The sequence below is a fragment of the Hordeum vulgare genome, chromosome 7H, assembly GCF_904849725.1.
Source record: "Hordeum vulgare subsp. vulgare chromosome 7H, MorexV3_pseudomolecules_assembly, whole genome shotgun sequence".
Lineage (NCBI taxonomy): Eukaryota > Viridiplantae > Streptophyta > Magnoliopsida > Poales > Poaceae > Hordeum > Hordeum vulgare.
In genome coordinates, this window is record NC_058524.1 from 110,346,979 (window position 1) to 110,419,067 (window position 72,089).

The 72,089-nt window shown below is 44.2% G+C and overlaps 2 protein-coding genes across 2 annotated transcripts; one reads left to right on the forward strand and one right to left on the reverse strand.

Moving 5' to 3' along the window:
• The first annotated feature begins 29,333 nt into the window (after positions 1-29,333).
• Positions 29,334-36,523, forward strand: LOC123407292 (condensin complex subunit 3). The gene is made up of 12 exons (XM_045100398.1): positions 29,334-29,714; positions 30,148-30,351; positions 30,438-30,583; positions 30,699-30,964; positions 31,257-31,342; positions 33,337-33,484; positions 33,778-34,217; positions 34,360-34,874; positions 34,951-35,011; positions 35,106-35,378; positions 35,538-35,799; positions 35,890-36,523. Exons 1-12 carry the CDS (start codon positions 29,334-29,336, stop codon positions 36,270-36,272), a joined length of 3,165 nt encoding a protein of 1,054 aa, XP_044956333.1. The 3' UTR covers positions 36,273-36,523.
• A 985-nt stretch (positions 36,524-37,508) lies between these two features.
• Positions 37,509-42,135, reverse strand: LOC123407428 (THO complex subunit 4D-like). Its single transcript, XM_045100561.1, has 7 exons — positions 41,855-42,135; positions 40,839-41,126; positions 40,166-40,309; positions 40,000-40,068; positions 38,904-39,097; positions 38,725-38,781; positions 37,509-37,999 (listed from the first exon to the last, which is right to left on the reverse strand). Exons 2-7 carry the CDS (start codon positions 41,088-41,090, stop codon positions 37,807-37,809), a joined length of 909 nt encoding a protein of 302 aa, XP_044956496.1. The 5' UTR covers positions 41,091-41,126; positions 41,855-42,135; the 3' UTR covers positions 37,509-37,806.
• Between the last annotated feature and the right edge of the window lie 29,954 nt (positions 42,136-72,089).

Below are 72,089 nucleotides of genomic sequence, written 5' to 3' on the forward strand. Positions count from 1 at the left end.
AGTGAAAAGTTTCTGTCTTTTTCGAGCAGGATCCAACAACCATCACCAAGACTAGTCATAAAGGTTTTGCTTGGCTCAAACACAAAAAGAAACACAAAAAACACGATCATAATAGAATTATGATGGTGTGGACGCAACAAAATAGAAAGAAAAGGATAAATTCATTGGGTTGCCTTCCAACAAGCGCTATTGTTTAACGCCCTTAGCTAGGCATAAGGCGATAGAATCACGTATCGTCGTCTTTGGTGCTCAAACCATAAGTAGCCCTCATCATAGATTCATAAGGCAATATTATTTTCTTTCTAGGAAAATGCTCCATGCCCTTCTTGAAAGGAAATTGAAATCTAATATTCCCTTCCTTCATATCGATGATAGCACCGATGGTCCTTAGGAAAGGTCTACCAAGAATGATAGGGCATGTAGGATTGCAATCAATGTCAAGCACAATGAAATCCACGGGTACATAGTTCATATTTTCAATAATAAGAACATCATTGATCCTTCCCATGGGTTTCTTGACAATAGAATCCGCAAGATGCAAATTAAGAGAACACTCCTCAATCTCATTAAACCCAGAACATCACATAAAGACTTTCGAATCGCGGAAACACTAGCACCCAAATCACACAAAGCATTGCATTCGTAGTTTTTGATTTTGATTTTGATAGTAGGTTCCCACTCATCATTAAACTTTCGAGGGATAGAAACTTCCAATTCAAGTTTCTCTTCAAGAGATTTTATCATAGCTTCGACGATATGATCAGTAAAGGCCATGTTTTGGCTATAAGCGTGTGGAGAGTTTAGCATGGATTGCATCAAAGAAATGCATTCAATCAAGGAGCAAATATCATAATTGAATTCCTTGAAATCCAAAGTAGTAGTTTCATTACTACTCAAGGTTTTAATATCTTCTACTCCACTTTCAATGCTTTTAGCATCAATATAGATGGACTTCGAATCATTGGGCATTTTTCAACCAAAGTGGATTCATATCCAGCCCCATCATCATTAGGTTTGACACAAGAAAACAAAGATTCAATGGGAGTCACACCAAGCACTTTAAGATCTTCGTGATTCTTATCACGAGAACACGCCCTTTTAAGCCATTCATGTCTAGCGCGAATTGGGCGGTTCTTTCTTTGCTCTCACTCATGGAAACACGCATAGCTTTCAAAGTTTCATCCATATTGATCTTGGGAGGAGCACATCTAACTTTCAAAGCATCAATATCACTAGACATTCTATCAACGCTCCTAGCCAAATCGTCAATTTTGAGTAGTTTTTCCTCTATGGACGCATTGAAAATCTTTTGCGAGTTGATAAACTCTTTGATATTAATGTCTAGATCAGAGGGTAATCTATTGTAATTTCCATGAGTATTGTTGTAGGAATTGCCAAAGTTATTAGAGTGGTTACTAGGAAAAGGCCTAGGAACATAGTTTCCTCTAAAAGCATTGTTGTTGCCAAAATTCTACCAACAAAATTAACGTCCAAGCTAGCGTTGCTACTCTCAATCAAGGAAGACAAGGGTATGTTATTAGGATCTAAAGGAGCACTTCTACTAGCAACCAAATTCATTAACTCATCCATCTTAGCACTCAACGAGTTAATTTCTTCTATAGCGTGTACCTTCTTACTAGTATGTGACCTTTCAGTGTGCCACTGAGAGTAGTTCGTCATGATATTGTCTAGGAGTTTTGTGGCTTCTACTAACATGATTTCCATGAACGTTCCACCTAAGGCGGAGTCCAAGATATTTCTAGAAGCAAAATTCAAGCCAGCGTAAAAGATTTGTATAATCATCCAAAGACTCAAGCCATGAGCGGACAATTTCTAATCATCAATTTCATTCTCTCCCAAGATTGTGCAACGTGTTCATTATCAAGTTGCTTAAAATTCATGATATCATTACGGAGAGAAATAATCTTAGCCGGCAGAAAATACTTGAATATATAAGCATCTTTGCACTTATTCCAAGAATCAATACTATTTTTGGGCAAAGATGAAAACCAAGTTTTTGCTCGATCTCGCAATGAGAAAGGAAAAAAGCTTCAATTTAATCACATCATTAACCACATCTTTCTTCTTTTGCATATCGCAAAGCTCAATGAAGGTATTAAGATGGGATGCGGCATCCTCACTAGGAAGGCCGGAGAATTGCTCTTTCATAACAAGATTCAGCAAAGCAGCATTCATTTCTTATGATTCCACACTAGTGACGGGAGCAATCGGAGTACTAATAAAATCATTGTTATTAGTATTCGAGAAGTCACAAAGTTTGGTGTTTTTAGTCATGGTGACTTCAGCAAGCAAGCAAGCACACAAGCGAACAGAAAGCAAGCGAGAGAAAAGGGCGAATGAAAAAGGCAAACAAAGAAAAGGACAAAAAAATGTATTTTTTTTGTTTTTCAGAAGTGGGGGAGAGGAAAACGAGAGGCAAAAAAGTAAATCCAAGAGATGAGTTTGCGACACTTACTTGGAAGAGTTCTTGACTTGATCCTCCCCGGCAATGGCGCCAGAAATTCTTATGCTACGGCAAAAGAAAACCTTCTGTCGTCTCTTGAGCTTGCCTTAGTTTTTCCCTTGAAGAGGAAAGGGCGATGCAGCACAGGAGCAGTAAGTATTTCCCTCAGTTTGAGAACCAAGGTATCAATCCAGTAGGAGAATCACGTCAAGTCCAGAGTACCTGCGCAAACACAAAAGAGCTTGCACCCAACGCTATAAAGGGGTTGTCAATACCTTCAAGATTGATTGCAAAGTGAGATCTGAAGGCGGAAAGTGCAACGAAGTAAAAGAGTAAGGCTGAAAATATGGTGTGAAGTAGACCCGGGGGCCATAGTGTTCACTAGAGGCTTCTCTCAAAATAGCAAATATCACGGTGGGTGAACAAATTACTGTCGAGCAATTGACAGAACCGCGCAAAGTCATTACGATATCTAAGGCAATGATCATACATATAGGCATCACATCCGAGACAAGTAGACCGATACTTTCTGCATCTACTACTATTACTCCACACATCGACCGCTATCCAGCATGCATCTAGTGTATTGAGTTCATGACGAACATAGTAACACCTTAAGCAAGATGACATGATGTAGAGGGATAAACTCAAACCAATGATGAAAACCCCATCTTTTTACCCTTGATGGCAACAACACGATGCTTGCCTCGCTACCCCTTCTGTCACTGGGTGAGGTCCCGCACGATATGAACCCAAAACCAAGCACTTCTCCCATTGCAAGAATCATAGATCAAGTTGGCCAAATAAAACCCACAACTCGAAGAGAATTACAAGGATATGAAATCATGCATATAAGAGATCAGAAGAAACTCAAGTAAGATTCATAGATAATCTGATCATAAATCCACAATTCATCGGATCTCGACAAACACATCGCAAAAGAATATTACATCGGATAGATCTCCATGAAGGTCATGGAGAACTTTGTATTGAAGATCCTAGAGAGAGAAGAAGCCATGTAGCTACTAGCTATGGACCCGAAGGTCTATGGTGAACTACTCACGCATCATCGGAGAGGTCATGGTGTTGATGAAGAAGCCCTCATTGTCCGAATCCCCCCTTCGGCAGGGCACCAGAACGTGCCCCAGATGGGATCTTGCAGAGACAGAAGCTTGCGGCAGCAGAAAAGTATTTTCGTGGATCTCCTCCGCAGTTTTGGATTTTTTCTGAATTTATAGGCGAAAGAGGTAGGACAGACGAGCCACAAGGGGGCCCACAAGCCTGCTAGGTGCGGCCCCCCTGGCCGCGCCTAGGGGGCTTGTGGGGTCCCGTGGTGGCCCTTGCCTTGGTTCTCAAGTCTGGTGTGTATCTTCTGTTACGAAAAAAATCTTTTCGGAAGTTTTTTTTCCGTTTGGAGACCGTTTAAAATCCTCCTCTGAAAAGGGTCAAAAACACGGAAAAAAACAGGAACTGGCACTTGGCACTGAGTTAATAAGTTAGTCCCAAAAAAGATATAAAAGGCATACAAAACATCCAAAGTTTGACAAGATAATAGCATGAAACCATCAAAAATTATAGGTACGTTGGAGACGTATCAGCGCACTGCACCTTTGCCATGATTCGACGCTGCTGGTCATAGAGGGTGAAGATGTCGTGCTCTATCTCCGACCGGGACCCGATCTGGTCGAGCTGCCTGATGCTGATGATGTTGCTCTTCAACCGCAGGATGAAGTAGACACCGCTCAGGACACGGTGGCCGCCGGCGTGGTCGGTGAAGAGCACGCATCCGCGCCCTCTGATGTTGACGACCGATCCATCTCAGAACTTGACGGTGCCGGTGACGTGACTGTGAACCTCACTGAACGAGGCCTCCTCGTGAGACATGTTGTTGCTAGCCCCTGTGTCCAGGTACGAGACGCCGGAGTGTGCGTCCGTGGCCAGGCCCAAGTGAGCTTTAAAACGTTCCTCAATCAGCTCTACGTGCCCGTCGCGATCGCCAGGATCAGCGAATAGGTCACATACTTGCGCCATGAGGAGGTGCGTGGGGTCGGGGTCGTCCCTGCCATTCCTATGAGCGAGGAGGGCCTTCGCCTCCTTGTCGTGTTTCTTCTTCCTGCGGTCACGGACCCAGTGCCCACTGATGTTGCAGTAGCGACACTTGTCGCGGTCTTCGTCGTTGCCGGCACCGGAGTTACCGGCGTTCCTGATGTCAGCTATGCTAATGCACAAAAGTCCTTCCAATGGCGCCAGAAACAGGTGTGTCGACGGCACCAGGAATCCTTCAGCTGCGGCTACGCCTTAACGGACTTCCTAGGCAAGTATCCAAAGGATTTCCCCCGTGACCTTTGAGCCTTGTGTTGGTGTTCCCTTGAAGCAGAAAGGGTGATTTAGCACAGTGACGGTAAGTATTTCCCTCAGTTTGAGAACCAAGGTATCAATCCGGTGGAGGAGTATCACAAGATCCTGCACAAACACAAAAGCTTGCTCCCAACGCTATGAAGGGGTTGTCAATCCCTTATAGATTGTTTGCCAAGTGAGAACTGAAAGCAACAAAGTAACAAAGCAAAGTAAAAGCGGAGGTGTAAACGATGGTTGTGAATAGACCCAGGGGCCGTAGTGTTTACTAGTGGCTTCTCTCATGAAAGCAGGTAGACGGTGGGTGAACAAATTACTGTCGAGCAATGGATAGAACCGCGCAAAGTCGTGACGATATCTATGCAATGATTATATCTATAGGCATCACGTCCAAAACAAGTAGACCGATACTTTCTGCATCTACTACTATTACTCCACACGTCGACCGCTATCCAGCATGCATCTAGTGTATTAAGTCCATAAGAACAGAGTAACGCCTTAAGCAAGATGACATGATGTAGAGGGATAATCTCAAACCAATGATAAAACCCCCATATTTTTACCCTTGATGGCAACTACTTGTTGTGTGCCTTGCTGCCCCTACTGTCACTGGGAAAGGTCACCACATGGTAGAACCCAAAACCAAGCACTTCTCCCATTGCAAGAATCATAGATCTAGTTGGCCAAACAAAACCCAAGACTCGGAGAGACTTACAAGGATATCAAATCATGCATATAAGAAATCAGCAAAGACTCAAATATATATCATAGATAATCTGATCACAAATCCACAATTCATTGGATCTCGACAAACACACTGCCAAAGAAGATTACATCGGATAGATCTCCATGAAGATCATGGAGAACTTTGTATTGAAGATCCAAGAGAGAGAAGAAGCCATCTAGATACTAACTACGGACCCGTAGGTCTGAAGTGAACTACTAACGAGTCATTGGAGGGGCGATGATGATGATGAAGAAGCCCTCCAACTCCAAAGTCCCCTCCGGTAGGGCGCCGGGAAGGGTCTCCAGATGAGATCTCGCGGAAACGGAAGCTTGCGGCGGCAGAAAAGTATTTTCGAGGCTCCCCTGATTTTTTGCGGAATATTTGGGAATTTATAGGCCAAAGACCTAGGTCAGGAGGCGGCTAGGGAGGCCACAAGCCTGCCCACCGCCGCCTCCCCCCTGGTGGCGGAGTGGGGGCTTGTGGGCTCCCTGGAGCCCACCTGGCTTGGCCCAAAAGCCCCCTGGTCTTCTTCCGTTCGGGAAAAAATCATTTCGGGGTTTTTCTTCTGTTTGGACTCCGTTCCAAAATCAGATCTGAAAAGAGTCAAAAACACGGAAAATACAGGAACTGGCACTTGGCACTGAATTAATAAGTTAGTCCAAAAGAAGATATAAAAGGTACATAAAACAACCAAAGAAGACAAGATAACAGCGTGAAACCATCAAAAATTATAGATACGTTTGAGACGTATCAGTTCCCCCTGCGAGCGCCCCCGTTTTGGTCATGCCCGCCGCCACCGCCACGGCGCCCGCGACCCCTTCCGCGACGGCCCCATGCTGAGCCGCCCCCGGAGCCGCGTGCGTACTGGTCGCCAGTTTTGAGGTGGGCGTTCCACTCCTCCTCTGTGAGGAGCAGCCGCCCCATTCCGTCGGTGGCTTGATGTAGCTCGTGGCGTTCCTCTGCCGCCTTCAGTCTCCCAGTGAGCTCCCCGATGGAGAGCGTGTCGAGATCAACTAGAGTCTCGATCGACATAGCAATCTGCGAGAACTGCTTGGGTACTACTGAAAGAAATTTCTAACAACTCGTTTGTCAGGAATTGTCTCACCGAGCTGCGCCATCTGAGCCACCATTGCTGTGAGGCATGCTACTTCTTGAGCTTGCGTTGGTTTTTCCCTTGGAGAGGAAAGGGTGATGCAGCAAAGTAGAGATAAGTATTTCCCCCAGTTTGAGAACCAAGGTATCAATCCAGTAGGAGTATCAAGATGAGGCACCAAGGCACCTGTGCAAAGACAAACAAACTTGCACCCAACGCGATAAAGGGGTTGTCAATCCCCTTACGATTACTTGCAAAGTGAGATCTGATAGTGATAATAGGTAAATGTAAATAAATAAATAAATAAATAGAAGTGCAGCAAGGTATTTTTTGTATTTTTGTATGTAGATCTGAATATATAATGTGTAAAATAGACCCGGGGGCCATAGTGTTCACTAGAGGCTTCTCTCATGATAGCAAGTATTACGGTGGGTGAACGAATTACTATCGAGCAATTGATAGAATCGCGCAAAGTCATGACGATATTTAAGGCAATGATCATACATATATGCATCACGTCCGAGACAAGTAGACCGGTATTTCTGCATCTACTACTATTACTCCGCACATCAACCGCTATCCAGCATGCATCTAGTGTATTAAGTTCATAACAAACAGAGTAACGCCTTAAGCAAGATGACATGATGTAGAGAGATAAACTCATGCAATATGATATAAACCCCATCTTTTTACCCTTGATGGCAACAACATGATGCGTGCCTCGCTACCCCTTCTGTCACTAGGTGAGGACACCGCACGGTATGAACCCAAAACCAAGCACTTCTCCCATTGCAAGAATTATAGATCAAGTTGGCCAACCGAAACCCATAACTCAAAGAGAATTACAAGGATACGAAATCATGCATATAAGAAATCAGAGGAGACTCAAATAATATTCATAGATAATCTGATCATAAATCCACAATTCATCGGATCTCGACAAACACACCGCAAAAGAAAGTTATATCGGATAGATCTCCATGAAGATCATGGAGAACTTTGTACTGAAGATCCAAGAGAGAGAAGAACCATCTAGCTACTAGCTATGGACCCGAAGGTCTGTGGTGAACTACTCACGCATCATCGGAGAGGCAATGGTGTTGATGAAGAAGCCCTCCGTGTCCGAATCCCCCTCCAGCAGGGCACCAGAACGGTCCCCGGATGGGATCTCGCGGAAACAGAAGCTTGCGGCAGCGGAAAAGTATTTTTGTGGCTCTTTTGTGTTGGTTTGGGGATTTTAGGGAATTTATAGGCGAAAGAGGTAGGGCAAAGGAGGCACGGGGGGGGGGGCACGAGCCTGCTAGGCGCGCCCCCTGGGCGCGCCTAGGGGCTCGTGGCCTCCTCCGTGGCCGGTGGCCCTCTGCCTTGGTTCTCAAATCTTCTGGATCCCTTCTGTTATGGACAAAATCACCCCGAAGGTTTTATTCTGTTTGGACTCCATTTAATATTCTTATCTGAAAAAGGTCAAAAACACGGATAAAACAGAAACTGGCACTGGGCACTGAGGTAATAGGTTACTCCCAAAAATGATATAAAATAGCATATAAATGCATATAAAACATCCGAAGTTGATAATATAATAGCATGGAACAATCAAAATTATAGATACATTGGAGACGTATCAAGGCGCATAGCAAATTCGTCCACCGACTCGCCGTCGGCGAACTTGATGTCGCCGTACTGCTTTGTGAGGGTCGCGAGCTTTGCCTCGCGCACTTGCGCCACCCCAAGCCTCATCGTCTTCAGGGAATCCGAGGCCTCCTTCGCCGTTGCCTTGGCGGCGAGAGTTGGCCCCATCTCCAGTGGCACCCCCCGAAGGATTGCTTCGAGTGTCAGGCGATTCTCGCAGCGCTCGACCGTGCCCGTCTGGACGGCATAACAAAGATGTCGTCCCTCCATCACCACCTGCATGAGGACGGCCCAGTCGGTGTAGTTGCTCCACGTCAGCTGCGGCCATGCCGCACTGCCGGTGTCGCGTGCCATCCGCGCCATGGGCCTCTCTGCCATGATAACCTCATTGTCGCCGGAGGTCCGTGGAGTCACTGGCAACTTGCTACCACCGGACTCATCTGTCCATGCCATCTTCCAAGGTCACAACCTGGCTCTGATGCCAATTGTTGGCAAATCTCACTTCTCTCTGATCCTAACCCTCACTCTGATCTCACTCTACGGGAGGGAGGAAGAAGAACAGGAGGTTTTGTGCCGCTGAAACTTGCAACTTTTCTTCTATTCGTTCACTGAATTTATCTCTAGTACAGCAAAGGAAACGGGCTCATGCCCCCCTAACTATGCGCCACCACCGACCGTGGAGCTCGTGCCATCCCACGAGCAATCAGAGGGGCGTCAGACTCGCTCCTGACGCTAACAAACTCGAGCTATTCTAGTTGTCAGACTCAAACTGAAACTACTGACGAGACTGAAGAAAATGACACTAGCTAAACCTGCAGAATAGGTTTATTCAACATGCGTTAAGTGTGAAACTAGACATGCTATGTGTTTGCTTGGTGAAGTGGCGTGTTTAGCTTATTTATGATGAGATGGGGAGTTTTAAACCTACTAGGGTCCAATAGCAGGAGGGCCCCACTCTCCCTCTACATTTTCTTCTTTGCATTGAGGGCCCAACGACCTTGTTATCACATGCTAAGGGAAACACGTGGTCTATGTTAAAGTTCGGCAAGATGCTCCTCTCACAACTTTTGGTGGAATGTCTTGGCCCGAGTTTTGGAGATTGTTGTCAAAACAGTAAGACACTGATTCGCTTGCTAATGCACATAGACCGAAATAGTCCATGACGCATCAAGAAGAATGCTACATTATGACGAGAAGTTTGAAGAACTTCATTGAGAAATATATGCATTGCACAGAAGAGCGAGATATGTTTTGAGAAGAAACCATATCAATAAGATTGTGTGATGTAGTCGACCCCTTGAAATATTGCTGAAGCGAAGCAATTTTCGATCGGTGTGTCCAAAGAAGAATGTCTGCATTCGAGAAGATTGAAGTGAAGCAAAGTTGTAATATTTATTTCATTGATTCTCACTCATATTCGAGTCATGGGACCACCATACTATTAAGAGGGGTATATGTATTCGAGACTTAAGTCTGTTGTAATGATCAACTGAAACTTATGAAGGACTTGGAGACATCTCTTTGTGCACCAAAACTTTACCTGCGAGTGATACGTCTCCAACGTATCTACAATTTTTGATGGTTCCATGCTATTATCTTGTCAACTTTGGATATTTTATATGCATGAATATGCTATTTTATATCTTTTTTGGGACTAACCTATTAACTCAGTGCCAAGTGTCAGTTTCTGTTTTTTTCGTGTTTTGACCCTTTTTCAGACGGAGTCCAAATGGAATGAAACTTTACGATGATTTTTTTGGACCAAAAGAGACCCCCGAAGCTTTGGAAGGAGGCCGGAAGAGCCATGAGGGAGTCATAAGCCCTAAGGCCGCCACCCCCCCCTAGGCGGCGCCTACCAGGCTTGTTACCTCCTCGTGGGCCCAACCGACGTAATTCCACCGCTATAAATTCCTATAAATTTAGAAACCCCCAAAAAAGAAACCTGGATCGGGAGTTCCGCCGCCGCAAGCCTCTGTAGCCACCAAAAACCAATCTGGAGCCCGTTCCAGCACCCTGCCGGAGGGGGAATCCATCTCCCGTGGCCATCTTCATCATCCCGACGATCTCCATGACGAGGAGGGAGTAGTTCTCCCTCGGGGCTGAGGGTATGTACCAGTAGCTATGTGTTTGATCTCTCTCTCTCGGGTTCTTGAGATGTCTTGATCTCGATGTACCATGGGCTTTGCTACTATAGTTGGATCTTATGATGTTATTCCCCCTCTCCCTCTTGTAATGAATTGAGTTTCCCCTTTGGATTTATCTTATCGGATTGAGTCTTTGAGAACACTTGATGTATGTCTTGCACGTGTCTATCTGTTGTGATCAACTTGCGGGTTTGTGATAATTGGGAACCTATGCATATGGGTTGGCACACGTTTGATTCATGTGAGTACTCGATGTATGTTTTGGTGATCAACTTGCGGGTTCGTGACATTGGGAACCTATGCATAGGGGTTGGCACACGTTTTGACTCTCCGGTAGAAACTTTGGGGCACTCTTGGAAGTTCTATGTGTTGGTTGAATAGATGATTCTGAGATTATGTGATGCATATCATATAATCATGCCCACGGATACTTGAGGTGACAATGGAGTATCTAGGTGACATTAGGGTCTTGGTTGATATGTATCTTAAGGTATTATTCTAGTACGAACTCTATGATGGATCGAACGGAAAGAATAGTTCGTGTTATTTTACTACGGACTCTTGAATAGATCAATCAGAAAGAATAACTTTGTGGTGGTTTCGTACCCGACAATAATCTCTTCGTTTGTTCCCCGCTATTAATGACTTGGGAGTGACTCTTTGTTGCATGTTGAGGGCTAGTTATATGATCCAATTATGTTATCATTGTTGAGAGAACTTCACTAGTGAAAGTATGAACCCTAGGCCTTGTTTCCACGCATTGCAATACCGTTCGTGCTCACTTTTGTTACTAGTTACCTTGCTGTTTTTGTAATTTCGGATTACAAAAACCTATATATACCATCCATATTGCACTTGTATCACCATCTCTTCGCCGAACTAGTGCACCTATACAATTTACCATTGTATTGGGTGTGTTGGGGACACAAGAGACTCTTTGTTATTTGGTTACGAGGTTGCTTGAGAGAGACCATGTTCATCCTACGCCTCCCACGGATTGATAAACCTTAGGTCACCCACTTGAGGGAAAATTGCTACTGTCCTATAAACATGTGCACTTGGAGGCCCAACAACGTCTACAAGGAGAAGGTTGCGTAGTAGACATCAAGCTCTTTTCTGGCGCCGTTGCCGGGGAGGTTAGCGCTTGAAGGTATATCTTTAGATCTTTCAAACAAATCTTTTTCTTTCTTGTTCTTTTGCTAGAAAACTACAAAAAATGGAATTGAGGATGCCTCATATGCTCCATCTTTTCAATGTCTTCGTGAGCATGATGGGAAGGAAAATTGGCTCATGTGCTGAAAGAAGAATTACATAGAATGATTGGCATAGAATATGTGAATGATGAGCATGATTGCAATGTTGTTAGCACGAATTCTTTGAATACCCATGATGCTAATGATATTCAAAACCACAAGCTTGGGGATGCTATATTTGATAAAGATGATCTTTTTAGTTCTTACACTTTGAATGATCAAAATCATTTTGATGAAAGCATGCCCCCTATCTATGATGATTATTGTGAGGATACTTATGCTTTAAAGAAGATGGATGATAAAACTTGTCATACTCTCGAGAACCCTTTTGCTAAACCTTGCTTTTTCATTGTGGACACAATTTGTAGTGCTCAAGTCTTTTACGATACTCCCACTACTATTCTTGAGAATAGATTTCCTTATGTGGAGAGTAGTAAAATTCCTATGCTTGTAGATCATGAAAAGAAAGCCTTAGGTGCTGGTTATATTGTTGAATTCATTCATGATGCTACTGAAAATTACTATGAGAGAGGATCATATGCTTCTACTTATTGCAATAGTATCAAGCTTCCTCTCCATATGTTGAAATTTTTGAAGCTATGCTTGTTTTGCCTTCCTATGCTAGTTGATTCTTGCTCCAATGAATTGTTTGATCACAAAATCCCTATGCATAGGAAGTGGGTTAGACTTAAATGTGCTAGCCATTTCCTCCATGATGCTCTCGTTGTGTTTCAATCCTTACCTTTTATGTGAGCATCATTGAAATCAATGCCTAGCTAAGGGCGTTAAACGATAGCGCTTGTTGGGAGGCAACCCAATGAATAAATTTTTCTTTGCTTTTTGCTTCCTGTTTTGTTTTCTCCACACCATCATAATTCTGTTATGATTGTGACTTTTGTGTTTCTTTTTGTGTTTGTGCCAAGCAAAACCGTTATGATTAGTCTCGGTGATGATTGTTTGATCATGCTGGAAAAAGACAGAAACTTTCTGCTCACAAAAAGAATTTTCATTTTTATTATGTAAGAGATCTTGAGTTCATTCTTTTTGCTTCTGATTTCTATGCAATTTCTTCAGACCGGTGTAATTTTTCAGATTTTTTGAAGTACCAGAAGTATACGAAATATACAGATTGCTACAGACTAGTCTGCTGTTAACAGATTCTGTTTTTGTTGAGTTGGTTGCTTATTTTGATGAAACTATGGATAGTATCGGAGGGTACTAGCAACGGAAAAGTGAAAATACAGCAACCCAACACCAACATAAGTATAATTTAAGTTTTCTACAGTACCTAAGGAAGTGGTCATTTGCTTTCTTATACTAATGATATCACGAGTTTCTGTTTAAGTTTTGTGTTGTGAAGTTTTCAAGTTCCGGGTGAAGTTCTTATGGACAAAGAGATAAAGAGTGGCAAGAGCTCAAGCTTGGGGATGCCCAAGGCACCCCAAGTTGATTCAAGGATGTTGAAAAAGCCTAAGCTTGGGGATGCCCCGGGAAGGCATCCCCTCTTTCTTCTTCAATCCATCGGTAATGTTACTTGGAGCTATATTTTTATTCACCACATGATATGTGTTTTGCTTGGAGCGTCTTGTATCGTAGGAGTCTTTTATTTTTGTTGTGTCACAATCTTCCTTGGTGCACACCTAGAGATATAGACATGCACTCACCGTGATTTTGTCGAGCTTCACTTATATCCTTTGAGTTAGGCAAGTCAGCTCACATGTGTTTCACTTATATCTTTAGAGCTAGTTGATTTTGCTCTATGTGCTTCACTTATATATTTTAGAGCACAGTGGTGCGTGGCTTGGTAGTTGGCTTATGCTATGAAAGTAGTCCCAAAAGTGGTAGTTATCCAAAGGGATACGAAAACTTCCATCTTCATGTGCATTGAGTAGAAAGAGAAGCTTGATTCCTCTCAATTAGTTTTGAGATGTGGTTGTGGTAATATTTAAGTTATGTTAGTATGGTGTTGTGAATCTAGAGATACTTATGTTGAAGTTAGTGATTCCCGTAGCATGCACGTATGGTGAACCGCTATGTGATGAAGTTTGAGCATGATTAGTTTATTCATTGTCATCCTTTGTGTAGCGGTCGGGATCGCGTGATGGTTTATACCTACCAACCCTTCCCCTAGGAGTATGCGTTGAATGCTTTGTTTCGGTTACTAATAAAACTTTTGCAACAAGTATATGAGTTCTTCTTGACTAATGTTGAGTCCATGGTTTATATGCACTTTCACCTTCCACCATCACTATCTTCTTTAGTATCGTGCAACTTTCGTTGGTGCATAAACCTACCATATAGCCTCCCTCAAAACAGCCACCATACCTACCTACTATGGCATTTTCAAAGCCATTCTGAGATATATTGCCATGCAACTACCACCATGACATGTGCCACCACTTCTACATTGCCATTGCATGATCATAAGATAGCTAGCATGATGTTTCCACTGATGTCTATGCCATGCTAGATCATTGTCACAGTACACTACCGAAGGCATTCCATATAGAGTCATCATTGCTCTAAGTTTTGAGTTGTAAGTGTGATGATCATCATTGATGGAGCATTGTCCCATGTGAGGAAATAAAAGAGGCCAGTGAAGCCCATTTACAAAAAGAGGCCAAAGATGCCCACCAAAATAAATAAATAAATAAAAAGAGGCCAAAGAGCCCACCAAAAAATGAGAGAAAAAGAGAGAAGTGACAATGCTACTATCTCTTTTCCACACTTGTGCTTCATATTAAGCACCATGATCTTCATGATTGAGAGTCTCTCGTTTTGTCACCACCATATAGCTAGTGGGAAATTTTCATTATATAACTTGGCTTATATATTCCAATGATGGGCTTCCTCAAAATTGCCTTAGGTCTTCGTGAGCAAGCAAGTTGGATGCACACCCACTAGTTTTCTTTAAGAGCTTTCACATACTCTTAGCTCTAGTGCATCATTTGTATGGCAATCCCTACTCATTCACATTGATATCTATTGATGAGCATCTCCATAGCTCATTGATATGCCTAGTCAATGTGACCATCTTCTCCTTTTTTGTCTCACAACCTCCACCACTCCATTTCACCTATAGTGCTATAACCATGGCTCACGCTCATGTATTGCGTGAGAGTTGAAAAAGTTTGAGGAAGTATAGGTGTGAAAACAATTACTTGGCCAATACCGAGGTTGTGCATGATTTAAATTCATTGTGCAAGGATGATAGAGCATAGTCAGACTATATGATTTTGTAGGGATAACTTTCTTTTGGCCTTGTTATTTTGAAAGTTCATGATTACCTTGCTAGTTTGCTGGAAGTATTATTGTCTCCACATCAATAGCAAACTATTGTTTTGAATCTAATGGATCTGAACATTCATGTCATGTGAGAGAAGTTACAAAGGACAACTATGCTAGGTAGCATGCAACATCAAAAATTCATTCTTTATCACTTCCCTACTCGAGGACGAGCAGGAGTTAAGCTTGGGGATGCTTGATACGTCTCCAACGTATCTATAATTTTTGATGGTTCCATGCTATCATCTTGTCAACTTTGGATGTTTTATATGCATGAATATGCTATTTTATATCTTTTTTGGGACTAACCTATTAACTCAGTGCCAAGTGCCAGTTTCTGTTTTTTCCGTGTTTTTGACCCTTTTTCAGACGGAGTCCAAATGAAATAAAACTTTACGATGATTTTTTTGGACCAAAAGAGATCCCCAAAGCTTTGGAAGAAGGCCAGAAGAGCCACGAGGGAGTCATAAGCCCTAAGGCCGCCACCCCCCCCCTAGGCGGCGTCTACCAGGCTTGTGACCTCCTCGTGGGCCCAACCGACGTAATTCCACGGCCATAAATTCCTATAAATTCAGAAACCCCCAAAAAAGAAACCTAGATTGGGAGTTCCGCTGCCGCAAGCCTCTGTAGCCACCAAAAACCAATCTGGAGCCCGTTTCAGCACCCTGCCAGAGGGGGAGTCCATCTCTGGTGGCCATCTTCATCATCCCGACGATCTCCATGACGAGGAGGGAGTAGTTCTCCCTCGGGGATGAGGGTATGTACCAGTAGCTATGTGTTTGATCTCTCTCTCTCTCTCGGGTTCTTGAGATGTCTTGATCTCGATGTACCATGGGCTTTGCTACTATAGTTGGATCTTATAATGTTCTTCCCCCTCTCCCTCTTGTAATGAATTGAGTTTCCTATTTGGAGTTATCTTATCGGATTGAGTCTTTGAGAACACTTGATGTATGCCTTGCACGTATCTATCTGTTGTGATCAACTTGCGGGTTTGTGACAATTGGGAACCTATGCATATGGGTTGGCACACGTTTGATTCATGTGAGTACTCGATGTATGTTTTGGTGATCAACTTGCGGGTTCGTGACATTGGGAACCTATGCATAGGGGTTGGCACACGTTTTGACTCTCCGGTAGAAACTTTGGGGCACTCTTGGAAGTTCTATGTGTTGGTTGAATAGATGATTCTGAGATTATGTGATGCATATCGTATAATCATGCCCACGGATACTTGAGGTGACAATGGAGTATCTAGGTGACATTAGGGTCTTGGTTGATATGTATCTTAAGGTGTTATTCTAGTACGGACTCTATGATGGATCGAACGGAAAGATAGCTTCGTGTTATTTTACTACAGACTCTTGAATAGATCGATCAAAAAGAATAACTTTGTGGTGGTTTCGTACCCGACAATAATCTCTTCGTTTTTTCCCCGCTATTAGTGACTTTGGAGTGAGTCTTTGTTGCATGTTGAGGGCTAGTTATATGATCCAATTATGTTATCATTGTTGAGAGAACTTCACTAGCGAAAGTATGAACCCTAGGCCTTGTTTCCACGCATTGCAATACCGTTCGTGCTCACTTTTGTTACTAGTTACCTTGCTGTTTTTGTAATTTCGGATTACAAAAACCTATATCTACCATCCATATTGCACTTGTATCACCATCTCTTCGCCGAACTAGTGCACCTATACAATTTACCATTGTATTGGGTGTGTTGGGGACACAAGAGACTCTTTGTTATTTGGTTGCAGGGTTGCTTGAGAGATACCATCTTCATCCTACGCCTCCCACGGATTGATAAATATTAGGTCACCCACTTGAGGGAAAATTGCTACTGTCCTACAAACCTCTACACTTGGAGGCCCAACAATGTCTACAAGGAGAAGGTTGCGTAGTAGACATCAGCGAGCCAGAGACATTGTTCTTTTGGGCTGCAAGAGATATGTTTTGGAGCAAGAAGTCGGTTTTAGTTGTTCCCCAAGTAAATTGCGATGTGCTCAAAATCCGACCGTTGGAAACCTATCGGTTGGCAATTGGCTGGAACGCGTGTCCTAAATGGTCCTTTCTCATTTGGGAAGGTTGCGACTGTAAATAGTGTCCTCATTCCAACGGTGATCATTGGTTGCCGCTTGAGATTTTGAGAAGATTACATGAGCAACCCTCTCTCAGAGATTTGAGTTTAATATTCACAAAAATAAAATCAAGAGCCAAAAACTTCGATAGTGGTTGAGGATCACAGTAAATTTGAGTTGAGGAATAATGTCGGACGAGAGTGTGTGTACATTCTTATGGCAAAGTCACTTGCCTTCATTTTGGTCTTAATCTTGCACAGTCCTATGGATGTTCCAGGCTAATCATATGATAATTTTGATGTGATTTCTCCAATGCAAGATGGTGGTAACTTTTCAAGGTTGACGGTTGCAATCTTTGATGATTCGTGACCTAGCTCAAGTACGAAACGGGCATTGTCATAGAGAAGGAAATTCTATTATGCATGAACTCGCTAGTATGCTACTCCCTCCGTCCCTAAATATAAGTTTTTTTAGAGATTTCATTAGGAGACTACATACGAAACAAAATGAGTGAATTTACACTCTAAAATATGCCTGTATACATTCGTATATAATACCGTAGTGGAACCTCTAAAAAGATTTATATTTAGAAACTGAGGGAGTATTTTTTTCTCCTAGTACATGGTTTGGATTGGGGTGAGGGGTGGGGGATAGGGAAAGATGGGGAGTGCGAGGTGGGGCTTGCGTATGTGGGCTTTTTTGTTTTCATTTTTCCAATCCTGCTATCGAGCGACAATGGGCGTGGGATGTGGGTGGCTATTTTCTACCTCTTTTGTTACTGCGTACGTGCGAAGGGAGATGGAGGTCGAACCATCACGACATTCGATTACCTTTTAATAATAAAGATAAAGAGGCTGCTACGTCGGATTCGTCCCTGGTTTCCGTTGGATGGGCCAAGGCTATGCTGCTTCGTTCTGCTCTCAACACACCAATTTGGGCCTTTGCTTCGTCCTTCTCTCGACACTCGCGGCAGCAAACACAACATGCATGTTGTCGTCGTCGAACATATCGCCGTCCAGCTCGTAGCCGCTCCGCCGTGCATCAAAAATCTTGGACTTTGCAGTTGACATTGCTGAAGTCTGGAGCTGCAATGCAGTGGCCACGCTGCTACCGGAGCTATGATGCAGCAGTTGTCTAAGTCGTTGTTGTCAGACCTGCGTTGCCGCTACAACGCTATTGTGATGCAACGGTCTCAGAGCTCCAATGCAGCAGCCACGACGCTGTCAGACCTGCGATGCACCGGTCGTTAGAGTCGACGCCGCCGAAGCTACGATGCAGTGGTGCTCGACGGTGTCGGAGCTGCAATGCAGGGGTTGTCAAAGTCGATGTTGCCGAACTTGCGTCGCCGGAGCTGTGATGCAACGGTCATCGACGTTGTCGGAGTTGCAATGCAGGAGCCACGACGTTGCCGGAGTTGCTTTGCAGCGGTCGTCACATTCAAAGCTGCTATGCAGCGGTGGTCGGCGTTGCCGGAGCTACGATGCAGAGGCGATCGATGCTTCGTGAGATGGAATGCAATGGCCACGACACCGTTGGAGCTGTGGTGCAATGACCGTCTGAGTCAATTCCATCGAAGCTGCTCGTGTGGCCGTGCGGGCTAGCATCAGTTGTGCCACTTCCTAGCAGTGCTCGTGGGCAGGGATCTTATGTATCTACTTATTGTCCTTTTGCCTTTGCTTGGTAGTTCCTTAGCCTGTTTTTTGTACCCCCTCAGAGGTATCAAAAAGTGTGAGAAATCGCATTGGTGACTTGAAAAGAACTGTCTTTTCTATATACTTTCCCCCATTCTATTGCTACCTCGGATCTTATGCAATCATTGGGATCATATAGATATCCCTTCAAAACCGCTCACCATCGGAGTCTCCTCCTGCAGCCTCGGAGCAACGGTGTGGCGGGATCTCACAGCAGTGCACGATTGGGCATCGCTCCTAGCATCTCCGTCCACACGCTGCGTCTTGCACCCTTGCTTGCTCCCTTGGTGAGATGTGGACGAGACGATAGAAAGAGAGGGATTTTTTGTCCAAAAGGACCCTCTCCCGAAAAGATTTGCCAGAAAAGACCACATGCGGTACCGAAACACAAAAAAGACCCCCTCCTCGCGTGACGGCAGGCGCGCCAGGCGACACGTGGCACCTGCCGCCACCAGGCGAGGCGGATGGGGCCGGCCGCCACGGCGCCAGGCGATCGGCCTCATTTTCCGTTCCTACCGAGCCGCGATGTAACATACACAGCGTAGCAGGACCTGCCGCCGGCCGGGAAGGAAACTCGGCCTATCGCTAGCGTGCTGAAATCGAGGTGCTGATTCCTATGCGGGAAAATCGGGCTGAGCTGGACGGGAAAACTGTGCTGAGATGCTGCTGTGTGCTTTTTTCACCACATGCTGATTCCTGCTGTTGCGTTTGCCACTGTTGCTGATAACACACATTTCCGCACTGCCGACGCTGATTAAATCACGATGAAATGAAATAATCTCATTTTTAGGTTGTCAGGGATCTGTGAGATGCTTATTTTTCCCGCCCATTTTTTCGCCAGCAGGGAACCTCTTCGCGCCATATTTTCCCGCCTACACATCCGCCTCAGCCTATAAAAGAAGGCATTGAAACACTCTTCGCCAGCATCCAGCCACACTTCACCTCAGTGTGTCACACTTCTTTCATATTCAGTATGAGTTTGCCTTGTTCGGATCAAAGCATTAGGCCTAGGAAAATGAAGAGTGCGAGCTTGCCTTAGGGGGTGGAAGTAATGCGTTGTTGGTGCGGTGATCTGTGCAAGGTGAAGGAGGTGACTCATAACCCACAAGTGTAGGGGATCACAACAGTTTTCGAGGGTAGAGTATTCAACCCAAATTTATTGATTCGACACAGAGGGAAGCGAAAGAATATTCTCAAGTATTAGCAGCTAAGTTTGTCAATTTCAACCACACCTAAAAGATTAGTGTCTGCAAGCAAAGTATCAGTAGCAAAGTGGTATGATAGCAACGGTGTCAGAAAAAGATCTGTTGACAGCAGACTATTACTAATTTGTTGTATCAATGGCGCCAGTAAATAGCACGTGGACGGGGGACTATTCTTCCCCGGCAACGGCTCCATAAAAGTCTTGCAACAAGTAGCAGCAAAGTAACAACAGTAGTGATAGCAGTGGCAAGGAACAACAGTAGCGACAACAGTAGTAACAACAGAGTAACAGCAGTAGCAGCAGGGTAATAGCAGTAGCAACAGAGTAACAACAGCAGCAGTAACAGCAGTAGCAGCAAAGTAACGTAGCAAGGACCAGTAGTAAAAGACTCGTAGGAAGTGGATCGGTGATGGATGAGTGTACCGGATGTGATTCATCATGTAACAGCTATAACACGGAGAGATAAGTAACTAGCTCTCGTTCGTCAATCTAATGTAGGCATGTATTTCATATGTAGTCATACGTGCTTAGGGAAAAGAACTTGCATGACATCTATTGTCCATCCCTCCCGTGGCAGCGGGGTCCTAATGGAAACTACGGGATATTAAGGTTCTCCTTTTAATAAAGAACCGAACCAACGCATTAACACGTGGTGAATACATGAACTCCTCATACTATGGTCATCTCCGGGAGTGGTTCCGGCTATTGTCACTCCGGGGTTGCCGGGTCATAACACATAGTAGGTGACTACAACTTGCAAGATAGGATCTAAAACACACATATATTGGCGACAACATAATAGGTTCAGATCTGAAATCATGGCACTCGGGCCCTAGTGACAAGCATTAAGCATAGCCAAGTAGTAGCAACATCAATCTAGAACATAGTGGATACTAGGGATCAATCCCCGTCAAAACTAACTCGATTACATGATAGATCTCATCCAACTCATCACCGTCCAGCAAGCCTACTATGAGATTACTCACAAACGGTGAAGAGCATCATGGAATTATCGATGGAGGAAGGTTGATGATGACGATAGCGATGATTTCCCCTCTCCGGAGCCCCGAACGGACTCCAGATCTGCCCTCCAGATGAAGAACAGGAGGTGGCAGCGCCTCCGTATCGTAAAACGCGATGAATCCTTCTCTTTGAATTTTTTTTCCGGGCGAAACGGAATATATAGAGCTGAGTTTGGAGGTGGTGGAGCTCGTGGGCTCCAGAAGCCTGGTTGGTGCGGCATGGGGGGTGGCCGCGGCCAGTGGGCTTGTGGCCCACTGGTTCACCCCCTCCGGTGGATCTTGGCGCAGGTATTTTTCATTAATTCCAGAAAAATTCTCCGTAAATTTTCAGGACATTCCGAGAACTTTTATTTCTGCACAAAAACAACACCATGGCAATTCTGCTGAAAACATCGTTAGTCCGGGTTAGTTCCATTCAAATCATGCAAATTAGAATCCAAAACAAGGGCAAAAGAGTTCGGAAAAGTAGATACGACGGAGACGTATCAGTGATAGATTTTTCAGATTGGATGGGCATGAAGTTTTTCATTTGCGCCAATTATGAGGAAGATCCACCCGTTGATCCTTCAACATACATAAGTCCTCCGGTATGCTTCAGTCATCAATAATAAACACGTTGTAGATATTATTGTTAGCTTGATATATATATTTATATTTTTGTTGTAGTCTCCTCCTCCTCTGTGCATGTACTATCGTTGGATCGACACGGAAATGCCGGACTGGGAGGTGATCGAGATTCGTGAAAGAGGTCGTCGTGCATGGGCTAGTTTGGACTTGGAAGACTGTCGAGCGAAGGCTGAAGCAGAGGAGAAAGCAGAGGAGAAGAGAGAGTGGGAAGAATACCGTGTGGAGCAGAGGGCTGCGATTGATGAGATGTTGAAGCAAAGCCGAGAAGAGGAACTTCGATCAGCGGAGGTTTACAGACAGCGGCAGGAGGCCCATGATGCTGAGAGGGAGGGAAAGAAAGAAAGAGCTCGTGCGGCCAAGGCAGCAGAAGAAGCTAGTGATGGAAAAGGAAAATATCCACGTTGGACTCAGTAGATTTATTTTATTGTTTCTTAATTTCTGCAAATTGTATCTTAATTTCGGCAAGTTGTATCTTATTTTCAGCAATGTATATCTTAATTTCGGCAAGTTGTATCTTCATTTCCGTAACGTGTATCTTAATTCCAGCTACTTGTATCTTTATTTTATCATGTTAATTTAAACAAGTTGCCTCGCTTTCCCGCCATTTTTCCCGCGTATAGCTTTCCCGCCATTTTGTTCCCGCCTCGCTTTCCCGCCATTTATTTCCCGCCTTGCTTTCCCGCCATTAGTTTTTCGTCTCACTCTCCCGCACCTATAAAAACCCCTCCATACCAAGGTGGGTAAGGAGTGTCCTCAAAATGTCTCATTATCCTTTTGATCGTAGTTTTCACAATGGTATGTCCGAGTGTCTTTTGCGCTTAGCTAGCAATTTCAAGATATACAATAGAATAGTTTCATGGGACGAACTCATCAGTAGTGACACACTACTGAATGAGGTTGTCCATGCATTAGCTAGGAAGGGTGGCCTACAAGGACATATGAGGAGATTCGGAAAGAACTTATGCGGTTGAATGAAAGATGGAAGAAGAAAGGTCAACACATACGCGGTGGAGGTGGAGTAAAACATCCCTTTTTATGGATTGACGATAGCGAGGACGAAGACGATATCTTCATGCCAAGTACCAAGGCCAATATTGCTGCATCATTGAAGGACAAGAGCGCATCATCGACGAAGGCCAAGAGTAGCGCTTCGTCGAAGGGCGAGAGCTCTACATCGTCGAAGGATGACGACGACTTTATGTAGTTTTTGTATGAACTCTACATCTTAATGTATCTTATTTTATGTATCATATTTTATGTTTCTTATTTTATGCAAGCATTTTTCAATTTATTATTTTATGCAAGCAACTTTAAAATGAAAAAATGCGTCGAAATATATTGAGAACTTTTATTTAATTGAACTACATAGATGTCTTGTACGTACATCTGAAAGTTTGAAACTGACATAGAGAGATAAAATAGTTCGCACACATAGATAGACGAATCACCCTATGCGATGAAGGCCAGCTGGCCTTCCCCGACGACCAGAGGGTGACAAGCGATCAGGGGGTCTGTGTTCACGAAGACCATGACCGTACTGTCCCTCATGTTCCTGTATCTGCGACTCATGCATAGGTGGTGGAGTCTGAAATCCATAGTGAGATGATGATTCAAAATTGTAGATGAATGGATGTGACTCAGAATTGATATAAGATGGACCAATAACGTCCTCCCCGAAAAATAATTTAGCATTCCTGGGAGCGTGCATTGAGTATCATGGGTTTCTGTGAGTATTTCTTTGTGTACGCCACGCTGGGTTTCTTCATCTCCCCATGATGGATCATTAATTTCCTGCACAGAAAAATTGTGTGTAAATAAAAGTTATGTAAGTTGTAAATAAAATTGTTGTACACATGTAATTCCTTGTTATAATTGTACATACCTGACCGTTGTTGTAGCTTTGTGCTGCCTCGCTTGTGTCAAGCAAACGATTCTCAGGCCAACGAGTCTCCTCGGGCATCCCGATCCTTCGCGTGGGCGGATATGGCTGAGATCCTTGAGTGTGTGCGCCATATGCCGTATATGCATCCTGGTCCATGAAATGAGTCTGTTCGGGCATCGAACCTAAATCTGGAGCATGTACCTGGGATGTCTGCCCATGTAGTGGTAGAGACGAGTCATGTCGTGGAACGGTCGGTGTAGTACTAGGACCCTCTCCCCACCGCCTAGACGACGACGGCGCCGCACTCGGTCTAGCTGACCTCGGTTCCGGAATGTTGTACGCTCCAGTGGCAACGTCGTTCTCTCTACTGCATCTCATAATCCTTATGGTGACGAATTCGCCAATTCTTTTTAAGAAGGACGTGCCTTTAGGACCAATTCCATGGGCTCACATTCCTTCCCTCGCCATCGCCTGTGCTTCCGTGCAGATATCAATCTGAACAAAAATCGTTGTTGGTTGGTTGAATTGTTCATGAAATGATGGACCTGAATAGCAAGATGTTGATGATTACCGTGGAGTCACGATAGTAAACTGATGATGTGTCTATCCGTCTCTGCAACTGTTCCATATGCGTGGGATGTGTTGGCATCGTAGGTGGTTCACTCGTCAGTCTAGTACGTGTGCTCATGCGATACCAATTGTAGTACGCTTTGTGGTTGTCGCGAGGAGGATTTTCATGATTTGGATTCAAGATTTGGATTTTCATGATTTGGATTTAAGAAGGTCTGAAGAGGATTTTCGTGAAGGTATGATGAGGATTTTCATGATTTGGATCTAAGAAAAGCTGGCAACGGTGGTGGTTGTTGTGATACCCATGCAAAAGTTGGGGCATTTCAGCCATAACCTGCAATCACGATTAAATGATATTAAATATTGCGAAGATTACATCACACTGAAATGAAATTAAATATTCCAAAGATTACATCACGACGAAATGAAATTAAATATTCCGAAGATTACATCATGACGAAATGAAATTAAATATTCCGAAGATTACATCATGACGAAATGAAATTAAATATTTCGAAGATTACATATCATGCAGTGTTGTTGTTATGATACGGACACTCCCTACGCGAGTGACCAACGCACCTACAAACGCGGCATCGCCTTGGTTTTCCCAACTGGTTGTGGTCCATGTCATTGCGATGACGCCTAGACTGACACTGTCCCTTGGTGGTTCGCATCAATGCGGGATCTGGAACCCATTTGGTCCCTTCTGGCCACAATTGCTTGTATTTCATATCAATGCCCCATTCCCATAACTCACCATTCCAAGTGTTGTATAAATTATGCATGTTGAAGTACGGTGACACGTATGGCTCGACACTAATTTTTTGATCTGCAGCTGCCCGCAATACGTGACTGCAAGGGTATCCCAGAAGCTTGGGCTTGTTGCAAGTGCACTCACACGAGGTTGTGCCAAGGGTCATAGCTTGTTTTTTTGCTTTTTTGCTCCCCTGTGGTGACCCTTGACAAACTTTGCTCGCACACTAACTTCCCATTTATTCCTAAGTGCATCTACCTTTCTGCACCCATGTCTTTGCGGCTTCTTTGCTTTCTCATCAAGATGTCTTTGCATCTTCTTAGACCAGGGCTTGTTCAAATCAACTAGTGCCTTGGCGACGGTGACTCTGTCTGCAAAGTATGACACAGTCCGGTTCCAAGTTTCATCAATTAGTGATGTGATAGGTAGTGCCCTCACCCCTTTAAGAACACCATTATACACCTCGGACATGTTGCTTGTCATTATACCGTATCGAGTGCCAGTGTCGTGAGACTGCGTCCACTTGTACAAATTAGGATAATTCTCACTGATCCACTGGCTCAAATTTATTGCTGTCCGACGACCCCTCCGGTCTTTTCTCGCCGGGAGGGATGCGCGCTCGATCTCACCATTGATACCTGCCCAGATAGCATTCATTTTTGCTACAGTTTTTTGCATGCACATCCTCTTGAATAGCTTGAAACAATCTTTGTTATTGAATTTGGAATAAAAATTAGCTGCCAAATGCCTCATGCACCACCTTGTCTCCAGATCGGGCCACCCCCAATCTGGATCTTGTGAAGCCTTAATTATCTCGAGCGCGCTTAATAGTCGAGTGTTGCGATCAGAGATGATGCAAACCCCTTCCCGATCTTTGATGACCCCCATCTTCAGGCAACACAGGAACCACAACCAAGTATGTTTGTTTTCGCTCTCGACTAGTGCATAGGCAATAGGAAGAAGTTGATTGTTTGCATCAGCTGCCATCGCCACTAAGAGTGTGCCCTTGTACTTTCCAGTGAGAAATGTACCATCAATTGATACAACCGGACGACAATGCTTGAATGCTTGTATAGTTTGGGAGAATGCCCAGAATAAGCGGTCCAGGATTTGCTCGTCCCGGTTCAATGGATTTGGACGTTCTTTCCGAAAAACTTGAGTCCCCCTGTTAGCAACTGAAATCTGATGCAGCATTCCGGGGGCAAAAGAGTACGCCTCCTCATAGGTTCCATACAACCTCTGGAATATCTTTTCCTTTGCATGGCGAGCCTTGTTGTAGCTGACAGGGAAACCAATCAGATCAGATGCAGTTGCTCGCAAAGCCCTAATACTAATATTAAGACTTTCCTGCACAATGGTTTGCATGACCTGTGTCACATATTCTGCAGTCACATTACGGTGCTGTGAAAGAGTGACGGTTTGCTCACAGCCATGTTGCTCTATTCTTGTGACATGGCATGGCTGACATACCCAGGCTTATGGCGAGCAATAACTCTTTCGCGGCAACCCGCTTCGCGATGGATGCATATGAGCTTCAACTCCTTTCTATCAGACTGCTTCACTCTATGTTGCATGTGTATGGCAATTGCATAGTTATGTATTGCTTGTTTAGCAGATTTCTTATCTGGGAAAATCTGCCCAACGGCCAGACTTCCCGCTTCTAGGCCAGCAACGGAGCGAAATTCATTGGTGATGCTCATAACCTGTAAAAACTCTGGGTTGATTGGTGCAACGGCCGCCTTCTCAGGAGGAACAACTTCATCATCATCTGATTCCGAAGAGGCAGAAGAATGACCATCATCGTCATCATCTAGCGCCTCCGGCAATCCCTCGACATGTTCACTCATGTCAATGACCGCATACCAATACCCTGTGTCATACACTTGTTGGCCACCTGTTGGTTCCGATGGGCCGGCGTCGGGGGCTACAGTTATGGCCACTTGTTGGCCACCCGTTGGTTCCGATGGGCCGACGTCGGGGGCTACAGTTATGGTCAACTCGGCCTCACCGGCACCGCTACTGCACTCGGCGACATCACTGGCAGAAATGAACTACACATAAACTATGGGTTGTCCACACATGGAGTTATAGGGATTGCTTGCAAAACCCATGTATGACGCCCATGCTCTTTCACCAGTAACCTGCCGCAGAACCCAACGATTTCCTCCCTCAACCACGAAAGCCTCCATGGTCATTTTTTTCCATTCATCGGTGCACCAAACACCGCTCGGATGCACCTTATAACTGTCGTATACTCTACATTAACCATGTCTCTCACTACAATCGTAGTCATCCCGCACCTAGACACATGCATCCACACCAGAAGGACCCTCACGTACGATGTGCCCATAAAACACTAACAATTTTTCCATAGTACCTAACGAGCAGTCATATTTACATTGTTAGTCCATTAAAAATCATATTATTATATTTATATTCTAATAACAACATCCATTACTTATTTTTTTTACATATAACAATTTAACAAATATTCACAGATGACTGTACATCTACGCATAATAATTTATATTGTACCATCATATTATTATATTTATATTGTAATAACATCCATTATTTATCTTTTTTTACATATAACAATTTAACAAATACTCACAGACGACTATACATCTATGCATAATAATTTATATTATACCATTTGTCGCGACACTACATCTATAAAATAAATACAAGATAAATTACAATATGTCATTAGTACCTCTGGTTTAATAAGGATATCCTTACGAATACAAAATATCACCAGTATAATATCAGCGAATTCGATCAATTATCATATGAACAAAAATATTACACACATAATTATTTCCGTGCTAGCAAAAGTTTTAAAATACATATTACATGCATATATATATCATGAGTCATATATCTACGGGGTTGACAAATTATCACATAAACAAATATATTACACACGCGTCTTGCATGTAATAATACTAATAGAGTTAACATATTATTACATGTTTAACAAAAATGCTAGTTACACACACATTTTTTCGACTGCTTTCTAAATACCAGTTGCATGCAAACACGAACAAATCACCGGTAATATATGAACAGAGTCGACCTATTATCACATGAACACAAATATGAACATAGTCTCATACCTTGATCTTCAATTTAGTAGTTCATATCGCATGACAAAATAGTTTCACAAAAGTGATAATACATTCCCTAAGACAAAAGATAAATACATATACTTAGAAACTAATCAAACAAAAAAAAACATCATGCATGCAAACACGACCAACAGAAATGGAAAGCTCTTACCTTGATCTATCTTTTTTTCAACTACAACGTCTTTAAAATAGTTTCACAAAAGTGACAATACACTCCCTAAGACAAAAGAAAACACATACTTAGAAACTAATCAAACAAAATAAAACATCATGCATGCAAACATGACCAACAGAAATGAAAAGCTCTTACCTTGATCTATCTTTTTTCCAACTACAACGTCTTCAAAATCTAACTTTAAACCATCCAAAATCGCAACTTAAACCTTCATATGGAGTAGTTCTTGAGAAGAGAGTGAGAAAGAGAAAGAGAATAGAGTGACATAGAAGGCGACGGCAGGAGAAGAGAGTGAGAGAGGAGGCAGCGACGCAGTTCGTTTATAAAGAAGAAGTTTCACACTGTTTCATCGGTGAAGAGCGGGAAATTTGTGCCACTGTTCCGTCAATGGAGACTGTCTCAACGTAGAAATCAACGACCCTGGAAATCAGCGCAGTCAGTGGAAATCAACGCCGCAACAGTACCGGCCGCTTCCTCCCGAGGTGGCAGGTCCCGCCTGGCCGCCAGCTGCCGAGGCGACAGGGCCCACACCTCTGTCGCCGTTACGTTGCCGCGACGCTGGAACGGAAACGTGCGTCGGCCGCCTGGGCTCGTGGCGGCAGGCTTGTCGGCCGCCTGTGCTCGTGGCGGCAGGCCCTAGCCGCCTCGGGCGGTGGCGACAGGTGGCATGTGTCGACTGACTCGCCTGCCGCCACGGGAGGTGGGGGTCTTTTCCATAGATTTCATCCACATGTGGTCCTTTCTGACAAATGCACTCGGCTAAGGGTCCTTTTGGACAAAACTTTGAAAGAGAGGAAGAGGACGGATCGAGAGAAGAGGGAATAAGATTTCTGTGATGGGAAACGAAAGACACGTGATAAGGCTGCGAGTGGTGAGGCACATGCGGGACACGCGTCATAAGAAGGAGGCAGCTTATGAGCGCGTATTATCAGCCGGTTGAAACAAAGTGATTTTTTAAAGATAAAAGGGCGTTGAGATTTCAGGAAAAAGAAAGTGATTGGTTCTAGCAGCGCCGCGGGCCATTTTGGGCCTGCCAGCCATCCGCCAGCCTTGTGAAGTTTGAGCCCATGAGAATCTCCACACGGAAAGCGGGAAGCTCAAAAACACACGCGCTCTCCACTAGGTGGGAGCACGTCTGCCGTCGGCCGGATCCGCTCCGCATTTCGCCTTCCCTCTCGTCAAATTCAAAATCTCTCCCCCCAAATCCAAATCCCCCCCTCCTCCCCCCCCCCCTCTCCCCTGCCGCACCATGTCACCCGCCGCGGCCGTCTCCAGCGACGACGAGACGAGGCGCCTCGCGCGCGAGGCGGCGCGCGTGTTCGACGAGTGCCGCGCCTCCCTCGCCGTGCACCCGCGCAAGCTCCGGGAGCTCGCGGCGGTCCGCGCCTCCGCGTCTGGCGGCCGCTTCCTCCCGGCCTTCTGCAACGCCATCACCCCGCTCTTCGAGGTCCCCCGCCGCTCCCCGGCCTCCGACCGCGTCACACGCTTCGCCGTGGCCTTCGCCTCCTCCTCCGCCTCCGCGGGCGCGGACGGCACCGGGTTCCTCGAGGGTTTCCTCCGCTTCCTCCTCGTCGCCTCCGCCGCAGCGCTCCGACCCGCGCGCTTCCGTGCCTGCCAAATCATCTCTGAGGTGAGTGTTCGGCAAGCTGTGAGAAGATTTCTCTCAACTTGATAAGAAGAGTACTTCACTTTCCTCTAGATGCGTGATTTCGTTTTGCCTAACTTCAGTTTTCATTAGAGATTTAGAGTATTCGAGGAACTTGTATAATTGCTGTTGCAAACGTGGTTAATGATGTGTTCCATTCTGTGCCTGTTAGCCTTAACCTAACTTCGATCTGGCTACCTCAATTAGTCCCAGTAAAACGTTAGTTAAAAGTTAAAACCCCTGTGATACCTGCTGCCCCCATGCAGCTTTGGTTACAGTGATTTGATCCATTTCTTTCTGCTTTTTAAATTGCCTGTGAAGAAGAACGTAATTTGAGCTATTCTTAATTCAGGTAGTGTCAAGACTACCACTTCCACATAAATTACTTACTTGCTGACATTGGCAATTTTTCTCGTAGATCATAATGCAAGTACCGGATGATGCCGAGGTGAGTAGTGAGATTTGGGATGAAGTGATTGATGGCATGAAGATTCGGGTTCAGGATAAGATTCCTGCAATTCGGGTTTTTGCTGTCCGTGCATTGTCTCGTTTTGCGATTGACGAAGAGGATGGTGGCATCATCGGTATCTTTCTTGAGACTCTAGAAAAAGAACAAAACGCTGTATGTTAGATCAACTCAGTACCCTTAATATTTCTTTTACATTCCTTGTTATTACATCTGATGGAGTTTTTGTTTGATTTGAGAAGGAGGTCCGAAAGACAATTATTTTGTCTCTTCCACCATCAAGTGCTACACTGGAGTCAATCATTGAATCAACAATTGATACTAGCGAATCAGTTCGGAGGGCAGCATATTTTGTGCTTTCAACTAAATTTCCCCTCCAAAGTCTTAGGTGAGCAATTCTTTCCACTGGAAGTAGAGAAGCCAGTTGACCAATACCTACATATGAAATGCACAACTGGTTTACCAACACCATGTGAGAGAATTGATGGCTTCTTTTGGTTCAGCATCAAGCAGAGGACAACTCTCCTTCACAGAGGCATCTCAGATAGGTCTCCATCTGTGAACAATGAATGCTTGAGGATGCTGAAGGAGGAGTGGCTTGTAAAGCATTGTGGTGGAGATGTCATCGCCCTTCTCAGGTTTCTTGATGTCGAGACTTATGAGTCAGTTGGAGAATCCGTGATGGGGGTGCTTCTGAAGGATGGTGCTGTGCGAGTGCAAGATGGGCAAACTATCATGCAGTACTTTACTGAAAATACCGAGGATGCTGGTAAATCAGAACAAAATCACATGCCTTTTATGTTGCAGATTTCCGTGAAGTTCAATATGATCATGCTGAAAACTGAATTTCCGAGAAGGAAGCATGTGGTTGCAGTTGCACTTGAATGAAATAAGTAATCCTGAAACAAAACAATGAAAGTGACAAACCCAACGACTAAATTGTATTTTTCTATTGTCAAATTGATTTTCTATTATCAATTATCAGGTTCATAAAGTTTGTCGTTTCCCATCATAACTTTCCGCTACTGGTAAATATCATCATCCACACTATATTTGTGCAGAACAAGTTTCCAGTATCAAGCTCATGGAGGCTGAGGTTGCTCTTTACTGGAAAGTCATGTGCATGCACTTGCAGGCTGAAGCTCAGGTAAGCATCAGTCGTTTTACCTTTGCTATGCACCACAATTGCTGAACAATTGTTTATGGCACTCCTGCAAGAAGGTAGTGCTGCATGTTTATTTTCGCGATAAAACGTGAAAGCACTTGTGTTTTTTGCAAGTATATATGTGGATTACCTGACCCTTTCCATCAATTTGGACTTTTGGTTGCGTTGGCTAGTGCATGAGGCTTGACATGGTATCAGGGCCCATAGTCTTGAGTTCAAATCCTGACTTTCGCAATTTATCCAAAAATTGTTGCTGGCCCCCCTCTGTATCCATGTATAGGCCTCTTGAGTCATACCTTTGAGTCTATTCACGTGTTGGACGCGAGAGGGGGTGTTGCATTGGCTAGTGCATGAAGCTTAACACGTTTCATTTCATTGGAAAGTTAGAGATGTTCATATACGCAGAGAAAGGTTCAGAAGCCTTGATAGAGGACATCCCAGCACCCGGGCAGTAGCACTCTCAGTCCTAAGGCACCAGCTCTAGCCCAGAGTCTTGCCTCCTTAATTCTGGCCACCATTTACACATCTATTGTGTCAATGTGCCATAATTTTCCTACCTTAGGGCGTGTTTCTTTGTTTCTAGCTTGACTTAGCCAAATCTTGGGCAAAGAGTTCGGCAACGGTTTAGTTGCAACCATGTAGGCATGTACCTGACCTTTATATACTCATTTTTTTATTTGTTGCACCTTTACTCATTTTGTAAATTTGTAGTCATTTTTTACCACAAATGTGATAACCAATTTGCCCACCACAAAGACTGTGGCTTGGCAAACTTGTGGCACCCTTAGTAACTTGTGGTATGCCACGGCTAGGTGATTAGGTGTGCCAAACTTATTGTAGTGAACTAAATAGCCCTTATGTGTTTAGCACATTAAATAACTATTCCTTCCAGGATTTGAACATATGAAAAGAGAAATACATTTACCTTTGTCTCAAAAATACTTCAAAAATAGAGAATTAGTTCATTGCTTTGGATCATTGCAAATATCAGTGGTGTTGAAAAATACCATCAAGTGCCACTGACACGTGTCTACAGGACTCAACTATCAGTATCATCCAATTCATACATTGTGATTGCACCAAATGACTAAAGCTATAAACTGGAAAATACCGTCCAATACGAGGATGATAGTTTGAGCCTGGGGTTAGTGTCTACCTTTCATATGGCACAATCAAGAGTATTCCAGCTTGGTGATCTTTTACGGTGATAATAAACAATATTGCCCTTAATCATATTATAGTTTCATTGGGTTTCGTAAATATATTACAATATGGGTATAATTATGTGTTGGAGACCGCATATATGTCCATGACACCTGTGACAGGATGGAGTAACATTTAGGGCCTCTTTGTTTATCAGGATTTGAGAATTGCAATAATTGAGCAAAATCATACTATTGCTATGCATGGAGTCCTGCAAGATTTTCTTTGCACCATACGAGAAACAATGAAATATTTCCAAGAGGTTTGAGTTACTAGAAAATTTCCTATAAAATGTATTGCAGCAGAATTATTAGGAACAAAATATTCTATAGGATAGTCCTACAAATCAAACAACCTACAAAGGAAAACTTCTAAGGATTCCTATCCTCCAAAATTCATATGAATTTCGTTTGCATCAAATAGGCACTTTTAGCTTAATATGGGCATATGGCTTGGTTACAGAAATGGTCCAGTGCAAATATCATTCATTGTATGTGAACTATTGTTATTTGGGAGGTGATGAAAGGACTAATGGTGCTTGCAAGTGTCAGCTTTCCATATTGTTTCTGGATGTAGTTTTCATCGAGTTTTAGAAATCATATTTTCTTGTAATATTCAAAGGAAATGCCTGAATTCAGCAACGGGTCATGGTTATTCTGCTGATACAGGCTTGTTCCTCATATACAAGTTCAAATAAACACCAATGATTCTGTTGGTTAGTGAAACACTGAACTAGATTACTACAGTATTAAGGCCATGTAATTATTCTTCAGATCAAAGGTTCGGAGGCTGCAACAACTACGGGGACAGAGGCAGCAGTATATGCTTCTGAGGCGTCGGATAAAAATGATCTTCTTGATGGTGTCCTTCCTAGCACAGTTGCTGAGTTTGTTGATTTGGTAAAAGCGCACCTTTCAGCTGGTAAGCATGAATACTGATTGTACTTTTCAGAACCATTCAGTGAGTGAATTTTCAAGAGACCGGCTTAACCGGTCCAACTGCAGTTCAATATATTATTAGATTTATTTTTAGAATAATATTCTATCATTTTCAAGCTGTCTTCCCTGGAGAACACTTATGATTTTTCCAGTTGAACTGCTGGTCTGGTTTTTACAAATATGGTTACAATTGGCTACCTTTTCTTCAGGACAACAGAAATGGAGCATTTTCTCACATGTGAAAATTGATTTCTTTATGTGTTTGTTCCATTTCAGGACCAAATTATCACTTTGCGTCGCGGCAACTATTATTGCTTGGTGGAATGCTTGACTTTTCTGATAGCATGAACAGGAAAGTTGCAAGTTCATTTCTGTATGAGCTTCTGAATAGACCACTTGAACATGAAGTTGATGAAGATGGAAACCAGATCGCCATTGGTGACGGTGTCAGTCTTGGAGGGGACCTGCAGTGGGCGAAAGCAGTCTCAGAATTGGCTAAAAAGGTTCATGCTTCTGTTGGTGAATTTGAAATGGTGATTGCCACTGTTGTTGAAGAACTGGCTAGACCCTGCAGGGAGAGAACTGCTGATTTCATGCAATGGATGCACTGTCTGGCGGTGACAGGTCTTCTTCTAGAGAATACTTCAACCTTACGAAGCCTGGAAGGCACAGCAATCAGACCGTCTGAAGTGCTTCAGTCATTGTTGCTTCCTGCAGTAAGTCTGTTTTTTATGCAATCCCCTAGGTGTATAGCTTTATAATATTTTATAGCTTTTCTAGGTACTAAGTCCATGTGGTCGTAAGGTTCATAAAAATTGAGCATGGGTTCTAAATTTGCTGCTCTTGAACATCGTGCAGGCAAAGCAGAAACATGTTGACGTACAGAGGGCCGCTTTAAGATGCCTTTGTCTTTTTGGCTTGTTAGAGAATAAACCAAGTACAGAGTTGGTGAAGCAGTTGCGTTTATCATTCATCAATGGGCCTGACTTGGTTAGTGCCATGGCATCCAAGGCCTTGATTGATCTTGTCACTTGGCATGGTCCACAAGAATTAGATCAAGCCATTGGAACTGAACCATCTGATGCCAACTACGAGAAGACTCAGTTTGCTCCTGTGGACATCTCTGATTTGAATGATGATGATCTAAATGTTGGAATTCTTAGTATTCTGTTTTCTGGATTTCATAAAGATGACTGGGGGTTCAGCCCAGAGGGTGATAACCATGATAATGTCCTGACCATTCTTGGTGAAGGTTTTGCAAAAATTCTTCTTTTGAGTGAGAACTATCCAAGCATATCCGCAGACTTGCATCCTGTTATCCTAGCTCAACTTGTAAGATTATATTTCTTGGAGGAATCTAAAGAACTCGGAAGGTTAATTACTCATATTGCACCCTGTTTCTTTTTTCAGTTCTTTCTCACACACCCTGACATTTGTTTCTTTATCCAGATTGAAGCAGTGTCTGTCTGTCTTCTTTCTCCATTATCCATCCCTTTCAGACAAGCACAAGGCAAGTTGACAAAGAATATTGTTCATGTTTTCCAGGATATTCTTTTAAAAAAGGATTTCAAACTAAAAGTACTGACAATCTTTCCTTTTTATAGAGGTGTGTCTCGAGTGCATTTGTACCACTCATGAGAGCTATGTGGCCAGGTATCCACGGTAATCCTGGGGGCAGTGGACCTGTTGTTTCGAAAAGGCGTAAACATGCAGTCCAAGCTGCTCGTTTTATGGTTCAAATGGTACAAAGTCCGTTGTTTTCAGCAGAAACAGCAGAGCAAGCTTGCATGAGTCCTGAAAGCCTTTCGGGTTCACCAGGTCTGTTTGTCAATTATGACATCAGTGAGGAAGGGCTTGCCATCCGTATTGCAGTGGAGGTACTGTCACTTGCTTCTATGATTCTGTTGCAATTTGTGATGCACTGGACTAATCATCCATTTCACCTGTTGTCTCATGCACATTGCACCAAATTCTCTGGGAATAAAATATCAAGAGTTGTGTGTGAGAACTGACATCAAATGCTTGGAATATTGCAGGTAGGAAATAGCCAAGACAAGAAGAGCGCGCCTGTGAGAGCATATGCCTTGGCTTTGTGCAAGGTTGCGGTGCTTCTAAGATTTCGGCAATCAGAACAGAAGGCCATCAAGTGCATGAGAGGACTAGTGAACACATTGGCTGCTTCAGCGGCTTCTGACAAGGACCTTATGAAGGAGCTCGCTCAAATGGCATCAAGGCTCAAGTCACTTGATGAGTCCCCGGAGGAAGAACTGCCACAAGATCAAGCCGACGCCCTATTCGGTATGTCCAACGGCTCGCATCATACACGCATTAAAAAATGTTCACATTCCTGACGATTTGCATCGTACCTGTGTGTCTTGGTTGTTTCAGAGCAACTAGGATTGGCTGACGGCATCAAGCTTGACACCGTCAATCCAGTGGTGCCACCAACGCCAGCACCTTCTCGGTCAGGCCGGGCTCCTCCAGCCAGGAGAAGAGCAAGGCGGGCGGCATCGTCTAGCGATGACAGCGAAGCGGAAGCTGAAGCGGAGAGCTTGGATGTAACATCGGGGAGCCAGGTCCAGGCCACTCCCAGCGTGACCACGGCACGCGCTCAGAGAGCAAGCAAGACTGCGGCCCTGAGCAAGTTCAAGTCTTCTGTGAAACCTTCTCTTGAGGCTGCTTCTGACAGTGAACAAGAGGAGATGTCCGGACTGACAACTGATGAGGATCCGTCCGATGATTCCGACGACCCTGACGAGGAGTCGTCTTAAGTTTCTTGGGAGCTGAGGTATCTATCTGCTGGTGTTCTTGACCGGAAGAACCCAGCAATTGTTATTTGAAGTATGGAGGGTGTGGCACTTGCCACTATGTATTGTTTGGTTTGAACTAGTAGATCAAGTACTCGGGTGCTCTTCAGCTTGCAAGGCTGGAAAGATTATGCTTTTGATACGTAGATTCGATTCAAGGATCATTGAGATTGTATAAACAGCTCTACTTGAAAGAATGTTGCTCTTCTGCACTATTGTTTGTCTTTTTCAAGTTAGGTTATCTGAATTCGGGTCTACGCACTGAAATTTATAAAGTTTGACAAGAAATATTCAACCTTATTATAATTTTAAAATGTCAACCAAAAGCCACGGCCAGTCATCCAACCCATCGAAAGGTTATTCGGGTCTACACATGTCGGCTTTTACCACTGTATTTCTTCCAAACAGCTCCGTTCCTCATGTCCATATGAACTTCTGCAACACTGTAATTTCGTCCTTCTAGCAAATTGTGCGTCGAAGTTGGTCTATGCAATTTCTGCTTCATCAAACTCTCAAAAACCCACTTCCAAAATTAGGACTCTGGGTGGCATCATCTGACCATCGCCAACACCTACCTGCCAATAATTTCTGCATACTCAAAGACAAGTAGGACCCACCCTACATTTCCCAACACCTCAGTCATGCGTTGTAGTGACGGAGGCGAGCGGGGAGAGAGACGGAGCAGTGGCGGCACAGGTTCAACGCCGCCGCCGAGCAGTAAGCCTGCAGTATCTCGACCTCAAGGTTATGCTATGGAAACGTGAATGGTCATTTCGTCAGCCTACCTTCAACGCATCAATGTTAAGATAGGTACTAAATATATTGAAGGACTTGACAACTTTTAATTTATTGTTGCTAAGCATCCTTCATTTAATCATTTAGCAACTGAAGTCATTCATGCCTTTGGGTTTCTTTCATTCAAGTGTTTTACCTAGGTTCATGCACGTGGCATTGTTTCTTCTTAGGGTTGCTACACGCATCTCTCTTCTTAATTACCTTGTCATATTAGATTTTTTTCGCTCTTGCTGGGTTACCACACTCATCTCTTAATTACTTTGTCACATCAAATTTTTACCACACTCATCTCTTAATTAGCTTTTTTTACCTCTCGATACAAACAGATGATCTAGCCTGAATTAAATGTGGGGTTTCCCTTTTCTCTTGCAGAAGGAAACAACTTTTTGTCTACTTGAACCATTATAGCATCACCAAATTATGGATAAATCATCTGAAGAAAACATACTAAAAGGCAACAGCCACCGAAAACAAATGGTTGCTCAAGCTGTTAACCACCAATTACAATGTCACTGCTGGACTAGAAGAACTAGGAACTGCAGTCCAAATCTACGGTCTTTAAGCTGATGTAAAAGACATGTAACATATGTGCACACAGCTGGGAGATGACCAACGGCAACTCAGCAGCAAACCACACATAAAACAAGCTCAAATTCAAAGCCTCAGCCAAAGTTCCAGGTTCGATCTGATGAGATGCAGCATCTTAGTCAACATTCATTGCTCCAGAGTTGTGATAGGTGTCCAGCTCCTTGTCCAATTGATCAGCCGATTTCACCGACCCCTTCCGTACATAGACGCCACGCCCACGACCTCGACCGAAGGTGCTACGCCCACGCCCACGTCCACGTCCACGAACTGTTCCTCCTCTTTGAGCAAAGCCGTTGTTGCGCTTCCACCTGAAGGTACAAACACAATGTGTTAATCAAAGTTCAAGGCAATAAAATAATTGTCTTGCAGATAACAGATCTTTCCATGAACTATGATGCGGAAACTTTGTCTGCCAACACTAGAGAAAAATACTGCCTCTGTTCCTAAATATAAGTCTTTTTAGAGATTTCACTAGGGGACTACATACGGAGCAAAATGAGTGAATCTACACTATGGAATATGTCTATATACATCTGTATGTAGTCCCCTAGTGGAACCTCTAAAAATACTTGTATTTAGGAACGGAGGGAGTAGCTCGCATGACCAACACTCAAAAATATTTGGCCCTGCTATGCAAAAGCAACAATCAAACATGTACTGCAGGCCAATTGTATCACAATTGGCTTTTTAGATCAAACTGCATCACATATGATTAGCTGCCAGTTCCTACAATGAACTACGACAAGCATGAAGCTCATCGATACATCTAGAAATATCTAGCACTACCACAAGGTTCAGAAAGATGTGCAGACACACAAACGTTGCCACCATAGCATATGAAGTCACAACACTAGACAACAAAGTTTCACATGTTGTATAGGCACACAAGCTTCATAGCAACTACTTGTTGGCAGACTTCCCATGGATTGCTATTTGAATCAAGGTTGTGTACTGGTCATAAGAGGTAAGCTGCACTACTCTTATTTTTATCCAGCAAAAGAAATTACAAAGATGTGGAATCCTAAGAACCTACCCAGGAAGGAAACCAGACGAGTCAGTCGCACCTCGACCAAACCCACTTGGACGGGACCTGAAAACATCATGTAGTCAGAAACAGATAGGCAAAAAGTTCAAACTACTATAATGTGATTGGTAAATTTGATAAGCATGGATCCTCTAACTAAAAGATGCACTCGCAAAGAAGAGCCATACATCACAACTTCTCTCTGTCCTCTTCCTCTTGCGCCTGGAACAACACTAACACGAGGTGCAGGAGCAGCAGCCAAACCCAAATTTGCTCCTATCATTTCGATCTTCATTTCTTTCCCATCAAGACGTACATTATTATATCGTTTCAATGCTTGAACAGCTTCACTCCTCCTAGTGAATATCACCTCAGCTGAACCCTGCTCAAGAATATCCATGAAAAATACAACCATATAATATTCTGACATGCAGTATGAGCAAAGCTGTAAAGTAGGACTACTAGAACATGCTCTATTTTATGGTCTGTCATAATTTAATAGAGGGACCAGCACTTTTACTAATGTTTCGCAGGTAAAGGTAGATAAATATTCAAAAAAAAAGAATGAGGTAAATAAATAATGCTACTTATTAAGATTGGAGTATTAGGTTAAATAGGTTGTCCACTGACTATCAAAAGTAAGAAAGTAAAAAAAGGGCATACCCAGTGCTGAAAGCTCCCATACAAGGTGGGGTCTGAGGAAGGGAATTTCTTACATAATAATTCTGCAAGAGGCTGGTTCAAACCCCAGGACCTTCAGGCCACAAGTGGAGAGACTATCGAAAGTAAGATTATTTAAAAAAAAGGCTGTTCACATGAAGCTTCTGTGTGTGTCATACTGTCATGTATGTGTTGGGGCAGTGAAGAGGCTTGGTGGATACAAGTTCTAAGGTCTAAAGTCTAAACTAGCAATAAATCAAAGCAACATTCAGCTTTGGGCAAGCAACATCAAATATGACATGAATAAATAATTAAATATATAATGCATATTGCAGGAGAAAAGGATACCCTGTTATCATTTCACACACTTACAAGAGTTATTGTGTGTGTCTGTATCATCAGGCTGTGCTGGGCCAAATTCTAGCTTATAGTTAGTAGGTCCTAAGTTCATTACAAACAACCAATGGATTATCCAAACACCTAATATGCACACGATAGGTGCATCATGCATGATCAGGCATATGTTTGGGCAAAAGGCACTTGCTCGTAGCATGAGATTTGCAGAAGCGAGTGCTTAATTGTAAAAACTTGCAGCAGAAAAACAAGCATTCATAAGAGACTTACAGTTGGGTGTCTATTATTGTCATAATGGACAATGCAGTTCTTCAAATGACCCATTTCAGAGAAAAGTTCCTGAAACAGTTGTCGGCAGATAAGATCAGGTTGAGAAAGTCCAATATGATTGAAGCTGTCGAATATTCCAGCATGCATAATATAACAATCCAGCTACCTGTAAATCTTCCTTTGTCACTCCATAGTGCAAGTTTGAAACATACAGCTTGGTACCAGTTTCTATCCCAGGAAGTCCAGCAGCCACCATGCTATCCTCAAACCGATCATGTGTCCATGCAAAATCCTTTGTTTTGTTGAATGACTGATGATGTTCCCCAGCATGCACACCCAGATTGTGATGATAAATTGTTAGCATAATCCCCAAAGCTCATCAATCCGCAGTATTTGATGAGTCAACTAGCATCAGCAAAACTATAAAACCATACGCCATTGCATAAAATGGGTGCTAGCTGATAGCCCCTGTATGAACCAGAGAATTTATCCAGAGAAATAAGTATCCAACAGGTTAATACATAGTCCATCAGCATGCTGACCATGAGAAGAGACAATGTGTTTTTCAGTTTGAAGCATTAACCAGAACAAACCAACAAATATCTCGCCACAAAATTGTCAGCAGCTAAGGGGCAGTTCTCAGGGCATTTTCAAATTGAGAAACCTCTCGGATCCTCTTTGAAGCTCCACAGTTCATAAGTATGCAAAATATGGTCTGAACTGAGCCCTGAGGCCTGAGCTGTCCCATTTATTAAGTTCATAGCCACTTCTTGTCAGGTATCTATTGTAATTTGGGTTCTTGAGGGTATACAGAAAAACAGCGATGATTTTGTGCTTGCCTTGGCAATAGCATACGATGACGAGCGAGTATTGACACCAAGTGGCCTTTGTGAAGGCACTCCCCTTCCACGGAAGGTTCCAACGCCATGTCCACGGCCTAAACCACGGCCTAGCCTTTGGCCATCACCTCTGCCTGACCTTTGGCCATCACCTCTGCCTCGACCAACTCTCTGTCCCCTTCCCCTTCCTCTTCCCCTCCCACTTCTGCTCTTAATCATATCATCGAGTGACATATCCAAAGCTGCCTCCATTTCAATGAAAACTTGAGATTCAATAGGGAGAAAGCCCTGCAAAAAGGACAAAGAAGTTTAATATTATGTATTGCTCAATTGTACTGATGTGGTGCAAGCAAGCAGAGTAACAAATATGCACGCACAGATAGGGGAAAAAAACTGGATATAAGGTCATTGGTTTCCACTAGTTGAGAAAAAGAACCATACCCCATAAGCAGCAGAACAATACAATTTTGAAAAGTTCAGCTCTTCCAAACTTCCTACTATGCTACTATTGTGCTCGTCCAACAAATACACTGTGGTACGAAGAATAGTAGGCTTATTAACTTCACTTTCTTCGAAGTTTTCGATGACATTCAGGATTACACTAACAATTAGTTTATCAGGTACACCGGGCATAGTAGTCCTTATCGGCTATCGCAGTCTGCCGCAAACAACCCCAAAACATAATTTGTAGAACACATCAGGTTCACTAGGACAACCTGGCTAGATCTCTGCATTACCCCTTCTTATCTTACTCTTCTAAGAAGCAACCAATCGACACCATGGGCACTACCATATCGCCTAATCTAGGCAGCCTCACTATCGGGGGTTCCCATAAGCGGTACTGAGCTGGAAAAAAAAATCCGGCACCCGTTCATGCCAATAACATGCACCGCGTTTGCCAAGAGCCCGCGGGATCCAACCGCGCTAGGGCTTTGCGCATGTTAGTGACTCAACCAACGGAGTATACTCGTACTGATGCCAATGCTACCGTAGTTCCAGAAGGGCGGGGAAGTCACCTCTGGGCCTGGGGGGGACCCCCTAGGGCTCTCCGGCGGCGGGCGGATCCTGGATCTGTGGGGCGGGGAATTCTTCTCCTCCGGTCGTTGGCAGGAAGCGCGGAAGGGAGGGCGAGGGGGGCTCAGATCTATGGGCCTTTGACGGCGGCGGTGTCGTTGTCGGTCTGCGCCTCGGCGAGGTCTGCCGACGGAGGGTCGGGGCGAGGGCGGATCCGGAGTTGAGAGGAGAGAGACGACTTCCTTCTAGGGGTGGAAGAGGAAGACGACTTGGTGCGGGTCCCAGGGGATTGGGCTCTGCTTTTATTTGCTGCCGGTGGGAGGGAGATAACTTTTTTTTTTAGGCAAGGGGAGGGAGGAAAATCCTATACGCCGCTCACCTCGTAATGTCGACGCTTCGCACAGGGTTTGCCGGAGCGATCGACGCAGTGGCCGGCCGAATTGCTAGCGAAGCTTTCTTTGTCTCAACAAGTCTCCCCTAATAATAAAGCGCGCAGCGCTTCTATGGTCCGTAGTCGGTCATTTTGCAGAAAAACCCTCGCAGTTTCAGGTAATTAATCCGTAGTCCAATTTTAAGTAAGAACGAACCGTTTCCTGTCATTTTACACAAAAGCCCTCATAGTTTTAGATAATCAACCCGCGGTCCATCTTGTAGTCACAGCCGAACCGTTTTTTGCATTTTTCGAAAAACTCCCTGATGTTTCAGGTAATCAACCCGCCTCCTCTCGCTCCTCGTCCCCTGCCTCCTCGCCTTCGTCCTCCTCCGCTTCTCCGCCCTGCTGGACCCCGGCGCCGCCGTGCCCCGCGTCAAGCGGTCCCCTTCCCTGCCCCTCCGCTTCCGCCATGACGGCGCCTTCAAGATCCTCCAGGTCGGCACCTTCGCTCGCTCGCTCGCTCGCCTGATTTCCCCTGCATGCTCGCGCCTCGCCCGCTGACCCTTGCTCGCAGGTAGCGGACATGCACTTCGGCAACGGCACCGCCACGCGCTGCCGGGACGTGGCGCCGGAGGTCGGCGGCGCGCGCTGCTCCGACCTCAACACGACCCGGTTCCTGCGCCGACTCATCGAAGCGGAGAGGCCCGACCTCATAGCCTTCACCGGTGCGTGCTTTGGGTTGCTCCCCCGCCGCTTCTCTTCTCACACAGCCACTGCTAGGTGGCCATCTAGCTCCAGAGATCGCGACTCCAGCCCATGGGATCTCCCCTGGCAGTCCCTACCATTGATAGTCTTGCAGATTTGTCAGTTGAAATGATGCAACGGCATTGAAATTGGATCCAATCGATTAGTTGGTCACTTTGCCTGTAACACACCAGCGATATACAGCGGCAAAGTTGGTGCTCTATGTGGTGCCAGCTTGATGGAGCTTGTGAGTTGACTTTATGAATGCTTCCCGTTTGCATTCAGATTTCAGAGGGGGTGGCTGGAAATGTTCACTATGGGTTACACTCTTATCGCCTATCTACTTGTAGCTCATCGACGCTCGACTGTTATTGATGGCATTTGTATAACCCCGCGACCCCGCGGGAATTTACTTCGCAAGAAATGTGGACCCATTGTCACTGATGCTTACGGGTTTAACACTGGACAGAGCTAATGTCAGAGTACTAAGCTTACATTCTTCTTTTATAATTATATCTGAGCGAGTTCTCTGATGTATGCAAGGGATTCACACATCGCTCCTCTTGGTTCTGAACTTCTGACGATGGCCATCGTCGGCAACACAAATGTGATGTCATATGAAAATATATTGCGTTCAAAGCGTGTGTTATTTTCTCTTCCGTTGCAACGCACGGTTTTTTTGCTAGTACTATCAAAAGAACCGTACGTTGCAACGGGAGATAAAATAATACATGTTTTTAATGTAATAACCATGACTCAAGGCCCTAATAGGTTTATGTTTTTTATTTTAACATGGCATCTCATTTGAATTACCGACAATAACCTTAGTGTTCACATATGCCCGTGTGTTGCAACATGAATATTTGATGTGTCCAACATGAAATATAAAATTTATAGAAGTCTTCAAAGCACTTTATTTAAACTAGCAAAAGGGCCCGTGCGTTGAAACGGGAGAAAAAAATACCACACGCTTTTAATTTTTTTATAATCATTTTGATTTATTAAAATAATAAGCTAACTAACTAATGTAGTGAGTCCTATCCTATTTTCTTGAGAAATCAACCCGTCCATTGTTAATTTCACCATGATGAGAAATTGAGTGGGACAAGCAAAACAAAACAAAGGAGCTACGTGAAGTGATCAATGGACTGTTATCTTATTTCACTCATGGATTAAAGAATGTGGGATCAGATGACAAACTGAAGGTGGTGTTCCATTCTCTGTCTCTACAACAATATAATCTTACATTCAATAGATTCATTCATCAACAAACAAATCCCCATAAAACAAATTTTCTTGCCGGTGCTTGGCACACGGTTAGAGGCATGGGGAGGGGATCTCACCGGATGATGAGTTCCTGCCGGAGGAGGGTATACGATGAGGGGAGCAAAGGTTAGGCGCTTCTATCTGGCCATAAGGAGTCGTCGTTGCCGCCCCATAACCTCGGAGTTCCCCATGTGAGCCATGGAGGCCCGCCTCCACCTCCAAGTACTTCGCTCCGCCGCGCCTTATCCGCGCGCCGCCACCATTCTGCATCGAGCAGACGCATCATCCATAGTCACTGTAGCTGTCGCGTTGATTTGATCCAGAAGTTGTGCTCGAGCGCCGAAACGGGGGCAGCAAGCGGGCAGAGGTACGACCGCGGAGGCCGGTGGGTTGAGATCGACAACAGTGGTGGTTGAGGTCAGCCGCGGTGGCGAGTGGTGTGGCAGAGAATGTGTGATCAGATGACAAACTGAAGGTGGTGTTCCATTCTCTGTCTCTACAACAATACAATCTTACATTCAATACATTCATTCATCAGCAAACAAATCCCCACAAAACAAAATTTCTTGCTGGTGCTTGGCACACGGTTGGAGGCATGGGGAGGGGATCTCACCGGATGATGAGTTGCTGCCGGAGGAGGGGATACGATGAGGGGAGCAAGGGTTAGGCGCCTCTATCTGGCCATAAGGATTCGCCGTTGCCGCGCCATAACCTCGGAGTTCCCCGTGTGAGCCATGGAGGCCCGCTCCACCTGCAAGTACTTCGCTCCGCAGCGCCTTATCCGCGCGTCGCCACCGTTCTGCATCGAGCAGAAGCATCATCCATAGTCACTGTAGCTGTCGCATTGATTTGATCTAGAAGCTGTGCTCGAGCGCCGAAACGGGGGCAGCAAACAGGCAGAGGTACGGCCGTGGAGGCGGGTGGGTTGAGATCGACAACTGTGGTGGTTGAGGTCGGCCGCGGCGGCGAGTGGTGTGGCAGAGAATGTGTGATCAGATGACAAACTGAAGGTGTTGTTCCATTCTCTGTCTCTACAACAATACAATCTTACATTCGATACATTCATTCATCAGCAAACAAATCCCCACAAAACAAAATTTCTTGCCGGTGCTTGGCACACGGTTGGAGGCATGGGGAGGGGATCTCACCGGATGATGAGTAGCTGCCGGAGGAGGGGATACGATGAGGGGAGCAAGGGTTAGGCGCCTCTATCTGGCCATAAGGAGTCGTCGTTGCCGCGCCATAACCTCGGAGTTCCCCGTGTGAGCCATGGAGGCCCGCCTCCACCTCCAAGTACTTCGCTCCGTCGCGCCTTATCCGCGCGCCGCCACCGTTCTGCATCGAGCAGACGCATCATCCATAGTCACTGTAGCTGCCGCGTTGATTTGATCCAGAAGCTGTGCTCGAGCGCCGAAACGGGGGCAGCAAGCGGGCAGAGGTACGGCCGCGGAGGCGGGTGGGTTGAGATCGACAACAGTGGTGGCTGAGGTCGGCCGCGGTGGCGAGTGGTGTGGCAGAGAATGTGTGATCACATGACAAACTGAAGGTGGTGTTCCATTCTTTGTCTCTACAACAATACAATCTTACATTCAATACATTCATTCATCAGCAAACAAATACCCACAAAACAAAATTTCTTGCCGGTGCTTGGCACACGGTTGGAGGCATAGGGAGGGGATCTCACCGGATGATGAGTTGATGCCGGAGGAAGGGATACGATGAGGGGAGCAAGGGTTAGGCGCCTCTATCTGGCCATAAGGATTCGCCGTTGCCGCGCCATAACCTCGGAGTTCCCCGTGTGAGCCATGGAGGCCCGCCTCCACCTGCAAGTACTTCACTCCGCAGCGCCTTATCCACGCGCCGCCACCGTTCTGCATCGAGCAGAAGCATCATCCATAGTCATTGTAGCTGTCGCGTTGATTTGATCCAGAAGCTGTGCTCGAGCGCCAAAACGGGGGCAGCAAGTGGGCAAAGGTACGGCCGTGGAGGCGGGTGGGTTGAGATCGACAACAGTGGTGGTTGAGGTCGGCCGCGGTGGCGAGTGGTGTGGCAGAGAATGTGTGATCAGATGACAAACTAAAGGTGGTGTTCCATTCTCTGTCTCTACAACAATACAATCTTACATTCAATGCATTTATTCATCAGCAAACAAATCCCCACAAAACAAAATTTCTTGCAGGTGCTTGGCACACGATTGGAGGCATGGGGAGGGGATCTCACCGGATGATGAGTTGCTGCCGGAGGAGGGGATACGATGAGGGGAGCAAGGGTTAGGCGCCTCTATCTGGCCATAAGGAGTCGTCGTTGCCGCGCCATAACCTCGGAGTTCCCCGTGTGAGCCATGGAGGCCCGCCTCCACCTCCAAGTACTTCGCTCCGCAGCGCCTTATCCGCGCGCCGCCACCGTTCTGCATCGAGCAGAAGCATCATCCATAGTCACTGTAGCTGTCGCATTGATTTGATCTAGAAGCTGTGCTCGAGCGCCGAAACGGGAGCAGCAAACGGGCAGAGGTACGGCCGTGGAGGCGGGTGGGTTGAGATCGACAACTGTGATGGTTGAGGTCGGCCGCGGCGGCGAGTGGTGTGGCTGAGAATGTGTGATCAGATGACAAACTGAAGGTGTTGTTCCATTCTCTGTCTCTACAACAATACAATCTTACATTCAATACATTCATTCATCAGCAAACAAATCCCCACAAAACAAAATTTCTTGCCGGTGCTTGGCACACGGTTGGAGGCATGGGGAGGGGATCTCACCGGATGATGAGTTGCTGCCGGAGGAGGGGATACGATGAGGGGAGCAAGGGTTAGGCGCCTCTATCTGGCCATAAGGAGTCGTCGTTGCCGCGCCATAACCTCGGAGTTCCCCGTGTGAGCCATGGAGGCCCACCTCCACCTCCAAGTACTTCGCTCCATCGCGCCTTATCTGCGCGCCGCCACCGTTCTGCATCGAGCAGACGCATCATCCATAGTCACTGTAGCTGCCGCGTTGATTTGATCCAGAAGCTGTGCTCGAGCGCCGAAACGGGGGCAGCAAGCGGGCAGAGGTACGGCCGCGGAGGCGGGTGGGTTGAGATCGACAACAGTGGTGGCTGAGGTCGGCCACGGTGGCGAGTGGTGTGGCAGAGAATGTGTGATCAGATGACAAACTGAAGGTGGTGTTCCATTCTTTGTCTCTACAACAATACAATCTTACATTCAATACATTCATTCATCAGCAAACAAATACCCACAAAACAAAAATTCTTGCTGGTGCTTGGCACACGGTTGGAGGCATGGGGAGGGGATCTCACTGGATGATGAGTTGATGCCGGAGGAGGGGATACGATGAGGGGAGCAAGGGTTAGGCGCCTCTATCTGTCCATAAGGATTCGCCGTTGCCGCGCCATAACCTCGGAGTTCCCCGTGTGAGCCATGGAGGCCCGCCTCCACCTGCAAGTACTTCGCTCCGCAGCGCCTTATCCACGCGCCGCCACCATTCTGCATCAAGCAGAAGCATCATCCATAGTCATTGTAGCTGTCGCGTTGATTTGATCCAGAAGCTGTGCTCGAGCGCCGAAACGGGGGTAGCAAGCGGGCAAAGGTACGGCCGTGGAGGCGGGTGGGTTGAGATCGACAACAGTGGTGGTTGAGGTCGGCCGCGGCGGCGAGTGGTGTGGCAGAGAATGTGTGATCAGATGACAAATTGAAGGTGTTGTTCCATTCTCTGTCTCTACAACAATACAATCTTACATTCAATACATTCATTCATCAGCAAACAAATCCCCACAAAACAAAATTTCTTGCCGGTGCTTGGCACACGGTTGGAGGCATGGGGAGGGGATCTCACCGGATGATGAGTTCCTGCCGGTGGAGGGGATACGATGAGGGGAGCAAGGGTTAGGCGCCTCTATCTGGCCATAAGGAGTCGCCATTGCCGCGCCATAACCTCGGAGTTCCCCGTGTGAGCCATGGAGGCCCGCCTCCACCTCCAAGTACTTCGCTCCGCCGCGCCTTATCCGTGTGCCGCCACCGTTCTGCATCGAGCAGACGCATCATCCATAGTTACTGTAGCTGCCGCGTTGATTTGATCCAGAAGCTGTGCTCGAGCGCCGAAACGGGGGCAGCAAGCGGGCAGAGGTACGGCCGCGGAGGCGGGTGGGTTGAGATCGACAACAGTGGTGGCTGAGGTTGGCCGCGATGGCGAGTGGTGTGGCAGAGAATGTGTGATCAAATGACAAACTGAAGGTGGTGTTCCATTCTTTGTCTGTACAACAATACAATCTTACATTCAATACATTCATTCATCAGCAAACAAATACCCACAAAACAAAATTTCTTGCTGGTGCTTGGCACGCGGTTGGAGGCATGGGGAGGGGATCTCACCGGATGATGAGTTGCTGCCGGAGGAGGGGATACGATGAGGGGAGCAAGGGTTAGGTGCCTCTATCTGGCCATAAGGATTCGCCGTTGACGCGCCATAACCTCGGAGTTCCCCATGTGAGGCATGGAGGCCCGCCTCCACCTCCAAGTACTTCGCTCCGCAGCGCCTTATCCGCACGCCGCCACAGTTCTGCATCGAGCAGACGCATCATCCATAGTCATTGTAGCTGTCGCGTTGATTTGATCCAGAAGCATTGCTCGAGCGCCGAAACGGGGGCATCAAGCGGGTAGAGGTACGGCCGCGGAGGCGGGTGGGTTGAGATCGACAACAGTGGTCGTTGAGGTCGGCCGCGGCGGCGAGTGGTGTGGCAGAGAATGTGGGATCATATGACAAACTGAAGGTGTTGTTCCATTCTCTGTCTCTACAACAATACAATCTTACATTCGATACATTCATTCATCAGCAAACAAATCCCCACAAAACAAAATTTCTTGTCGGTGCTTGGCACACGGTTGTGCTTGGCACACGGTTGGAGGCATGGGGAGGGGATCTCACCGGATGATGAGTTCCTGCCGGAGGAGGGGATACGATGAGGGGAGCAAGGGTTAGGCGCCTCTATCTGGCCATAAGGAGTCGCCGTTGCCGCGCCATAACCTCGGAGTTCCCCGTGTGAGCCATGGAGGCCCGCCTCCACCTGCAAGTACTTCGCTCCGCCGCGCCTTATCCGCGCACCGCCACCATTCTGCATCGAGCAGACGCATCATCCATAGTCACTGTAGTTGTCGCGTTGATTTGATCCAGAAGCTATGCTCGAGCGCCGAAACGGGGGCAGCAAGCGGGCAGAGGTACGGCCGCGGAGGCGGGTGGGTTGAGATCGACAACAGTGGTGGTTGAGGTCGGCCGCGGCGGCGAGTGGTGTGGCAAAGAATGTGGGATCATATGACAAACTAAAGGTGGTGTTCCATTCTCTGTCTCTACAACAATACAATCTTACATTCAATACATTCATTCATCAGCAAACAAATTCCCACAAAACAAAATTTCTTGCCGGTGCTTGGCACACGGTTGGAGGCATGGGGAGGGGATCTCACCGGATTATGAGTTCCTGCTGGAGGAGGGGATACGATGAGGGGAGCAAGGGTTAGGCGCCTCTATCTGGCCATAAGGAGTCGTCGTTGCCGCGCCATAACCTCGGAGTTCCCCGTGTGAGCCATGGAGGCCCGCCTCCACCTGCAAGTACTTCGCTCCGCCGCTCCTTATCCGCGCGCCGCCACCGTTCTGCATCGAGCAGACGCATCATCCATAGTCACTGTAGCTGTCGCGTTGATTTGATCCAGAAGCTGTGCTCGAGCGCCGAAACGGGGGCAGCAAGCGGGGCAGAGGTACAGCCGCGGAGGCGGGTGGGTTGAGATCGACAATAGTGGTGGTTGAGGTCGGCCGCGGCGGCGAGTGGTGTGGCAGAGAATGTGGGATTAGATGACAAACTAAAGGTGGTGTTCCATTCTCTGTCTCTACAACAATACAATCTTACATTCAATACATTCATTCATCAGCAAACAAATCCCCACAAAACAAAATTTCTTGCCGGTGCTTGGCACATGGTTGGAGGCATGGGGAGGGGATCTCACTAGATGATGAGTTCCTGCCGGAGGAGGGGATACGATGAGGGGAGCAAGGGTTAGGCGCCTCTATCTGGCCATAAGGAGTCGCCGTTGCTGCGCCATAACCTCGGAGTTCCCCGTGTGAGCCATGGAGGGCCGCCTCCACCTGCAAGTACTTTGCTTCGCCGCGCCTTATCCGCGCGTCGCCACCGTTCTGCATCGAGAAGACGCATCATCTCTAGTCACTGTAGCTGTCGCGTTGATTTGATCCAGAAGCTGTGCTCGAGCGCCGAAACGGGGGCAGCAAGCGGGCAGATGTACGGCCACGGAGGCGGGTGGATTGAGATCGACAACAGTGGTGGTTGAGGTCGGTCGCGACGGCGAGTGGTGTGGCAGTGGCCTGGGCACAAGCGAGGGTGGACGAGGGTCGACGTGATGCGCTCGAGCGCCGCAACAGGGGCAATGAGCGGGGAGAGGTACGACCGCGGAGGCGGGTGGGTTGAGATCGTCAGCGGTGACGGTTGAGGTTGGCCGCAGCGGTGAGTGGTGGAGCGGCCTGGGCACAGGCCAGGGTGGCCCAGGGTCGACGGGAGGAGGCGATGCGTACGGGTATAATTTTTGCAGCGAATCGTTTTTTCCTTTTGCGTTGCAGATAAATGATGGAGCGCGGGTTGAATAACAGAAATTACAGGGGCTTTTTTATAAAAATTCCAAAGTGGGTTTTCGACGGAAGGAATAGCCGCTTTATTATTAGGTATAGATTCCCCGTATTTCTTTGATCCCAAAGAAATGACTTCGTTGGTCTAAATTCTTTCTCTTTCTTTAATTTATTCAAGTTTGTGTTTAATTAAAAAGGAAAAAAAAGAGACATCGAGTCCAACCAGCCCAAAACTTGACTCCACTCAACCCAACCCTACCCCATCCATCAATTCATTCAGCCCTACGTGTCCCCGGCCTCTCCCTTTCCCTGCTTTTTCCCAGAGGGAGACACCCAACCAAGTCCATCCACCGCTGGATCGCCTCCCATCGGACCAGATTCGTATGGATCCGGCCGGCCTCGTCTGCTCCTCTTGTCATCGGATTCAATGGGTCGCCGCCGGATCTGCCTCCATCGTCGCTTCCGGATTCGGCTACCCCCTCGCGACCGTCGTCGGCCTCGTCTGCTCCTCCCGTCGCCGGGTTTGACAGGCTGCCACCGGATCGGATCTGCCCTCCATCCCCAACCTCATATGCTCTATCCCGTGAGTGCGACCTGCAGCAAGACCACGCCGGTGAGCCATCTCCTCCCCGTGCATCTCCCCGGTCTCCTCTTTCTCTTCTCACCCCCTCTGTTCTTTCTCAAATAGGAAGTAGCAGCTAATTTCTAGTAACCATGGATTGTAGAGGCAACTGCGGAGGTTGTTCTACACAAAAACGTGTTCGACATAAACATGGACCGCAGGTTAATTTTAGAAAACATGAGGGGCTTTTTTGCAAAAACACCGACAGCATACGACAAAAACACTCCGTGCTTTATTATTAGGGAGAGATTACTACTGGTTTAGGGAACCTTCTAGAAGGTTCCCATAAGGTTTTTTCTTTTAAATTTCTACTTCTTGGTTATTCCGGTTTTTCTTTTTTGCTTTTTGCCTTTTGCATTTTGCTTTTTCCTATTTCTTTTCTGCGTACCAATTTTTGTTTTCCATAATTTCAAATAATTCAAAAAAAGTTCAAACTTTCAAACTTGGTTCAGATTTTCAAAATTTGTTCACTTTTTCAAAAAAATATTTGATTCCAGAATTTATTTAAATTTTTAATAAAAAATCAAACATTCAATATTTTGTTCACGTTTTATAGATTATAAGATTTCTGTTCACATTTTCAATAAATTTTCAAGATTTCAAGGAAGTTGTTCAGACATTCCAGAAAAGTATATAATTTCAAATTTTGTCTGCTTCTTTTCGAGAAATGTTCAAAAATTCAAAACAGTTTAAAATTTAAAAAATGTTCACATTTGCAAATTGTGTTCACAAACTAATTTTTTTAAGGATTTCAAAAAAATTGTTCCCGTTTTTAAAATTTGTTAACACATTTAAAAAACTATCATGTTTTAATTTTTGTTCAGAAAATCAAAAAAAGATTATAATTTGAAATTTTGTTTGCTCCTTTTCGAGAAATGTTCCAAAATTCAAAATTGTTTAAAGTTTCAAGAAATGTTTGCATTTTATTCACAAACTAAAAAGCTCAAGGATTTCAAGAAATTGTTCATGTTTCTTAAAGTTTGTTCACACATTTAAAAAACCCTTCATGTTTTGAAATTTGTTCCAAAAATGATCATGTTTTCAAAGTTTGTTCACGAATTCAATAAATGCTATGTTTTCGGAAAAAATTACAAATTCAAAAAATGTTCATTTTTTCACAATTTGTTCGCCAATTCATAAAATATTCATTAAGAATTTCAAAAAATGTTTTGAGTTTTGTAAAAATTGTTTGTAAATACGAAACAGTTTATGTTTTCACTTTTGCTCTTGTTTTTCAAAAAATGTTTACAAAATATTTTTTGGAAATTTCACGTTAGCGAAGCCCGTTAACGTCCGCAAGCCCTTAGCGGGCATGTTTTGACACTACTCAGCTGGTATCTTAGCCCACGAGGATTCAAGCCTCTTACTTGCATTATTCCTGGATTTATTTCATGGTTTTCGACGATACGCTTTTAATGGGAGGAGACTTTTTCGTCGACGACGAGACGCCTACGGTGACTTCATAAATCTGAAGATGATATGTTGGCTCAGTCTGTCGGAGGTGCTCATAGGGATAGGTTGGGCGTGTGTGCGTTCACAGGGATGAGTGCTTGCGTTTGTGTTGTGTTAAAAAAGACACCGCTAAGCTTTCTAAGAACAATAGGGCGTGTTTGAGGGAATGCCATCATGCATACTTGGTTTCATTTTATCTTGCTACCTACAATTATCTACACACCTCACTCGCTTGCAAATAATAAGAGCAAGAGGATTGACAACCCTCTTGTCCGTGTTGAGTGCAAGTTGTTTGTTCTTTTGTGTACAACCGTTGAAGACGGTTGTGGTTGATATTCGTATTGGTTCGATAAACCTTGGTTTCATAACTGGGCGAAATAGGTACCCACATTGTGTTGTGATAACCCACAAGTATAGGGGATCACAACAATTTTCGAGGGTAGAGTATTCAACCCAAATTTATTGATTCGACGCAAGGGGAAGCCAAAGAATATTCTCAAGTATTAGCAGTTGAGTTGTCAATTCAACCACACCTAAAAGACTTAGTATCTGCAGAAAAGTATCTGTAGCAGAGTAGTGTGATAGCAACAGTAGTAGCAGTAACCAGTAGCAGCAAAGTGACAACAGTAGCAACAGAGTAACAGTAGTAGCAACAGAGTAACAGTAGCAGCAGTGACAGCAGTAACAGCAAAGTAACGTAGCAAGGACCAGTAGGAAAAACTCGTAGGCGTTGGATCGGTGATGGATGATTATGCCGGATGGTATTCAACATGCAATAGTTATAACACGGAGAGATATATAACTAGCTCCAGTTCATCAATGTAATGTAGGCATGCATTCCGTATGTAGGCATACGTGCTTAGGGAAAAGAACTTGCATGACATCTATTGTCCATCCCTCCCGTGGCAGCGGGGTCCTAATGGAAACTACGGGATATTAAGGTTCTCCTTTTAATAAAGAACCGGACCAACGCATTAACACTTAGTGAATACATGAACTCCTCATACTATGGTCATCTCCGAGAGTGGTTCCGGCTATTGTCACTCCGGGGTTGCCAGGTCATAACACATAGTAGGTGACTACAACTTGCAAGATAGGATCAATAACACACATATATTGGCGACAACATAATAGGTTCAGATCCGAAATCATGGCACTCGGGCCCTAGTGACAAGCATTAAGCATGGCAAAGTAGTAGCAACATCAATCTCAGAACATATTGGATACTAGGGATCAATCTCCGTCAAAACTAACTCAATTACATGATAGATCTCATCCAACCCATCACCGTCCAGCAAGCCTACGATGAGATTACTCACGAACGGTGAAGAGCATCATGGAATTGGCGATGAAGGAAGGTTGGTGATGACGATGACGACGATCTCCCCTCTCCGGAGCCCAGAACGGACTCTAGATCTACCCTCCAGAGGAAGAACGGGAGGTGGCGGCGCCTCCATATCGTAAAACGCGATGAACTCTTCTCCTTGATTTTTTTCCCGGACGAAAGGGACTAAATAGAGCTGGATTTGGAGGCGGTGGAGCAACATGGGCCCCACAAGCCTGCCAGGCGCGGCCAGGGGGCGCGCCTGGTGGGCTTGTGGGATCCATGCTCCACTTCCTCGGTTGATTCTTGCGCAGTATTTCTGATATATTCCACAAAAAATCCCCGTAAATTTCCAGGTCATTCCAAGAACTTTTATTTCTGCGCAAAAACAACACCATGGCAATTTTGCTGAAAACAACGTTAATCCGGGTTAGTTCCATTCAAATCATGCAAATTATAGTCCAAAACAAGGGCAAAAGAGTTTGGAAAAGTAGATACGACGGAGACGTATCATGTTGCGATAACCCGTTCCTATTCACGGAAAATCCAACGTAGATGACAAATATGAGGAAGGATTTTTGGCGCCGTTGCCAGGGAATATCATCACCAACTACCAAGTAACTTCACACAAATTTTAATTCACTTGTTCCTCTTTTTATTTGCTGGTATATTTAGTTTGTCTCATAAAAATAAAAATCAAAAATATTTACCTTTGCTTGCTTAGCTCATCACTAGATTGAATCTTCGCTCTCTAGTTTGCTTGAAAGTTGCTATCATGTGTGAGTTTGAAATTAGTGATGCCTTCACCTCTAGTGCGGAAACCCTTGATTTGCCAACTTCACCTTGTGATGATAATGCTAAAAAAATGATGAACATGATAATGAAAAACTTGATAATCTTGCGAATGATGATCCCCCTTAAGGTGGAACCTATTATGCAAACTAAGAAACTCCGCAGAGGAAGTGGTAATATTTTTGGAAAGAGTGTGATCCAAGATTTTTTCACTTGTGCAGGATCATTACCATTGATAGGAGTTTGTATTTTTGCTAGAACTAAAAGTTATGTGGATGTCATATCTTCGCTTATAGTAAAATTGGAGAGACAATTTGTGCACATGCATCCTTTTATACAATGGTTGTTCCTAGAATTCTCTAATATACATGAAGCTTCCACTAAACGTCTAGCTACTATATTTCTTTGTCAAGAATTTAGTAATATCATATAAGAAGGTAGGCATATATTTTATCATTATAGGGTTAACGGTGAGTGCCCACCCATAGAGGGAATTCTTTACGAGTTGGAAGAAATAAGAAAATTAAGATCCACAGACTATGTTGCTTATGATAAGAACCTTAGAAAGTAGGTACTGCTTAATCTCTTAGTTGATTAGATTTCTGAACACAATGACCAATTTGATATACCAAAACTTGGATTGGATTATGAGCTTCAAATAAAATTAAGTAAATGCCTCCATAGGAATTTATACAATGAGGAACTAACTATCACTTATGGAAAACCTAAGGAAGAGCCTCGTGTTCCTCGAGAAGTAGACCTTTCGGATCCTAACATTGTGCTATTTAGTCCCTCCACTTATTTTTGCTTACCTATCATAAATATTTCTGCTAAAATAAGGGAATATGATTATAGCATGATCGGTCATTCTTACAAAGATGACAACACTTGAAACTATGCAATATGCCTAGCTAGGGGTGTGAAACAATAATGGTTGTTGGGAGGCAACCCAATAGTTATCTTTATTTTTGCTTTTAACTTTATGTTTCTTGTGATAACATTATTATTTCCTCTATAACTAATGTGTTTTTATGTTTAAATTACTGTTTGTGTGAAGTAGAGCCTTTGGGGTGATTTGCATGATGAGTAGAATTGATATGGTGCAAAAACAAAAAACTTTGACGTCTAGTGCAGAATTTCTATGATTTTACTAGAACGTATTTTTAAGCTTGATTTTTACAAAATATTGCGATGATAATTTTTCAGGTCTTTGTAATGTTTCAGAATTTTTGGAGTTACAGAAGTATAGGTTCATGACAGATTACTACACATTGTTCTGTTTTAGTCAGATTTTATATTTGCTTGCGTAGTTTGCTTGTTTTGATGATGCTATGGATTGTATCGGGGGTTATAAGCTATGGAGAAGTTAGAATACAATACCCTATGTTAAAATAAAATAAGAATCAATTTATAATAGCACCTGAAAGTATTTTATATATTGCTTATACTAACAAATCTCACGAAGTTTTGTTGAGTTTTATGTGATTGAAGTTTTCAAGTTTTAGGTATTATCCCGATAGACAAGGGATTGAGGAGCAGAAAAAAGCCTAATCTTAGGGATGCCCAAGGCACCCCAAGGTAATACTCTAGGAAGACTCAAGCGTCTAAGCTTGGGAATGCCCTAGAAGGCATCCCCTCTTCTTGTCTCAATCCGTCGGTATGTCACTTGGAGCTATATTTTTATTCATCACATGATATGAGTTTTGCGTGGAACGTTGTTTGCTTTTACTTTCAGTTTTGCACAATAATCATTTACTGGACACACCTATTTGAGAGAGATACCACATCATCACAATTTGTTAGAATACTCTATGTGCTTCGCTTATATCTTTTGAGCTTAGTAGTTGCTCTAGTACTACACTTATATCTTTTTGAACATGGTGGTGTGTATATTTTATAGAAATATTATGCTCGTTTTGTTCACTTATATTTGTTTTAGAGTTAGATAAATAGTGATGGTAATTTGCATGGGTCATAAGACTAGATAATAAATAATGGGTATTCAATGAGTGATAATTAAAACTATAGGTTAATGATATTGATGTGGTGATATGAAAAAGGTGTGAGTGCATTACTATTAATTCAGATAGGTGTAGGTATTAAAAGATGTTAAACTTCTTGTTCATCTAAAAAATTAAGAGGGCATGGTGATGATGTGTGAGAATTTCTATTCCTCGTAGAAATCCTAGTGTTGTTTTGAGTCTGAATCGCACGATCGATGATTAATTCCTACCAACCCTCTCCCTCGGGGCATGCGAGTAGTACTTTGATTTGTGATAAAACTAATAAAACTATGCAATAAGTACATGAGTTCTTCATGTCTAATGTGTTACCTTGGGCATACGCAATCTCACTTCCTCGTATTTGCTAGCCTCTTTAGTACAATGCATCTCCCGTTCTCACCTTAAGGATCGGTGCAACTTTCGCCGGTGCATCAAAACCCCGTGACATGACATGCTCTGTTTCACATAAACCTTTTTATATCCTCTTGAAAACAGCCACCATACCTACCTATCATGCCATTTACATAGCCATTCCGAGATATATTGCAATGCAAATGCCATCATCACTTCACATGACTAGTTCGTTCATCATCATAATGCTTTGCATGATCATATAGAGCTGACATAGTATTTGTGGCAAAGCCAGCATTCATCATATTTTTGATACATGTAGTGCTAGATGTTTGCCCATCCTCATACACTGCTAGCACATCCAGGTATACTGCCAGAGGCATTCATACATAGTCATATCGTCCTATCAGTTTTCATATTGAGTTGCAAGTAAATAAAAGTGTGATGATGATCATTATTAGAGCATTGTCCTAGTGAGAAAATAAAAATGGGAGAGGCCAAATGATTCCACCATAATAATAAAATGAAAAAAGAAAAAAATTAATGAGAGAAAAAGGGAGAAGGGACTTTGCTACTATCCTTTACCACATTTGTGCCTCCAAGTGGCGCATTGTTCTTCATATAGAGAGTCTCATGTTATATCATTCATATGCTAGTGGGAATCACTTTTTCGTAAAGTTGAATTGTATATTCCGATGACGGGCTTCCTAAAATTCCCGAGGTCTCCATGAGCAAGCAAGTTGGATGCACACCCCGCTTAGCTTCAATGGAGATTTCATACACTTGTAGCTATAGTGCATCATTTGCATGCCAATCCCTACTCCTTGCATCGATATCTATGGACGAGCATCTCCATAACTAGTTGGTACGCCTAGTTGATGTGAGACTATATTATCCACTTTTAACCCTTTGAACCTACCACCATATTATATTCCACCTTTATGATATGTACAATGGTTAACGCTCATGTATTGCATGAAGAATAGAAAGTTGATGCATATTGAAAAAGTATGATGCATATTGAAAAAGTATGATACAATTGCCTCATTGGACACCATGGTGCTTGACATTTGTATTAATGTGGTGAAGATGGAGCTATGTCTTGCTAATATAATAAGATGGATAGGGGCAAAACAATCTTTGAGGATTGTATACCTTGAAAGATTAGTGATTTTGTATTGTTGTGTTGATATTTTTTAGTTCATCATTTCTCAATGAGCATACATGCATAAGGTTACATCATGGATATCATGTCACATCAAAATTCTGTTTTTATCATTTACATACTCGAGGACGAGTAGGAATTAATCTTGAGGATGCTTGATAAGTCTCCAACGTATCTATAATTTTTTATTGTTCCATGCTCATATATTATCATTTTATAATAATTTTGGGGTATTTATTTACCAATTTATATTATTTTTGAGCATTAACTGATGTCGAGTTGATGGATATACTTCTCACCCCTCGTTGGTTACCCCAAGTGGAAGGTGGAGATGTAGTCAACAACAAGTTTCCCTTACACGGAGACTATAAGGTTTATCGAACCAGGAGGACTCCAAGGATCAACAAGTAAGTGTCCGCTGCTCTGGCGCTAGAAGAAGACGTGGACCTACACACACAACAAATAACTTTGCTCCCAACGAGTACAAAGAGGTTGTCAATCTCTCCGGCCTTGTAGTTTGCAAAGGATCAAAACACAAGCGGGAATAGTGATAGTGATTGCAACGGAAAAGTAAATGAAAACAATAAATGGTGGAGGTGTAAGCAATGGTGGTGATATGGACCTGAGTCACATGATGTTCACTAGTGATGTCTCTCTCCCAAAAGGCGAGAAATAACTATGCTTGGGTAAACAAATTACAGCTGGGCAATTGACAGAATTATAAACGCACCGCAATGCTAATTATGCTACTTGAAAGTTAGAGGCTCAATAGTAATGGGCAGTACGCCAAGACAAGTAGTCCGTTTATTCATCAGCATCTACTTACTAATCATCCAACTTGAGATATATATCCAGAACATCTAGCTGGTATTAAGTTGCGAGCCCCACCCAAAGTGTAAACTCAAAGTAACAGACAACTACATTAATGAACTATGCGTAAGGTAAACAATCCTTGTAACCATGGTCACAAGCATCGTTGTTTTCTCCCTGGTGGCAACACCACATCCCCTAGTCTCATGTTTCTGTCACTGAAGCTAGAAATCAGGGGGCATGAACCCACAATCATGCATAACGCTCCCTCTTGGAGTTACAATCTACTACTCGGCCAAAGCAATAAAGAGCAATAGAGAACATGCATGAATCACTAAAGAACATAATATAAAAGGATAATCAAATATATAAATCATCACAATCTGAACATAATCTCATAATCCATCGGATCCCAGCAAACCGAGCATAGCAATAGCAGGAAAATTACATAGATGCCTTGATCATGTAGGGGAGCTCACAAGGTCTAATCATTGAAGCACAAGATTGGAGAGAAGTCATCACATAGCTACTGGTCATGGACTCATGGTCCAAGGAGGACAACTCACGACACGTCCGGGAAGCGTCCATGGCGGTGGAGAAGCTCCCGGAGGTCAATCCTCCCTCCGGCAGGGTGCCGGGAAGAGGTCTCTTGACGCTCCCGTCTCTGAAGCGTTGTGGCAGCGGAACGATGGAGAAATTCACGATTTTGGATATGCTAGAAGGGTTTTTGTTCGGAGGGGTAAATATAGGCCAAAGGAGTGCGTCAGAGGAGGTGGGGCCCACCCAGGTGGCCTGTGGGTGCGGCCAGGGGCCAGGCCGCGCCGGGAGGTCGCCTGGGCAGCCCCTCGCTCTCCTCTGGCCCATCTTCGGTGATCTGGAAGCTTTCGTCACGCTAATTTTTATACATTTTTCTCGGGATTTTTGGGGCTGTGGAAATTTGGGTAAAAGCCCGTGCAAAAAAAGACATCAGCACACAGAAACTGGGACTGGGTGCACTGATTTAGTAGGTTAGTCCAAATATGTGTAAAAAGATATAAAAGTGTAGCAAAACATATAACAATGTCACCCAAAAGATCATGGAATAAGCAGAATTTATAGATACGTTTGGGACGTATCAACACCCCCAAGCTTAATTCCTGCTCGTCCTCGAGTAGGTTAATGATAACACAATAATTTCTGTGGTGACATGCTAACACACATATAAGAACTTCCAAGTAAATCAAGTAAGATATGCAATTCAAGTCAAGACAATAACAAGCAAGAGTCTATATCTAGTATTGAAATTATCAAAGTAAGAACATAAAGGTGCAAGAGCTCTCGATGTCCGTGACTCGAATGTCTCCAAATGGTGTTTGCGTGCAAGAAATGGGAGATGGGTTGAGAGTATAAAAATATTTTTTTAATTGAGAACTCAATCTACTAAACTTCACACTTGGTCTCCTTCGGAATCTTATTTTGACTCATCCCCAAAGCACTAGCCATGGACAAGTCAAAATGATCCTCTCCCTTTCGACTTTGAGCACTCATGCAATGGATGAGCGCGAGCAAGATATGTTGCCACTTAGTATGGCAAAGAGAATAATGATTGGGAAGGAAAACAAAAAGGTGTGAAAGGCTCACATCAATGAGGACAACCATAGGCGGGAGAAAGCCAAATGATAGATATGATGTGAGGAGTAGGGATTGCCATGCAACGGATGCACATATGAGCTAAGGTAAGCTCTCCAATGGAACTAGTGTGGGTGCATCCAACTTGCTTGCTCATGAAGACCTAGAGCTCAATTGAGGAGGCTCATCATTGGAATATACACGCCAAGTTCTATAGTGTGAGGGTCCTCATAGTTATGCATGAATGATAATCTCTATGTAGTACAAATATAACAATGGAGTACGAGTGTGGATCTTTCAAAAGGAATAGTAGTGTTGCCCCCTTCTCTCTTTTTATTTCTTTTTTCTTTTCCTTTTTTTTAATTTTTTGTGGCCTCTTTGGCTCTTTCTATTTATCTCTCATTTGTCCTCTTTGGGATCTTTTCATGTCTCTTCTTTGGGACCTTTTAATTCGTCCTCTTTGGGATCTTTTCCTCACTTAAGTGCAACACTCTATGTTTTACAAGAGTAAAAAGAAGATCATCACACTTTATAAGAAGTACTCACATAAAGACAAATGGAAACTATCATGATGTATGCAAATGTATGCCTCTGCCAGTGTAACAGGATATGCAATGAAACTAGAATGTCATGTAGCAATAATAAGGGCAAGGCCCAACTAGCATGCGGCTCCTCGATCAAGCAAAAGCATGTATGACATGAATATCAAGTCATGAGATGGTGGATGTTGCATGGCAATGTATCTTAGAAAGGCTATGGAAATGCCTTAATAGGTAGGTATGGTGGCTGTTTTGAGGAAAGATATAATGAGGCTTATGATGACAGAGCGTATCATGCCAAGGGTTTGGATGCATCGATAAATTTTGCACCAACTCTCAAGGTGAGAAAGGGCAATGCACGGTACCGAACAGGCTAGCAAAATATGGATGGTGGAAGTGCCAACAATTGAATACTCGCATTAGTCTGAAGAACTCATACACTTATTATCGGTAACTCTCTATCTAGTTAGGAAATTCACAAAGAGTCAAGTACCCCTAGGAGGAGTGTTTGGGGTTTGGTTATCCTTGCGCATCCTCGACCCAAGGTAACTTGAGGGTACTCTATATATTCCAACCCCTCCAGAGGTTAGCGATCAATCTAGTAGCTAGAGTTCTCAACTAATTTTTAGTTTTTGAAAAACACATGAATTTCCCAAAATACGGCACCTATCACTAATAGGCTCAAGTTCTTGGTAGCAATAGTCCAACCATTACTCAAATCAATACCTCAAAACTATTGCAAGTTACTACTATACTTAAATAGCAACCTCAGTTACCTACTCATGCAAGACACACAACTCAGTGCAACAAGCCAACTCTCTAAACAAGATAAGCAAGATAACTCAAGAGAGTTCCAAAAGCAACCTAAATAAAATCTCTTAAAATATATAGCATGAAAACTAAGAGCTAAGCATGACAGCAGCTATGTAAAGATAGAGAACACACAAAAAGGATAAGCATGAAAACCTATGTTGTGTTCTAGAGTGGAATGGAGCGTGTTTCTCTCCAAAACAAGGCTAGGTTCCAACTTGTTATGAACAACAAACAAAACTAAAACAAACTAAAAAGTAAAGAGGGGGACGCCCCAAGTATAGAACATAACATATGAAGTCATAAAAATATAGCATGGAGATGGACGAACTGATGATTGTTGATAGAGAAGGGGATGCACGGGGGCAACCCCAAGCTTAGACGCTTGAGTCTCCTTGAATATTTCTTGGGGGTGCATGGGGGAATCCCCCAGCTTGAGCGCTTGACACTTCTGGATCTTCTTTCATCATCTTCCATCGCATACTTGAAAGCTCCCTTCATACGAAACTCATCTTAAGCTGATTAGAATGGTTAGTACCCATGATAAAATAATTCATTCCCTACTGGAAATAAATATTTTCATGAAAATCTACAGTTTCTTATGATTGCCAAAAGGTTTTTGCAAAGGAAAAGCAAGCTTAGGATTTGCAAAATGATGAAAGCACAAAACGTGGCAGAATGTGTGAAAAACAGAACAACAGGTAATAAATAATTGTTTCGGGGCACTTCTGCAACTCAAATGAAAACTCAGAACTGATTCCAGAAATACAATTATATAGAGCATATTGTAAAAAAAAATCAGATCAAAAAGATGAACTGGTTATTTTTGGCGATTTGTTCCGTGAACCAGAAAGAATCTGTTTCGGGACAACATGTCACAACTTTTGAACTTTCTTCAATTGGAGGCTATAACTTGGCACAAAGCTTAAAAATAAAGATACAACGATGTTGCTACAGTAGTAACAAGCATCAAGACCACTAAAACTGAAAATAAAAACAAATTGGGTTGCCTCCCAACAAGCGGTTTCTTTTATGCCTTTGAGCTAGGCATGATGCAAAAAGATCAAGTATTATCAACTCCATAAGAATAACTTTCCCGAATAACGGACTCATAAGGTAACTTAATCTTCTTTTGAGGGAAGTGTTCCATTCCCTTTTTAAGGGGGAATTGGAATATAATGGTCCCTTCTTTCATGTCAATGATAGCACTAATGGTGCGGAGAAAAGGACGTCCCGAAATAATTGGACATGAGGGATCACACTCAATGTCCATAATAAGAAAATCAACGGGCACATAATTATCATTGACAACAATAAGAACATCATCAATTCTCCCTAAAGGTTTCTTTATGGAAGAATCAACAAGACAAACACGAAAAGAACATTGATCAAAAGGTTTCAAATCAAGCATATCATACATTCTTTTGGGCATAACGGAGGCACTAGCTCCAACATCACATAAGGCAAAGCAAGAGATATTATTCAATTTAATCTTGTCCATAGGATCCCAACCATCTTCTAGTTTTCTAGGAATAGAAGTCTTTTAACTTGAGCTTCTCCTCCCTAGATTTGATAAGAGCATTGGTAATATGCTCGGTGAAGGCAATATTGAGTGTGCTAGTGTGGGGGTATTTAGCCATTCTTTGCAAAAAAGTGATAACTTCGGAAAGACTACAATTGTCAAAATCAAGATTACTACCATTAATTAAAGTGGTGGTAATGTCATCTAAGCTCATTCTTTTGGTAGTATCTAAATTCAAAGGACCTTCTTGTCCTATAGTTGAGGTATTAGCATCAACATTAATAGGTCCATTGGGACTAGGGGTGTGATGGGTGCTAAAAGTTTTGAGGTCCTCAACAACTTGTATAATATCAATGGTAGTATGTGTAGGAAGGCTCTTAATCCTATCTTCCTCTTCTTTTTCTCTAGCCCATCTATCTTTAAGTTTGGCTAGCATTCTTATGTTCTCATTAATTTGGACTTGGATAGCATTCATGGGTGTGGTGTTCCTTTCCTCAAGGGGGGGAGTTCTAATTTTAAGCATCTCTACATCATGAGCTATGTTGACCACCTTCAAAGAGAGACCATCTAATTTTTCTAATTTCTCTTGTACACTCTTGTTGAAGGCTTTTTGAGAAGTGATAAAGTCTTTAAGCATGCTCTCTAACTCAGAAGTGGAGCTTTTGATGCTAGGATAATTGTTGGATGGGAACGGTGTAGGATTGCTACCAAAATTACTCCTATAAGCATTATTATTAAAGTTGTTCCTAGAGATAAAATTAACATCAACTTGCTCTCTTTCTTGAGCAACCAAAGAATTTAAAGGAACATCATGAGGATCAATAGGAGCTTGCTTAGTAAGTAAAGTCATGATCATGTCAACCTTATCATTAAGGGAGGAGATCTCCTCAACAGAGTTTACCTTCCTACTTGTTGGAGCTCTCTCGGTGTGCCATTGAGAATAATTCATCATCATCTCATCCAATAGCTTTGTGGCAACACCAAGTGTAGTTGACATAAAGGTTCCTCCCGCGGCCGAGTCTAACAGATTCTGCGAGGTAAAGTTCAGTCATGCATAGAAAGTTTGGATAACCATCCAAGTAGTCAAACCATGTGTAGGGAAATTCTTAACAAGAGATTTCATACGTTCCCAAGCTTGAGCAACGTGTTCATTATCCAGTTGCCTAAAATTAATAATGTTACTTCTTAACTGGATAATCTTAGCAGGCGGGTAATACTTCCCAATAAAAGCATCTTTGCACTTATCCCAAGAATCTATGCTATTCCTAGGCAAAGATTGAAGCCACACTTTAGATCCTCCTCTCAAGGAGAAAGGAAAAGGCTTAAGTTTAACAATATCACCATCTACTTCTTTATATTTTTGCATATCACAAAGCAAAACAAAATTATTCAAGTGCAAAGCAACATCACCTCTAGCACCGGAGAATTGATCTTTCATAACAAGGTTCAGTAAAGCAGGTTTAATCTCATAGGAAGTAGCCCCAGTGGCGGGAGCAGCAATAGGAGTGCAAATAAAGTCATTGTTGTTGTGACTAGTGAAGTCACACAACTTGGTGTTTTCAGTGGAGCCCATAGCAGCAGCAACAAGCAAGAACAAAGCAACTAATTTTTTTTGTGGTTTTTGGTATAAGACTCTAAAGCAAAAACTAGAAAGCAAACTAACAAGACTAAAAAGCAAAGGTAAAAGATAGCGTGGAACTCCCCTATCTTGAAGACTGGAGTCCCCGGCAACGGCGCCAAAAACTTGCTTGATGACGAGTTGATGGATATACTTCTCGCCCCTCGTTGGTTACCCTAAGTGGAAGGTGGAGATGTAGTCAGCAGCAAGTTTCTCTTACACGGAGACTGTAAGATTTATCGAACCATGAGGACTCCAAGGATCAACAAGAAGGTGTCCGCTGCTCTGGCGCTAACAGAAGACGTGGAACTGCACACACAACAAATAACTTTGCTCCCAACGAGTACAGAGAGGTTGTCAATCTCCGTGGCCTTGTAGTTTGCAAAGGATCAAAACACAAGCGGGAATAGTGATAGTGATTGCAACGGAAAATTAAGCAGTAAATGGTGAAGGTGTAAACAATGGTGGTGATATGGACCTGAGTCACATGATGATCACTAGTGATGTCTCTCTCCCAAAAGACGAGAAACAACTATGCTTGGGTAAACAAATTAGAGTTGGGCAATTGAGAGAATTGTAAACGCACCGCAATGCTAATTATGCTACTTGAAAGTTAGAGGCTCAATAGTAATGGGCAGTACGCCAAGACAAGTAGACCGTTTATTCATCAGCATCTACTTACTAATCATCCACCTTGAGATATCTATCCAGAACATCTCGCTGGTATTAAGTTGCGAGCCCCACCCAAAGTTTAAACTCAAAGCAACGGACAACTGCATTAACGAACTATGCGTAAGGTAAACAATCCTTGCAACCATGGTCACAAGCACCTTGTTTTCTCCCTAGTGGCAACAACACATCGCTAGTCTCATGTTTCCGTCACTCAAGCTAGAAATCAGGGGGCATGAAGCCACAATCATGCATAACGCTCCCTCTTGGAGTTCTAATGTGCTACTCGGCAAAGCAATAAAGAGCAACAGAGAACATGCATGAGTCACTAAAGAACATAATATAAAAGGATAATCAAATATATAAATCATCACAATCTGAACATAATCTCATAATCCATCGGATCCCAGCAAACCGAGCATAGCAATAGCAGGAAAATTACATAGATGCCTTGATCATGTAGGGCAGCTCACAAGGGCTAATCATTGAAGCACAAGATTGGACAGAAGACATCACATAGCTACTGGTCATGGACTCATGGTCCAAGGAGGAATACTCACGACACGTCCGGGAAGCGTCTATGGCGGTGCAGAAGCTCCCGGAGGTCAATCCTCCCTCCGACAGGGTGCCAGGAAGAGGTCTCCCGACGCTCCCGATCTCGGAAGCGCTGCGGCGGCGGAACGATGGAGAAATTCACGATTCTAGATATGCTGGAAGGTTTTCCGATCGGAGGGGTAAATATAGGCCAAAGGAGGACGTCAGAGGAGGTGGGGCCCACCTAGGCGGCCTGTGGGCACGACCAAGGGCGAGGCCGCGCCGGGAGGTTGCATGGGCATCCCCTGGCTCCCCTCTGGACCATCTTCGGTGATCTGGAAGCTTCTGTCATGCTGTTTTATATATATTTTTCTCGGGATTTTTGGGGGTCTGGAAATTCGGGTAAATGCCCCTGCAAAAAAGACATCAACCGCCATAAACTAGCACTGGGTGTTGGGGAACGTAGTAAATTCAAAATTTTCCTACGCCATACAAGGATCTATCTATGGAGAGACCAATAACGAGAGAGGTTGTAGAGCATCTTCATACCTTTGAAGATTGCTAACCAGAAGCGTTACTATGAACGCGGTCGATGGAGTCATACTCGGAGCGATCAGATCGCGGTCGGTTCCGATCTATGTGCCGAATCACGACACCTCCGCGTTCAACACACGTACATCACGGTGACGCCGCCCACACCTTGATCCAGCAAGGAGGAGGGAGAGGTTGAGGATAGCTACGGCATCACGACGGCGTGGTGGCGATGGAGCTACGAGGTCTCCCGACAGGGCTTCGCCCAGCACCGTGGGAGACGAGAAAGAGGAGAAGCAGGGCTGCACCGAGAAAGAGATTTTGTGTGTCTCAAATCAGCCAAAACCTCCACTATATATAGGGGGAGAGGGAGGGGCGCGCCCCCTTTAGGCTTCCGACCCCAAAAGGGTGCGACAGCCCCATCTAGGGCTGGTGGTGGCGGCCAGGGCAAGAGAGAGGGGGGTGGTGCACCCCACATGGGCCTTAGGCCCATCCACACTAGGGTTTCCCCCCTTCCCTCTCTTGTGGCGCCTTGGGCCTAGGTGGGAGGCGCACCAACCCACTTTGGGCTGGTTCCCTTCCACCTTTTGGCCCATGCTAGCCTTTGGGGCTGGTGGCCCCTCCCAGTGGACCCCCGAAACCCTTTCGGTGGTCCCGGTACATTACCTGTGTCGCCCGAAACAATTCCGGCGACCAAATCCTCACTTCCTATATATAATTCTTTACCTCCGGACTATTTCGGAGCTCCTCGTGATGTCCAAAATCTCATCCGGGACTCCGACCAACCTTCGGTAACCTCATACAACAATTCCCTATAACCCTAGCGTCATCGAACCTTAAGTGTGTAGACCCTACGGGTTCAGGAGGCATGCAGACATGACGGAGACATCTCTGCGGCCAATAACCATCAACGGGGTCTGGATACCCATGGTGGCTCCCGCATGTTCCACGATGATATCATCGAATGAACCACGATGTCAAGGATTCAATCAATCCCATATACATTTCCCTTTGTCTAACGGTATAGAACTTGCCCGAGATTCGATCGTCCGTATCACCATACCTTGTTCAATCTCGTTGCCAGCAAGTCTCTTTACTCGTTTCATAGCACATCATCCCGTGACTAACTCCTTAGTCACATTGAGCTCATTATGATGATGTTCTACCGAGTGGGCCCAGAGATACATCTGCGTCACACGGAGTGACAAATCCCGATCTCGATTCGTACCAACCCAACAGATACTTTCGGACATACCCGTAGTGCACCTTTATAGTCACCCAGTTACGTTGTGACGTTTGATACACCCAAAGAACTCCTACGGTATCCGGGAGTTGCACAATCTCACGGTTGAAGGAAAAGATACTTGACATTAGAAAAGCTTTAGCATACGAACAACACGATCTAGTGCTATGCTTAGGATTGGGTCTTGTCCATCACATCATTCTCCTAATGATGTGATCCCGTTATCTATGACATCCAATGTCCATGATCAGGAAACCGTGCTCATCTATTGATCAACGAGCTAGTCAACTAGAGGCTTGCTAGGGACACACTGTGGTCTATTTATCCATACATGTATCACTATTTCCTGTTAATACAATTATAGCATGAACAATAGACGATTATCATGAACAAGGAAATATGATAATAACCATTTTATTATTGCCTCTAGGGCATATTTCCAACAGTCTCCCACTTGCACTAGAGTCAATAATCTAGTTCACATCACTATGTGATTGCAATGAATTCAACACCCATACAGTTCTCGGGTTCGATCATGTCTTGCTTGTGAGAGAGGTTTATAGTTGATACGTCTCAAACGTATCTATAATTTTTGATGGTTACACATTGTTATCTTGTCAACTTTGGATGTTTTGTTTACCTTTTATATCCTTTTTGGCACTAACTTATTAACTCAGTGCCAAGCGCCAGTTCCTGTTTTTTCTGTGTTTTTGACTCTTTTCAGATTTGATTTTGGAACGGAGTCCAAACGGAATAATTCTTTCGCGATGATGTTTTATGGAAAATATCAAAAATACCGGAAGAAAAAGATACTGGAGGGGGGTCACGAGGGCGCCACAAGCCCAGTCGCCGCCCCCCTAGGTCGCGCCAATCAAGTTTGTGGGCCCCTCGGGGGCCTACTTGATGCAACTCCACCGCCATATGGTCCTATAAATTCAGAAACCTCCAGAAAGAAACCTAGATCGGGAGTTCCGCCGCTGCAAGTTCCTGTTTCCGTGAGATCTCATCTGGAGACCCTTCCTGGTGCTCTGCCAGAGGGGACTTTGGAGTTGGAGGGCTTCTTCATCAACATCATCGCTCCTCCAATGACTCGTGAGTAGTTCACTTCAGCCCTACGGGTCCGTAATTAGTAGCTAGATGGCTTCTTCTCTCTCTTGGATCTTCAATACAAAGTTCTCCATGATCTTCATGGAGATCTATCCGATGTAATCCTCTTTGGCGGTGTGTTTGTCGAGATCCGATGAATTGTGGATTTGTGATCAGATTATCTATGATATATATTTGAGTCTTTGCTGATTTCTAATATGCATGATTTGATATCCTTGTAAGTCTCTCCGAGTCTTGGGTTTTGTTTGGCCAACTAGATCTATGATTCTTGCAATGGGAGAAGTGCTTGGTTTTGGGTTCTTACCGTGTGGTCACCTTTCCCAGTGACAGTAGGGGCAGCAAGGCACACATCATGTAGTTGCCATCAAGGGTAGCAAGGTGGGCTTTGTCGTAGATATGAGATTGTCCATCTTCATCATGTCATCTTGCTTAAGGCGTTACTCTGTTCTTTTGGACTTAATACACTAGATGCATGCTGGATAGCGGTCGACGTGTGGAGTAATAGTAGTAGATGCAGAAAGTATCGGTCTACTTGTTTTGGACGTGATGCCTATAAATATAATCATTGCCATAGATATCGTCACAACTTTGCGCGGTTCTATCAATTGCTCGATAGTAATTCGTTCACCCACCGTCTACTTGCTTTCATGAGAGAAGCCACTAGTAAACACTACGACCCCCGGGTCTATTCACACCCATCGTTTACACCTCCGCTTTTACTTTGCTTTGTTACTTTGTTGCTTTCAGTTCTCACTTGGCAAACAATCTATAAGGGATTGACAACCCCTTCATAGCGTTGGGAGCAAGCTCTTTGTGTTTGTTTAGGAACTTGTGATACTCCTTCATTGGATCGATACGTTGGTTCTCAAAACTGAGGGAAATACTTACCGCCGCTGTGCTACATCACCCTTTCCGCTTCGAGGGAACACCAATGCAAGGCTCCAAGGCCACGGGGGAATCGTTTGCATATTTACCTAGGAAGTCCCTAAGGCGTAGCCGCTGCAGCAGGATTCCTGGCGCCGTACCAGGGAAGGTCTGTTGTCGCAGTAGCAAGAAGAATTTCTGGCGCCGTTGCCGGGGAAGGAGAGATCTATCCAAGTAGGTCTCACAAACTCATCTCTTGCATTTACTTTTTTTGCCAGTTGCCTCTCGTTTTCCTCTCCCCCACTTCACATTTGCCGTTTTCCTTTGCCTTTCTCCTTTGCCGTTTTCTTTTGCCTTTACCATTTTCCTTTGCCGGTTTTCTTGCTTGCTTGTGTGCTTGTTTGTTTGTTGAAGTCATCATGGCTGAAAACACCAAACTTTGCGACTTCTTGAGCACTAATAATAATGATTTTATTAGTACTCTGATTGCTACCGCCACTAGTGCGGAATCGTATGAAATCAACGCAGCTTTGCTGAATCTTGTTATGAAAGAGCAATTCTCTGGCGTTCCTAGTGAAGATACCGCATCCCATCTCAATATCTTCATTGAGCTTTGCGATATGCAAAAGAAAAGAGATGTGGATAATGACGTGATTAAGTTGAAACTTTTTCCTTTCTCGTTGCGAGATCGCGCAAAAACTTGGTTTTCTTCTTTGCCTAAAAATAGTATCGATTCTTGGGATAAGTGCAAAGATGCTTACATATCCAAGTATTTTCCGCCGGCTAAGATCATCTCCTTACGTAACGATATCATGAGTTTCAAGCAACTTGATCATGAATACGTTGCACAATCTTGGGAGAGGATGAAGCTTATGATTAGAAATTGTCCCGCTTATGGCTTGAGTTTGTGGATGATTATACAAATCTTTTACGCTGGTTTGAATTTCGCTTCTCGCAATATCTTGGACTCCGCCTCAGGTGGAACGTTCATGGAAATCACGTTAGGAGACGCTACAAAACTCCTAGACAATATCATGACCGACTACTCTCAGTGGCATACTGAAAGGTCACCTGCTAGCAAAAAGGTACACGCTATAGAAGAAATTAACTCGCTTAGTGCTAAGATGCACGAGTTGATGAATTTGGTTGCTAGTAGAAACGCTCCTTTAGATCCTAATGACATGCCACTATCTTCCTTGATTGAGAGTAGCAACGCTAGTTTGGACGTTAATTTTGTTGGTAGGAATAATTTTGTCAACAACAATGCTTTTAGAGGAAACTATGTTCCTAGGCCTTTTCCTAGTAACTCCTCTAACAATTATGGCAATTCCTACAACAACACTTATGGAAATCACAACAAATTACCCTCTGATTTAGAGAGTAATATCAAAGAGTTCATCAACTCTCAAAAGATTTTCAATGTGTCCATAGAGGAAAAAGTACTCAAAATTGACGATTTGGCTAAGAGCTTTGATAGGATGTCTTGTGATATTGATGCTTTGAAAGTTAGATGTGCTCCTCCCAAGGTCAACTTGGATGAAACTTTGAAAGATATGCGTGTCACCATGAATGAGAGTAAAGAAAGAACCGCCCAAATTCGCGCTAGGCATGAATGGTTTAAAAGGGTGCGTTCTAGTGATGCAAATCACGAAGATCTTAAAGTGCTTGG

Excerpts from the sequence above, each read along its gene's own strand:
- LOC123407292 (XM_045100398.1), top strand. The coding sequence starts at position 29,334 with ATGTCACCCGCCGCGGCCGTCTCCAGCGACGACGAGACGAGGCGCCTC. Across the intron at positions 31,343-33,336 it reads ACTTGCAGGCTGAAGCTCAG|ATCAAAGGTTCGGAGGCTGC; the intron begins GTAAGCATCAGT and ends ATTATTCTTCAG. Across the intron at positions 35,379-35,537 it reads CCATCCGTATTGCAGTGGAG|GTAGGAAATAGCCAAGACAA; the intron begins GTACTGTCACTT and ends GGAATATTGCAG.
- LOC123407428 (XM_045100561.1), bottom strand. The coding sequence starts at position 41,090 with ATGGAGGCAGCTTTGGATATGTCACTCGATGATATGATTAAGAGCAGA. Across the intron at positions 40,069-40,165 it reads TGACAAAGGAAGATTTACAG|GAACTTTTCTCTGAAATGGG; the intron begins GTAGCTGGATTG and ends CAACTGTTTCAG. Across the intron at positions 39,098-39,999 it reads ACAATAATAGACACCCAACT|GGTTCAGCTGAGGTGATATT; the intron begins GTAAGTCTCTTA and ends ATTCTTGAGCAG.